We start from the raw sequence: 72,089 nt of genomic DNA, 5'->3' as shown, positions 1-72,089 counted from the left end.
GGGCTGACCAGGTGTCGAGCTACCTGAGGTGTCGGGCTGACTAGGTGCCGAGCTACCTGTGAGATGCCGAGCTGACCAGGTGCCGAGCTACCTGAGGTGTCGGGCTGACCAGGTGCCGAGCTACCTAAGATTGCGCTGAATCAGCCTCGTAATGCCGGTTACCCACTCCTACAAGAAGCTACTAGGAGCTCGACCTTCGGGGGCAGCACTACTAACTTTAGGTCACCAACTCACACGGGAGCCTTGGAAGGCTTTACCAACAAGGGTGCCTATGTAGTCCGTTGGCCGCCAACTCCGACGGAAGCCACAAAGAGCTCATCTTTGTAGAAGGGACCTTGCGGAGAGGACTGGTGAGGTTTTATCTGAATTGAAAGTAAGGTTGGTAGAGCTACTTAGTCTGTTAGCTCACTGCATAGTCTTTGAGTTCATAAAAAATGTAAACTATAAAGCGATAGCTTCAATTTCTAAAAAGTGAGGACTTAACTTTTTGGGAGAAGAGGACTTAGCTTTCGTAGGATGAGAGCTTAGCTTTGGTAAGATGAGAACTTAGCTTTTGTAGGATGAGAACTTAGCTTTTTGTAGCGTGTTCCCACAGACGGTGCCAATTGATGTAACCGTTTCTGGTCACGTACCAATTTTTTTATTTTTTTGGCTAAGTACCTTGTCATTTGACCTGCTCCCAGGAGAAGATGGTGGAACTCCCTGGTGGTGAACTGCCTGGGGGAGAGCTATGCCGAGCTGCCCGAGCTATGCCGAGCGGGGGAGAGCTATGCCGAGCTCCCTGATGGCCAACTGTCTGGGGGAGAGCTATGTCGAACTGCCCGAGCTATGCTGAGCTGGGGAGAGCTATGCCGAGCTCCCTGATGGCTACCTTGGTGGGCTCGTCATTTGACCTGCTCCTAGGCGGCCTGTAACTCAGAGGATGGTGGAGCTTCCTGGTGTAGCGCAACCCGACTACTCTCTACGTGAGGTGATCTCCTCTCCTTTGTAGGCGGCGGGAGCTGAGGGACCTGCAAGAACTCCATCTTTTCCTTTTCTATGTAGGCGGTGGGAGCTGAGGAACTTGCGAGAACTCCATCTTTCCTCCTCTTTGTAGGCGGCGGGAGCTTGAGGAACCTATGAGAATTGAACCAGGGGGCCCGGGGGTATTTACCCGACGGGGACTCTCCAATGCCTAAGTTAGCACTCTGATTGTAGAGAGCTTGAAGATGATATTAGAGGAATGAAAGAGCTAGAGAGCAAGGATTACCTCTATTTTTTCATTCTCCCCCTTGCCTTTGGGGGTTGGATTCCTTATATAGTGGTGTCCTGTCAAATCAGGCATGACCGCCTCTGTCAAGTCAAGCATAACCGCCTCTGTCTCTCTGCCGCAGTCGTCGCTGTCAGAGCTGAGGCGGCGGGTGTAGGCAGTTGTTGCAAAGTACGGTTCTGCCAGGCAAGGCGCCGCCTGGCGAGAGACGTGGGCGCAGGTCTCCAGATCTGTCAGGTACGGTTGTCAGGCAGGAGATCTTCCTGCGCTACGCCAAACTGCTTTTCTGTACTGAGCTACCCTACAAGTGGCGAGCTGCCCGAGGGAGCTATGCCAAGCTCCTTGGGCTATGCCGAGCTACTTGTGGCGAGATCTGCTGAGCTGCCTGGCTCCTTGGTGGCGAGCTCCTTGGCGAGCTCCTTGGAGAGCTGCCTAGCTCCTTAGTGAGCTACCGAGCTCCTTGGTGAGCTACCGAGCTCCTTGGTGAGCTACCGAGCTCCTTGGAGGTAACCACCATGCACGTTGACCAACTTCCGGAACATGGGCCGGCCTCCACGGATCGTGGGGTATGCATGCCGAGTTTATCGGTGGCCACGTCTAATGGGTTGCCAGGTCGGCCAAGTCGGGTCGTGTGCTAGGCTGATCCAGGTCGGCTAGGTCGGATCATGTGTCGGGCTGATCCAGGTCGGCTAGGTCGGATTATGTGTCGGGCTGATCCAGGTCGGCTAGGTCGGCCAGGTCGGATCATGTGCCAGGCTGATCCAGGTCGGCCAGGTCGCGCAGGCCGCGTGTAGGCTGCACGCCAGGCAACGCACAGGCCGCATCAGGCCGCGCCAGGCCGGTGCCCGGGTGGGACACCAACTTGGTAAGTAGTTGCCTGGGTGTCACCTAGTTGTCACGAGGTGCCACGTGTCACAATTTCACTGGAGAGCCAAATCTGCCCTCATCAATATTCCCACTTTATTTATCAAGAAAAAAAAAGAGATTATGTACCAACTTATGATAGGGCCAAATTTTAGTGGTGGCATATATAGTGGACAAATTTCAGCATAAATGGTTTTCGACTTGTAATAAAATTTAACACACCAAAACATACGTGATTCAACCAAATGTAAGGCATTTTTATATTATATTTAAATATCCAAAACCCCACAAGTTTATTGTTGATACTTCTCCTATTCTATCAATGTTTATGGTAGAATCATTCAATAGAGGATGTTCAAGGATTAAGGTGAAACCGAGGGGTGGCTTTTCTATTTATTAAAAGTAGTAAGTGGTACGTGCTTTGCATGTGTCAATTCTAGATGATAATGATAGTAATAATGTTATATAAAAAATTCTGTAAATATATGTTTTGTATATTGTTTTTGTTTTTTTATTATTAATCATGTACAGATTGCAAAATCCAAATCTGATTACATTAACACCTCATTCAATTTTTTTTTTATTTGTTTTTTTTGTTTTTATATTCAAGGATCATTGATAGACTTACCTGTTTGGCTAGATTCTTATTTTTATAATATTTTATCTTTTTAATGTATCTTTTTATTCTTTTATTAAAGAAATGTAAGATTTAAATAGAGGGAATTGAATGAGTTGAAAATTAGTACTTCAATTTACAATTTAAACCTCACAATTAAATAGAATCTAAATTCAAAATGAGTATTTTAGTCAAAAGAAAATTTTACAAACTTATTCATATCTTTAATAGTGGTGTAAATATAGAATTATAGATGTGTTCAAATTTTTCTATATTTTTTTTGTATTCTTGTGTAAAAATAATTATGATATATAACACTTACTTTTTGTTTAATATGATAATTATATAATATTATACATATACCTAAATGTGTTCATTTTCAATAAAAATTTGTTTGTTTATTACACTTATTGTTTTAATTTGATCAACAAAAATATCATAAATGTGTCTAGTTTTTTCTAAATTTTTTATTACGTAACTATGACTTCATAAGTTGATCAAATTGATTTGAATGGTTGAATTGCTTAGCCACCACTTAGATAAAGAATGGTTTTGTTTTTGAGTAAATTTTAAAATATATGGGTTTATATTGTAAAAATTTTTGACATAAATCTAATTGGTAGTATTTATTAGTGAAAAATAACTTAAATATAGGATTTAATAAGAAAAAATGAAAGTTAATACATTAAGTATAAGGCTTAATGAGAGGGGATTAAATGATGTGGAAAGTAATAATTGAAGTTACATTTTCAACCCTTACAACTAGAGATGAACTATATATACAAATATGGCATTTTAATAACCATTATAATAAAATAACTTTTATACCCATTCTCAAACAAAGAAATAGAAGGTAATTTTAGTCCATAAAAACTTTTGCTCTGTATCCACACTTTTATATATACTATAGATTCTCAGTAGGAAGTCGGTTTAAGTATGACTTTTCCATGACCCTCTAATGTTCCCACCCACACCCGACCTGACCCGACTTAGAAAGATGCCATTTTCAAACCTGCCCTGACCCTATAGGGTTGAACCCAATAGCAAGCAAATCTAATTAACAATCTTTCAATAGTATTTTTTTAACACATTTCAGAAATCTAGTTGAAATTTGATTTATAGCTACGTTTCATGTAACACTTCCTCTGTTAGTGAAAAAAGGAAACTAAAATAAACATTAATGTCCTTAAATCTCAAGGGAGGTTTAAGGATATTTAATATTTTGTCCAAAAAAAGTCAAAACCATCCTTTCTTTGGACATGAAGCAATTGACTAATTAATTATATTGTCTGGTTGGAGAACCCGTGCTTGGGTTTGACTCACCCAATGACTCAACAATTCAATTTATGAGTCTAGGTTAATACATATATACAGTACAAATTCACCTTGGACTAGTGCCTCCTATGATAGTTCCTATAGTTTTATTTTAATAAAAGCTTTCCTTAAACTTTTAAAAAAAAATGACAAAAAGCTTCCTTTCATTACTGAGTCAGATGGAAAACATTTGCCAATGCATGAATTTTTTCTAAATGCCCATTTTATCCTTTTGTAAAATGAGTACTGAAATAATTAACCGATGAAAAACCGGATTATGCTGATCAAGAACATCCATTGGTGAAGAACAGTTGCCAGAAAAATAGACATTATCCTCTGGCAAAAGGGAATATTCCGAGCAATGACCATTATCATTCCTGCTTCAAAACGATAACCTCGCAAAATTCCCAAGCTTGTGTGACCCTTACTAGCGGTGTTTGGTTTTTTATATTTACAAGAAATATATAATAATAAATTAGAAATATATAATATTATATTGTAAATAATAAATAATATATTATATAGTTATATAGTTATATATAAAATATATATTTATTAATTTATAATATATAAAAAAAATAAATATATATAAAATATGTGTATATTAATTAATCACTAGTTTTCTATATTGCTTGAACGAAACGAAACGGACTGACTCAATTAACGGATTTTTAGTTTGGTTTCTGTCGATTTTTTGGTTCCATTCGGATTTGTTATTTTTCTTGCTCACTAATATTTTAGATTGTACTTTAACTCATAATGATAATTTACATCTTGAGATAAACGGTCGGATTGATGCTGGATCAACAATCAGTTGGAAAGTCGGGTAAGTACTTTTTTTTATTACAATGTTGATAAATTTATGAGCTAAGGGTTGCTAACTTGCATTGCTCTTGCTTAGTTTATTTTCCAAGTTCATCTTCTGCTAATAAGAGCTCATTACATGTCGAAATGTCACAAGGGGCCAAGCTGACATCTACGATCGCATCTGGTCACCTTTCAGCCAACCTTATTTGGAGTAGTTTCAATACCTCATTTATTGTCGACCCCTAGAGTTCCAACGACTACAAGCTACCACCAAAAGTCATGAATGCATGGCAGTGTGGCTTCTTGGAATTCTATTTACCCCTGGTGGATCCTAATTCACAGTTTTATATGTAACATGCATGTAATTTGCAGATCCTGAAAGGCTCCATAGCAATTAACAAAATTGAGAAATTTCAGCATTTTCTTGAATTGCGAACTCTGGTATGAATCTGAAATTCCTGTTTATCTATATTCAAATACCATCTATTCCACAGGGCCAGTAAGTGGGCATGAGGTCGTGTTTCTATGAAAGAGACAAAAAGAATCCACCCTTCCACCTATGTTCAATGCCTTAGTTATTTGGTCAAGGAGCTTTCGCAGTCACCGATAAACATTGAAGATTGTATGTCCATTGTTACCCATTTTTCTAAGGCTACTGATGAATGCGGATTTGGCCCTCCAGTGAAATTATAATACCTGACATCTCATGCAAATCAAGTGCGTCTTTTAACAATTGGGCAGCTTGGGAAGTTCGGGTAGCTCGGCAAAACTTGCCACAGCTTGTCACTTACAGACAGCTCGCCATGGCTCGCCACAGGCAGCTTGGCAGAGCTTGCCACAAGCAGCTCGGCATAGCTTGAGGAGCTCGGTATAGCTAGGGGCAGCTCGGCATAGGAAGCTCGCCACAGGCAGCTGGCCACTCCGCAGGCAGCCTGACGTCTTACGAAGAGCTCGCCACTTAGGGGCAGCTCGGCACTTACAGGTAGCTCGACATAGGAAGCTCGCCACAGGCAGCTGGCCACTCCGCAGGAAGCCTGACGTCTTACGAAGAACTCGCCACTTAGGGGCAGCTCAGTGCTTACAGGTAGCTCGACATAGGCAGCTCGCCACAGGTAGCTGGCCACTCTGCAGGCAGCCTGGCGTCTTACGAAGAGCTCGGCACTTACAGGTCGCTCGGCACTTAGGGGCAGCTCGGCGTATCGCAGGAAGATCTCCTGCCTGACAACCATACCTAACAGATCCGGAGACCTACGCCCACATCTCTCGCTAGGCAGCACCGTGCCTACCAGTCCTGAGAGAAGTCCCTTGACTGGCAGAGCCGTACTCTGCAGCAGCCGCCTGCACCTGCCACCTCAGATCTGGCAGTAACGGCTGCGGCAGAGAGACAGAGGCGGTTACGCCTGACTTGACAGAGGTTGTTACGCCTGATTTGACAGGACACCACTATATAAGGACTCCGATCCCCAAAGACAAGGGGGAGAGAATGAAAAAATGGAGGTAATCCCTGCTCTCTACCTCTCTCATTTCTCTCCAAGCTCCCTACAATCAGAATGCTAACTTAGGCATCGGAGAGTCCCCGCTGGGAAAATACCCCCGGGTCCTCTGATTCAGTTCTCACAGGTCCCTCAACTCCTGCCGCCTACAAAGGAGAGGAGATCACCTCATGCAGAGGGCAATCAGATTGTGCTACACCAGGGAGCTCGTCACCAAGTAGCTCACCACCAGGGAGCTCATCACCAGGTAGTTCACCACCAGGGAGCTCGTCACTAGGTAGCTCACCACCTGGAGCTTGTCACCACGTAGCTCACCCCCAGGGAGCTCGTCACCAAGTAGCTCACCACCAGGGAGTTCGCCACCAAGTAGCTCACCACCAGGCAGTTCGCCACCAGGGAGCTCCATCATCCTCTGAGTCACAAGCCACCTGTAAGCAGGTCAAATGACGAAGTACTTATCCAAAAATTGATACATCATGAAAAAAATTGGTACGTGACCAGAAACGGCTACATCAGCTACTATTACTATTCCTTACCAAGTATTACCCCATTTTAACACACAATTAATCTCTCCCAGTAATTCATTTTTTATTTTACTAATGTTGGCTGGCATTATACAATTAGCTATTTTCACATATTGGTTATTTTCAGTTTAAAAACAGGGGTTAGTGGTCAGTCAACTAAGAGAATCAATTGATAACAATAACGGTTCGGTGGTTTGTTCCACCCATAACCTTGTAGTATTTATAGACTTGGAACTAGGGGTGCTCACGGTTCAGTTAATCGCACCGTCGGGCATTTTTCAGAACTGAACCGATACTACTGGTTTTTGGAAAACCGGTAACCAAAACCAGTCAGTTAACCGATTTATCAATTTGGTTAATTATCAGTTCGGTTTGTCGGTTTATCGGTTTTTTAATTTTTAGAATATATAATATAAATATATATATATATATAACATTATATTTTAAATAATAAATAATATATTATAAATATATTTATATGTAATGCATAGTTATTAATTTATAATATATAAAATATATAAAGCATATATTATATATATAATTTAAAACATATATAATATATAATATATATAAATATAGGCATGGGTAGAGTTCTTGTGGGCAGGAGATCCGGAGTCCCCCCATTATCCCCAACTTTCTCCTAAGTTATCTCTAATTTAGTAGAGAGTTTCTCTCCTAAATTATCTCTAATTCTTATTTATCTTCTCCCCCACTTTTTATCTACAACTATCTAAAGAAAGTTTGAATTAAAAAATTTAAGAATTATTTAAATATTCTAACAAAATTATATAATAACTGATGGTGCGCAATCCGGTCACTCCTACCTGGCACTTGCGTGGCTCTTGAAAGGTACCTGAGATGGAGAAGATGAAGAATCCCCGGGGGCTTGCCCGACGGGAACACTCCGACGCTTAAGTTAGAGTTTTGTGAAAGATGCAAAGAGAGGAAGAAAGCTAAGAGTGCAAATAGCGTGAGTATATGGAAGTTACCTCTGTCTTTTGGGATTGGGCTGCTTATAACAGAACTCTGTTGAATCAGGCCCACCTGCCTCTGACAGGGCAGGTATAACCGCCACTGTCGTCCTGCCACAGCCGTTATAGCCAGGGCTGAGGTGGCACGTGCAGGGCCGTCCTTGCAGGGTACGTACCTATCAGGTGTAAGACACCTTCTAAAGGTGGCGAGCACGACACTGTTTGACGAGAGACGTGGGTGCAGTCTCCAGGTTTGTCGGGTACAGTGATCAGGTAGGAAGCCTTCTGGTGATGTGCCGAACTGCTCTTCTACAAGCCACCCTGTACCGAGCTACCTTGCAAGTGGCGAGCTGCCTGTGGCAAACTACACTGAGCTATCTGGCCCGAGGTGTCTCTACCTCGGGGGTATCTAGAGGCGGATCGTGGTGTTCCTGCTTGAGAGTGGCCTAAAATCCACTGGGAGGAGCTTAGGCATTAAAAAAGGTCAGGGGGCCCCGAGCTTGGAGGTAGCTCGGAGTGCCTCAGCCTTGGGAAGGAGGCACAAGCCAGGCGGCTCTCGGCGAGTAGCCTAACCCGCAGAGTTGCCAGACTCAGCTCGGTGAGCCCTTCCCACTGAGTTGCGGTTGTGCTTGTTGTGCTGTCACGCTGAGTCATCGCTTGAGCAAGATCACACCCATGTGTACCCGTGCTACGAGGTCGGGCCAAATCACCCTCCATCAATAACTTTAAAATATTTATTAACAAGACAAAAAATAATTATAATTGATTTAATATTATTCATATTATTAATAATTATATATTTTTACAAAATTCATCACTAAACTATGTATAAACAATATAAAATATGATTTTCTAGATTGTTCAATCTAAATGTTATTCAAATAATAAAATCTAACATTAAAAATGAAATATTATTTAAATATTTCAATAACTAAATATCTTAAATAACAAAATATTAAAATTAATATTTTAAATAGTTATTGAATAACTTTTTGTTATAATAAATAGATTAATATTTTAAATATTTAGTTAAATAACTAAATATTTTAAATAATGAAATATTTTACATAACTAGATTTTAAATAGTTAAAATAACAAAATTATGTATTAATAGTACTATAATTTTATGGATTATTAAATTCAACAAATAATTAATATTTTAAAATTTAAATAATGATATTATTTCAATAAATAAATAATATTGTAAATAACTAATTTCAATTATACCAATTAATATTTCTTGAAAATAATATTCAAAAAAATTATTGTTTAATAATAATAATTTTAAAAATGTAATCTTTATTTATTATATATTTATCTATACTAAAATTGATATTTATTGTATTTTGGTAATTATTTATTGTTTTTTGTGATAAATATATTTTCAATAATTATTAAATCAATTTTTTTTTGTTTATTAATAGAAAAATCTTTATAATTATTGGAGTTTAAACTATTGTTATTTAGCTTTTTAGATTTAATTTATTGTGTATTTTTGTTATACATTTTTAATAATTATTGGAGATTAAACTATTGTTTACGAGTTAGTTTGTTTTAGTTGTAGGTTATTTGGCCAACCAAATCGACCTGGTCAGGTTGGGGGGTTGGTCACTCAAGTTATATCGGTTTGGGTCAATTTTCGGTTTGGTCGGTCAGTTCAAAAGATTTAAACTTAAAATTTTGAATTTCAAAATTAAGTTTAAATTAAAAAAATACAATGACATTATTAAAAATTAAATTTATGATATAAATTATTTTAGCCTAAGAAATATTGGAAAATTTCCATTTTCCGGTATAAAAAAATATATTTAAAATATAAAATATTAATATATGGTCATGTCATTCAATTTTAATCAGTTTACAAATGACCAAAGTAAAATTGATCCAACCCAGTCGGGTTAGGAAATTGTTGAACCAAAGCCGGCTAGAAATATTAGAAATCGGGTTGGTCAGTTTCATTAGTTTGATTCAAAATGGCAACAAGGTGGGGCGGGGATGAGGAGTCTCTCCCCATCCCCGTTCCGCAAAAATCCCCATCCGTGTCCCCATCCCCATCCCCGCCAACATGGACAAAGTTATCCCCATCCCTATTTCCACGGGGATCCCCACTCCCTATGGTTCATTATAATGTCAACCATTATGTTTTTGTACATATATACATATTTTTAAAAATATTAACATATAGACGTATGTGTACATATATACATATATAAACTATGCATATATATTAGTGGGGATCCCATTGGGTGGAAATCGAGGTCCACGTGGGGCAAGGAGTGCTCTCCCCGTCCCCACCAATGGGGATGAAAATTTTCCCATCTCTGTACCTGTGGGGGGCTGGGGAATCATTCCCATCCCCGCCCCATTTGGGGCAGATCCCCACAAGGATCAGGGAAATGGAGAAAATTGTCATCCCAAAGTTTGATAAACAACCCTATCTAAACTTAATTATTGTTACTTTTGTATTGTAAAAAAATTATTAAAAGTAGTATATAAAATATAAATGATTATTAATTATTATATAAAACAATTGTATATAGGGATGTCAATGGGTTGGGTTAAATGGTAAACCCAGCTTGACCCGACTCTATAGGGTAAGGTTAAGGTCAAGTATATTTGGCTTAGGGTCAAGTTAGAGTTTTGATTCTTTGACCCAAGTCGGGTTCGGGTTTTGGCTGACCCGCCCCGCCAGGTCATGATACCTTGCATATATACTAAGTATTCTTGCAAATTTTTTTACTTCTAACTTTATAGGCTTAATATAATTTATTTATATGTTGATTTTGATTTTCTTTTTTTTTTAAATGGAAAAAATAACACCTTAGAATCTATAAAACAATTTCCATATTTAAATCAATGTATTTTAGGTCTTCAAAATATGTTAAAATATACAATTAAAACTATATGGGTCAAGTCAGGTCGGAACTGGGTTAAACCCTATAAGGTTGGGTCGGGTTCAGGTCCATGTATTTTTTAAGCTGGGTTGAATCAAGTTCGGTTTGGAGTGCTGGAGGGTCAGGTTAGGATTTAGACAAACCCGTGCCAAACCTGACCCGTTGACATCCCTATGTATACTTTTATATACTTCAATTGTTTGTCTTTTAACTTAACAAATTCCGTATATCGCACGGATCCCGTTAGTTTTATATACAAAGTAGAGTACAAAATCTCAATTGATATGAAAGTTAGAAAAATAACAAAGAATAGAGAGCTGCCATTGAAAATTTAATGATTCCTAGCCTTATCATGGCGCAGTTTTCTTGGTGGGGGGCCAAAGTCCCCCCCGGTCAAGGACGCTCTCAATTTATTTTGCCCATTTGATATTTTTTAGGTCAATAGACTTGTTTTATTTTTATTTTGACTTGTAGTAAAATGACTTAATCATAAATAAAAAGAAATAAGTGATTTTTCCCAACAGAGCGCTATACAATTTCCATAGCATTTCCCTCTAAGATGACTTTGAAGAAATAATATATTAATTAGAATTGGCATGGTCTAGGCGCATCAATTAGGATCGATATAATTTCCATACAATATTTTGGAAGGGGATTTGAATAGAAGTATTTTAACAGTGTATGTTGGATTTATTTATTTATTTGTTGTAGAACCGATATGTTGCAATATATTAAACCTTATTTACGGATTGGAAATAGTACTGATTCTATGATAAAAAAAAAAGAAAAGAAAAATGTTTTCTTAAATGAATATATTATTAATAATTTCTGACCTAGTCAAACATGGGACTATGAATATAAATAAAAGAAAGAAAATGATAAAAAAGAAAAAGACCAAGACCTATTCTTTCAGTAGCGGAGCAAGACCTCGACAAGGGTTGGAATCCATGTTCTTTGCATAGAGGTGAAGCTTTCCTTTTCCATATAGAGGCTGAGAGATACGTAGGCTGAATCAATGGCGTGGAAGAGGGGATAGATACTTGGACTAGATAGACCGCTAACTCTAATTCATTCTATATATAAGGCAACAGAAATAAAGAGCAAATAGGATCAGAATTATCGATCCAATTGGGAGGGTTTCCATGTAGCAGCTTTTGGTTACATGAGCTGAAAAATCGGGAATGCCGTGAAGTTGTAGTTGTGTTTGATAATAGCTCAAAAAGTCTGAAATAGGTTTACTGAAGGTGCAAAATCAACTTTCTGGTGAAATTATCTCAAATAATTTCTCCGAAGCGACTCAATAAACGCAGAAACCCCCCCAAAGACTCTATACTGAATACTGATTGAAGAGAGAAAGCAATGGAGATGTGGTTGAACTTCATCTTGCTGGTGGGTTATTGGGCAGCTAAGGTCCTCGTTAATGGTCAACTGCAATCTGGTAAGCACATTTTCATTTTTCTCTCTACAATTTATCCAAAAACAGAGTTCGATGGATATTGTCTTATGGAGAATTAATTACATGCATGTAATACAGGTGCAATTTCATCATAGAAAGTAAGTTGAAAAAGAAAAATTAGCATAAAAGAACTGAATTACAAAAAAGAAGAAACCATGTTTCAATATGATTACAGGTAGCCTTGTTGCATGAGATCTTGAACCTCAAGAGGAAAACCACCCACCCTTCGAGCACTTCTTCAATATAAAATTTCATCAAATACATTAATCACTGTTTAGGCTCCGTTTGTTTTGCAGTACAAATCTGAACCGAATACAAGCTCTGTACCTGGTTCAGTTTTGTATATTTTTGTTTGTAATCATAATTTGCACTAGAATTTAGAGAAATGTGATGCGTATGGTGTAATCAGATACATTTGGATGCATTTGATACAAAAATCTTATAAAAAATTACAACTTTAAAAGTGGGAGTGGAACCCTTTAATATCTATAAAAGTAAAAAAATAAAAAACAAAAATAGATAAGTATTGATCATATCAATATACACGGATACCTACTTGAGGATATTCAATATTGTAATTTTTAATCATTACTTGTAACCCATGCTAGCATTTGTAATAAATAAATTTAAGGCATCATATCAAATGCCTTTTTTTTTTCCAAAGTAGGGGCAACTCAGGTTGGCCCTAGTTAACATTTGATGCTGCCTTGATCTCCGGCTTTTCAGGCCGGGCCGATTCAAATTTGCACCTCTATTTTGAATACTTTAAGCTGTGTTTAATTTGAAGGAAAAGGTAGGGAAAGGAAAGAAAAGATAAGGAAGTCTTTACAAACCTTCTATAGGTTTTCCTACCTTTTCTTTCTTTTCTCTATCTTTTTTTTTCAAACCAAACATAGCCTTAATGTGTTCCTAATTTCATTGGGGTCATATATGACCACTACCACAACAGATGTTTTCTCAAATAAATAATTCTTCTACCTCCGTTATAAGATGGGGATTACTTTTTTTTTCATATCTTATTATTCAAAATCAAATTAAATTTAAAGCAAAGTAAATATCAGAACTAACACTGCTTAATCCCATACATTTACACCCATACAAATGAAATGTGCAGGACAAACAAACAAATATCTTCTTAAAATTGTAAATTTGGCAAAAGAGCAACCAAATGTTTATTCGCATAACCGAGTGGTGGCTCAGTTGATAAGTTAATTGGGTAGCGAAGATGCGGATTCCAGTTCCACTTAGGGATGAGTAAACAAATCGAAAAAATCAAACTGATAGAAATCGAATTGAAAAATTGGTTAATCGAATTGATTGGTTTGGTGTTTTTAAAAAATTAAAGGTATCAGTTCGGTTTTGATTAACCAATATAGAAAATCAGCAGTTAATCGAACTGACCAATATATGTATATTTTTATACATTATATATATATATTTTTATATACTATAAATTAATAAATATGCATTATTAATAAATATATATATTTATAATATATGATATATTATTTATTAATTAAAATATAATATTTTATATATATATTTATAATTTTTTACTATATATTTATATATTTTTATAATATATATTATAAAAATAAAAAAACCAAAAAATCAATGAACCAAACCGATGATTAACCGAATTGGTCAACTGGTTAACTGACTGGTTTCCGTTACCAGTTTTCTAAAAACCGATAATACCAATTCAATCCAAGAAAAATCCCCACGGTTCAATTTCGGTTAACTGAACCGTGACCACCCCTAATGCATATGGTGTGGGCTCCATGTGTGAGCCCCATGTGCGCGTGAAAAGGTGTTTAGAATTAGAACTTGCATGTACAATTTCATGAATTGGGATTTGCTTCTAAGTACTCTCACAATCATATCCCACCGTGCATTGAGAATATCTTCCATGAATAATAATAATAACATATAAGTATCGTGTGGATGTACACCAATTGTGTGATCTAGATTCCTTGTAGAGTTTTTTTTTTTTTTTCAATAAGCAATTAGAATAGGTTTTTAACATGGAAAAAACCATCTAGGAAGTTGATGCAACCCATTATTAGACATGGAGAAAGAACATGCAAGTATTACTTGTGATATTGATTAAAGATTTTCAGGTCCATTCTTTCTCATGCAAGTGGGTAGGTTCTACCAAGAATTGAATGGAATCAACCTCAAATTGATCTTACCAAATGTGTTATCAGGCAGGTTTGGTTTCAAGAATACAAATTCCTGGAACTGACTCCATTCAGACTGGTTCTAAGGTATGGGGATCCGAACCAGCCAAGTTGACTTAGTGGAACCAGCCTTGGTTGACTTTAATAGAATCAGACTTGTCTTAAAATAAATCCCAAAATACCTTGAGTCTAAACGACCTATGGTCACCCTAAGACTGAGATTAACTTTGATTCAACCCATTTTGTTGATTCCTGAATCCCTGATTTCAAGTTGGGTTAAGAGAAAGGTCGGATTGGATTAGGTTGAATTTAGGAATAATCATGGGCTGGATGACAAGATTCCAGGCCTATCTTTTAAATGCAAAATAGTAAATGTTTATAATGTAGAACATTAAACTGAGATTAACTTTGATTCAACCCAATTTGTTGATTCCTGAATCCCTGATTTCAAGTTGGGTCAAGAGAAAGGTCAGGTTGGATTGAGTTGAATTTAGGAATAATCATGGGCTGGATGACAAGATTCCAGGCCTATGTTTTAAATGCAAAATAGTAAATGTTTATAATGTACAACATTAAATCTATATAAAATATGTTATATTGTATATAATATAATATAGCAGTTAGAACATAATTATATATATATATATATATGTAAATACTCTTAAAGTATTTGAGCCCAGATTGTTGACCCCGCCAAGAAATGCTAGTCAACAACATCATACAACTCTAGGACAATTTTCTCTTCACCCTCTGCAGAGACACACTATAACACAAAATCGAAAGCAGATTAGCTGAATTTGGTAGCTGTTTTACAATTTTACTAGTTGTGAGATTAATCATTTTGCTAAAGTGTATATGGTCCCAATTACTCACTCTCTGGCATTAATCCCACAGTCAGTAAAACAGATATCAGATTCAGCTAATCATTGGTATGCCATGGATTCCACAAAAGTTGCATATCGTGTTTGGATATATTTCACTATAATTTGGTGTTTTTTTTTTTGTGGGTTTGCCTATGATATAGAAAAGATATGATATCTGAAAAACTTCTGACCAGTCAAATAGAATCACAAACTTGATAGTCAATCAGGTGTTATTTATTAAAATTCATGGGTGAGTTTTGATTGGTCAGAACTCTTCCTATATCATGTCTTTCTCACATCATAGATTTTCCTTTTATTGATAGAAAAACAATTCATTAAGAGGGTGTTCTTTTGGTGGTTGTATTTGTGTTTCATTGGTTTACAAATACATAGGATTTTGAAAAAATATTTTCATTTTGTTGCTAATTCTAGAATCATTATCAAAGTTCTAAACACTATGGAAAATTGCTTTTGGAACAGAAGAACATGGTTTAGAAAGAAGACGAGGTCAACTCATTCTATGCATCTTGGGACATACTCTTTACACCATATTATATTATATTATATTTTAACATTTTTTATTCAAGGGGCTACCCAAGAGAGAGTAGCAATCCCCTAGGGGCTGTTCATAAAAGACCCAAACTGACCGACCCGAGTTGGCCAGTTTTTCTTCAGCACTGATCGGTTCCGGGTTAAAATAAAACATAAACCGATGGTTCGGTTCGGTTTGGTTTCAGTTTTTATGTGTGAAAACCGAAACCGAACCAACCCAAACTGACTTAGATATATATATAATATATTTTAGATATTATATATATATATTTCAGCTTTATTTCGGAAATATGCATATTATATATAAAATTTCAGCTTTAATCCATCAAATCATTTTTAATTTCTAGGCATCCAGCCTTCGCTTCTTAGACTTGAATCATTTACCGTTTATACCGAAAGAATCATTCACAAAACCAATCCAAACCGATCAGGTCGGATCGATTAGAAAAATGCCAATAAACCGACCCAGCCCGACCTATGAACAGCCTTACTATCCCCAAATCCATAACCCCCCCCCCCCCAACACAAAGCAGGATTCGATCCCAAGTCTCTATTACAGTCAAGTGATCAACGGAAAACCTTACCAACCAGCTGTGGTTGGTATTTTTTTTTTTCTGGACTCAAATGCGCATCTCGGCAAGGTTGGCACCTTGCACATTAATTATATTTTAATTTAAATATATTATTGATAGCAAACGAACATTTAAAACCCTATAAATAAATGACTGTACAGTCAAAGTTGAATAGTGATAGATAAATGATACGGCAAATCCCCACATTGGGGCTATTTGAGTAGTGTAACACCACACTTATAACCCCCTCCCCTAAGAAGCGGGATTCAAACCCCATATATGCTGAAATGTATTGAGGCCCTGTTCGCTTTTTGGTAAGTCACTTATTTGGGTAAGTGCATTTACCTATTTTCTTTTGTTTCCTAAGTAAATAAAGCAATGATCATTTTAGCTATAAAAATCTATTATTAAAGGGGCATTTTTATCCCATTCAAGTATTGGCAACTAAAGTTCAAAATATCGTTATGTATCGGCTGATACGTATCGTATCGTGGCCTTTTTGATATGCCCCTATAGGGGATGTTTTGAGTCAGACCATGGTTCAAAGGGTAGCCAGGCCTTAAACCGACCCCTTTGAACCAGATTAAAAAAAAAAAACACCGATACAAGTCGATACACCGGTATCGATACTTTGAATCTTATTGGCAACTTCCCCCCATGTGGGAAAGTTATTTATCCACCTATGAGATGGGTATTATTTATCGGGGTAAGTGATACCCTAGAAAATAAACTTTCCATGGTGCTTACATAAATATGAAAAAAGAACGTGGGTTTCTTGGTCAATAAGAATCAAAATCCCATTTACCAACTTTTTCCCTTTACAAAATCCAAAACATGAACACCCCCCGAGTTTAAAAATAAATAAACCATGAAAAGAATGGTGCTTATGGTTCTCTATGATTCAAAACACAAAAATTTACGGCCCTGATGTAGGCTCAGGCCCGGGCCAAACTTGAAATATTAAGTCCAAACCCGGCCCTAAAATTTGCAGGCCTAATGTGGGCCCAAGCTTTAGCTGGGCCTGAACACAAAACCCAGGCCCAAGCCCAGAATTTTCAGGCCGAGCTGAAATGATCACCCCTATCTACTACCTAAATCATCATCCAAACCTTAAGTAACCAAAGAGGGACCCCATTCGCGAACTCCTCCAATACTCAAAACCACAACTACCTGAAGCAGAATGGTTGTACTAGTGTGCAATAAGCATGCACTAGTGTTAACCAATAATCATGTATATTTATATAATGTATGATATATGATACATGTACTAGTGTACACTGCTGCGGTGAACTTTAAAACCAAGTTTAACAAATATAATATTAAAGTCACCATTATAACTTAAGTCTCGATTTGAAAAGAGTGCAAATACAAATATATTTAGTGCAAGATCTTGTATATGATATTTCTAAACATTGTATATGTTTGTATTGTACTCTTTTCAAACAAATAAATAAACAAATGCATGTTGCTGTCCATCATATCTGACTTAGGCCTCATCTACTAGCAAACCAAATGCCTCCAACTTTATTGCAGGTTGACCTTGTTGCAAGTTAGCATTGCATGCAAGATAGTTTCTTTCTTAAAAGTGCAACTTGGGAGGATTCAAGTTAGGGATGATTATGGGCTAGGCCGGACTTTGCATTTATGATAAGGGCTATAGTTTAGGTCCGGGTCCAGTTCAGCCCAAAGTTCCGGGCTTTAAACATAAGTCCTAGCTCAGGTTTATATGGGCTTGGGCTGAGTCGGGTCTAATTCTGGAACAATGTCTTTCATATATAAAACATTATATATCATTTCATATTAAATGGCATAGCATGCATATAAACTTATTTATACATTATATAATATAAAATATTACATATAATATAAATTATACATGTCATATTATAATATTTATATATAAAATATATAATATAATGTAAAATAGCATGTATATATATGTAATTATACACAAAATGTGTAAGTTTAAATATATGTGGGCCGACCCGGGCCGGGCCGGGCTTGAAGTATTAAGACCAAGCCTAGCCCTAAAATTTGTGGGCCTGATGTGGGCCTGGGCCGAGGCTGGGCCTAAACACAAAACCTAGGCTGGGCCTAAACACAAAACCTAGGCCCAAGCCCGGAAATTTCTAGGCTGGGCTTGCACAGGCCGAGTTGGGCTAAAATGATCACCCCTAGCTCAAGTTGGGATTTTATCAAATTTTGAATGGTCTCGAGTTATGTGGCACCCATATATTATTGATTTATATTCAAATGCTATGTGGCATTTATATATGATGCCACGTGGCATGTGTACATATAAAAACATTTTGTTGAATTCAAATGCCATCATTTACTGTCATTTTGAAAAACATGTTTTTTGAAAAATTTACATTCAAACGGTTTTTTTAAGTAAAAATTAACTAAAAGTATACTATGTACTTTATACTTTAGTTCTATTGAAAGTACAAAGCATGAAGTACCGTTGAAAAAGGCCTAAAATGTTAACTCAGGCCAATCCGAATTGCACCCCTTTCTTTCATTCTTTGAAACACACCATTTACCATTCCTATAAGATCCCTCTAAGATGCAAATTGCTAGTAATTAACACTAAACGTATTGTTACTAGACCTGTTCATGGGCCGAGTCGGGGTGGGTTTAGGCTGGGCTTTGCCTCTTTATTAATAGAAAATGTTCAGGCCCAAAGCTTGATTTGCACATAAAATATCCTATTTTTTGTGTAATTTAATAAACTAATATTATATTAATTTAGTAGTAATTTGATAAATTAATACATTAATTCATATTATCTAAATAGTAAATTAATATTTGATAATAATTTAATAAATAAACATATTATATATATTTATTATAGATAAATAATGTATATTTCTATTATATGTAATAGTATCACGCCAGAACCGGGCTTATTTGAAAAAGCTCAAGTCTGAACCCGCAGGCCTAAAATTTTGTCTAAGCCCAAAAATTATTGGGTGGGCCGGGCTGACCCGTTCGGCTACCTAGCCCATCAACAGGTCTAATTGTTACAGCATCTCCACGCAGCTTTTGGTTCTATTTTGACATGCTATACTGTGATACTCATCAATGGCTGATTCCTAGGCTTTACAATTTGATTTAAAGCAACATAGTAGGCTGATTGAACAGAAAACTGTCAGGGTCCTAAATAAGTGTTTCATCAGTCAAATTTTGTGCTAGATTGATTTTGATGAGAGGCTAAAAAATGAGAGTCAAGAGACTTAAGTCCCAGCTTCTAGAGTTGATGTTAATATGATCAGCCACTAATGCTGATATTAACAATCTAGTGTTCTGTTCTTGTTTAAAAAGATTATGTTCGCTCAATTGAATAGCCTACTCTAAAGTCTACTGACTCTACTCGTTTCTGTTTGGATTATTTGTTTCTGAAAACAAGGCTGGATAAGCATCGATTGTGGGATACCAGAGAATTCCAGTTACACTGATGACAATACGGGCATATTTTACTCTTCTGATTCAAAGTTCACGGAAACCGGATTAAACATGAAAATCTCTTCCATTTACATGTCCAGCTCCCTTGAACAACAGTTCTCAAATGTGAGAAGCTTTCCACAAGGAAGCAAGAACTGTTACACCTTCAGACCAGAGCAAGGCAGGGCTTATAATTATTTGATCAGAGCTTCTTTCATGTATGGCAATTATGATTCAAAAAACCAGGTACCAGAATTCGATCTCTATCTTGGGGTCAACCTCTGGGAGACAGTGAAGTTGGATAATGCATCCCATGTCCAAGTGAAGGAGATACTGCATGTTCCCCTCAGTGACTACATTCAAGTCTGCCTCTTTAACACCAATCTCGGAACACCTTTCATCTCAGCTCTGGAGCTAAGGCCTGTGAATAATACCGCTTATAAACCTACATCTGGATCCTTGGTGCTCTACGGTCGGTATGATGCTGGAGCAACAACCAGTCAGAAAATCAGGCAAGTAAATTTGTTTCTGATTGCAGCCAACAGTTGTTCTCTTCAGTTACATATTCCTGTTATTTTGATTTTCTTGTTCACCATTAGCTAATCATGAGAGGTTACATGTTCAATTAATTAAACATGTCACCAGGGACCCAAATGACATCTACGATCGAATCTGGACACCCTTTAGCCTGCCTTATTTGGAGTCATTTCAAACTTCGTTTACCATTGATGCCCAGAGTTCCAACCACTACAAACTACCATCAAAAGTCATTAGCACTGCAGTCAGACCAAAGAATGGTGGTGGCTTCTTGGAATTCCGTTTGCCCCTGGAGGATCCTAATTCACAGTTTTATATGTACATACACTTTGCAGAAGTTGAAAGGCTCCAGGGCAATCAGTTGAGAAATTTCAGCATTTTCCTGAATGGTGAACTCTGGTATGAGCCTGAAGTTCCTACTTACCTATCGTCAAATACAATCTTCTCAAAAGCGCCAGTAAGGGGACAGGAGGTTCGAGTTGCTATGAATAAGACAGGAAAATCCACCCTTCCACCCATGTTCAATGCCTTCGAGATTTATTTGGTCAAGGAGCTTTTGCACTCACCAACAAACAATGAAGATTGTATGTCCATTTTTGTCTAAATTTCTTTCTAACACTAGTGTTACTGCTCCTTAATTACCAAATACTCTGGACCATCTTTAACCCAAAATTTGTCTATCCCTTTAAAACAAATATATTGGCTTGCTGTTAAGGAATAAAAACCTATTCAGGGACCTAACCTAAAAGGTTAACCACTCACGTGAAAGCCTATGAGGCTTGAAGCGTGGACATGACCCATACCTTGTGCTGAAATTTAATTAATTATAATGGTGGTGATGAGGATTGAACACTAGATTACTTGGTTAAACAAGCTCTGATACCATCTCTAGTAACTGCATGTTCAACCTAAAATCTTGAGTTTTTTGGTGAGGTTCCTGAGGCTCAGTTTAGAAGGAGTACAAATGCAAATTTGTACAGTGCAAATACAAGTAAAATAATACAAAATACAAGATTTTGCACTCTACATAATTGTATTTGTACTCCTTCCAAACTGAGCCTGAATAGGTTTTTGTTCTCCAACAATTACCATCATAAATCTAGTTATTTTTATTCATTGGTTATTTCTTTTATAAGAAATAAGATATATATATATACACACACACACACACAGAGAGAGAGTGTTTGAGATAGGACATTCAATTAGTGATACTTTCAAGATAGGCTCCAACTACTGCTGCCTCAATTCTTTGGAACTGGCCACATTGAAAATGGAGCAATAGGACTCTGTACCAATTATGGGTATTACAGCAGGATATGATACAAGAATTAGTGGTGCAATTCAGTGTCCCATATTCATTCTTTTATTTAATTTAGGGTAGACTTTCATCCCTTATTTGTTTAATATTGACAGTATAAATTCTAGTTTGACTTTCTTTTAAATTTGATGGAAATTTAGTTGATGCTGTCATGAATATCAAAGTAACATATGGAGTGAAGAAAAACTGGCAAGGAGATCCATGCATTCCACAGAATTATACTTGGGATGGTTTAAAGTGCAGTTATGATGGTTATAACTCCCCGAGTATCAGATTATTGTGAGTGTGTATAGAAATTACAAGGTAAATTTCATTGACAGTAATCTGACTGTTTTTATTGAGAGTTGTTCATCTTACACGCAGGGACCTGTCCTCAAGTGGATTGACTGGGGAAATAGCTTCTTTTTTTGCCAACCTCACAGCAATACAGCACCTGTATGTATGCATGAATTTCATAAACAGATTAAAAAAAACTTACACCCTAGGGGTCATTTTACAAGCAAAGAAGTACACTACTCATTATAGACTTGATTGGGTGGGAATTCTCTCAACTCATCTAACATTTTTATTTAATATAACTTGATGGATCAATTTTTTGTTTCAGGGATTTATCAAACAATAGCTTAACAGGATCAATCCCTGATTTTCTGTCACAAATGCCATCTTTGGAGTTACTGTAAGTTATTGAGCTTTGATTGTAGAACGGGGAGAAATTAAGTTAAAGGAAGAAAAACAAAGAAAATCTGACACATTTTGTGACAGGAATTTAACAGGCAACAGATTCACAGGATCAGTCCCAACTGCTCTGATGGAGAGATCAAAGAATGGATCACTGTCATTAAGGTCTGTTCAATGATCCAGGCCCTGGATCATTTGTGGTGAATACTTTACGTTTCACACTATGTATCTGTTTCAAATAATATATTAGTAGAGCAGAAGCTTTTGAATGGGTCACCTCAAAAGTTCGTGTATATGAAGTAAGGGTTCCTAATACTATAACCAGACAACAAAAAGTATCAATTTTCAATGTCATTATATGTTTTTCACCAATTGTATTCCATTCTCTTCTCAAGGATTCTACAAATATTTGAGTTTTATATTCAGCATTAAGATTCCAAGCCAATTAAGAGTAATATTTCACAGGCTGACAGGCATATGATCTATGAAAAAGTATAAACCCCCAGTACTTCAGTGATTTCAACCTTTTGTAACACAGTTTAGATGTCACTAGATTATTGCTTATTAATTTTCAGACCCCTGATGGTTCCTAACATACTTCTACCATTTTAATGCTAGTTTGGAGGACAATCCAGATCTTTGCATGTCAGATTCATGCAGACCCAAGAAGAAAAATATTGTTGTGCCAGTAGTCGCATCAGTTACTTCAATATTGGTCATATTGCTTGCACTGCTTGTATTATGGAGCTTAAAAAGGAAAAAGCAAAGAGGTATGTCTTGGAATCTTGGATTTTCTATTAGCTTTCAACATCTCATTTGCACTGTACATTCCATATATACTTCCATAGCAAGATGAATTTAGAGCTTTTATTGTATTTTATTTTTTATTTAAGGGTGTACCAAAGGTATCAGAAAACTTCTTGATGATTATGCTCACATATAATCCCTTTATTTCTGTGATGTTGTTCTAGCAGTAAAGCTCTTGGTTGAAGTCAATAAATCTGATGGGTCATTGGAGTCAAGCAATCAACAGTTCGCATATAATGGGGTAGTGGAAACGCCAAAGAATAAACAGTTTACATTCTCTGAGATTGTTAGTACTACCAACAACTTCGAAACAGCCATTGGTAAGGGAGGATTTGGCACCGTTTACCATGGTTTCTTGAATGATGGTATTCAAGTTGCTGTCAAAGTGCTCTCACCATCATCAATTCAAGGGTATAAAGAGTTCAGGGCTGAGGTAAATCATTATAATCAAATTGGGGTTCTACAGAAAAAAAATGCAATGAAAGGATTGAATCAAAGAAATGTTCATTCCATATAGGAATTCAGCTAAATTAAATTACAGTTCCCCTGTGACAGACTACCAATTGTTGTGTTGCTATGACTGGATTCAAATTGCAGGCTCAACTCTTGTTGCGAGTCCATCATAAGAACTTGGTCTCTTTCATTGGGTACTGTGATGAGGGAGCAAACAAGGCCATAATTTATGAATACATGGCAAACGGAAACTTACAAGGGCATCTCTCTGGTATCTACTATCTATCTGATTCTGTTTCAGGCATTTCTTATATATCAAACTGCTTTGTGAATACACAATTTTCCAACTATTCCTGTATCCAATTCCTTTAGGCTGTATTTGTTTGCAATGCAAATGTGAACCAGATACAAATTTTGCACCTGGCTCAATATTGCATCTGTTTGTTTGTGACCATGATCTGTACTCTTACCTGATGCAAACTTTGCACCTTTTGTCTCATTTGCATCCATTAGCAGTGCAAATTTTGTGTTTGAAAATTTTATGCAAAATTTGCAACACTTCCTCCTACCTTAATTCTCTTTCATATAAAGTGGGGATCACATCAATTTGTTTCCTACTTACTCCCCCAAATAAATAACCTTCCAACTCATTTCTCTTTCATATAAATGGGAACCACATTATTTCACTTCCCATTTTACCTCTTACATACAAAGAAAACAAGGTCAAGTCTGAAGCAAATGTAAAACCAGAATTTACACTAGTCCATTTGCACACGTTTGGTTGCAGTGCGAATTTTATTTACATACATGCATGGGAGAGCAAATAGGTTGAGTGCAATTTCTGGTTTATTTTTGCTTTAAGTTTGATTTTGTCTTATTTGTTTGTGATAAGTAAAATGAAGTTATCTCTACTTTATATAAAAGAGAATAGAGATAGGAAGAGGCTTATTTGTTTGGGAGTGAGGTAGGAAGAAAGATAATGTGGGCCCCATTTTAGAGAGATTTGAGGTGGAAGGATGGTGGTGCAACTTTTACAGATATTTTTGAGATGTAAAGTATGCATCGCCAGTAAGTGCAAATGAACAAAAAGTACAAATTTTGTATCAGATGGAAGTGCAAATCATAGTTACAATTAACAAGTAAACAGAAGCAAAACTGAAATGGGTGAAAAATTTGTACATGGTTCAGGTTTGCATTGCAAACAAGCATAGCCTTAGCAACTTTATGATGGTAGTATTAAAATTTTATGGTCTTTGTATTTTCATTTATAATGAAATAGATATAGTGAGGGATCAAACACAACCTCTTCATTTTAAAACCAATGGTTCTGGTATCAACCAAAAGCATTTAACTCATGTTTTTATAATGTTTTACTTAAGATAAAAATCTGGATGAATTAAGTTGGGAAAAGAGACTTCGAGTAGCAGTGGATGCAGCACAAGGTCAGTGAGGATATGCAAAACTTGAATTTTCCATTGCTGTCTTTCTTTTGTGCTTAAATAAACTTACTATCAAACATAATTGACAGGGTTGGAATATCTGCACAATGGGTGTAAACCACCCATAATCCACAGAGATGTGAAGACATCGAACATCTTATTGAATGAAACATTCCAAGCTAAATTAGCAGACTTTGGGTTGTCCAAGGATTTTCCCAATGAAGGCCAAACTCATATATCAACAACAGTTGTTGGCACACCGGGTTACCTTGACCCTGAGTAAGTCCTCAAACATGGAGGTTTAATTTCTCACTAGATGCATCAACATTTCAAGGCATAAACAATAAAATGAGTCTTTTCCATGCAGGTACTACATTTCTAATAAGTTGAATGAGAAGAGTGATGTTTATAGTTTTGGGATTGTTCTCTTAGAACTGATCACGGGCAGACCTGCAATTACAAAAAGCTCTGATGAAAGGATTCATATAGTGCAATGGGTGAGTTCTATGCTTGCAACAGGGGAAATAAGAAACATTGCTGACCAAAGGTTAGAAGCAGATTTCAACGTTAATTCTGTCTGGAAAGCCATTGAGGTAGCAATGGCATGCTTACCAGCTACAGCCATACAGAGACCAACAATGAGTGATGTGGTAATGGAACTAAAGGAGTGTTTGGCAATGGAAACAGCACATAAAGGCGCATCAAGAGTGGGTGAATACCAAAAGACCCACTCAAGCATGGCAATTGAAGTGACTCCCATGGATCCTGAAATTGAAATGAGTCCCTCAGCAAGGTAGTGCATGGTGTTTTCATATCGAAATTTATCACCAAAAAGAACCCAATGTTTTAGAGACTTATTTGCAAAATTTTAGTATATATTTAATAGTTGTGGCACATCTACATGAACGATTAATAATTAAATGTTAAGGTACAGACTTGTTCTTCTCATCGTGTTAATTAATCTGTCCATTATGCCTAAGTGGATGTCTTCTCAAAGGAAGAGGTGCTCCATTATTGTGTGTCAGAGAATAAAAACCTATTATTAAGGTATGTCACCTAAATAGGTGTTCGATTATGGTATGGAAAAATATGATATCCGAAAAACATCTGACCAATCAACTGGAATTATAAATTTGGTAGCCAATCAAGTGTTATTTATCAAAATTCATGGGTGGGTTTTGATTGGTCAAAACTCTTTTCATACTATATCTTTTCCACATCATAGATTTTCCCAATAGATTAAGCTTTTAGGTTGAATTCCTTGAGATGGTATCAAGCCTCTTTGACCAAGTGGGCTAATGTTTGATCTCCATTGCTCCATTATAAGTAATTAAATTTTAGCACAAGGTATGTGGTGGATATGTGCTTGTCCACCCTTTAAGCCCAATGGACCTTTTGTGTAAAGAGTATTAGAGAACAAAAACTATTTTGGGATTGAATACCTCATCTAACAGTTTAAGCTTTTAGGTTGGATAGTTCCTCTTCCTCGGGATTCTAGATCTAATAGGCACATTCGGTAAGCACAATGAGTGAGCACCTACTAGTTGTGTGACACCTGCCCTAGCTAATGTATCTCTCACTCAATTGTTTTTCTCTATTAGACAGGAATTATCTGTTATCTTATTATTTTTGTCAAAATAATTAAAAATAAAAAAAAAAAGAAAAAAAAGAAAACTCATTAGCTAAGACAGGTGTCGCACAGCTATTAGGTGCTCACTCATTATGCTTACCTAAGGTGCCTACTACATCCAGACCCTTGTAATGCACAATATTTCTGTCACTAAAATTCTGTTATTTCATGTATATCCCCCTGCATCTGTTAAAAAAGTTGGCCTCGAATTGCCTTGTATAAATAGATATAGTAATGAAATGTGATAAAATTTGAAACCAAGCCTTCCTCCAACCATCTTAGGAACCAAACTAATAGTGATCTGGACAACCTTAGGGTATTATTATCAAAGTTTGTATTGAACGCAGGAAACTGAGCATTTCATCAAGTTAAAAGAGCATGAGCATTCTCGTGGAATTGGAACCGGATACAGATTTTGAGGCTATGCTTGTTTACACTGAAAATTTGAACCGGATACAGATTTTGCACTTGGTTCTACTTTGCATCTATTTCTTTGTGACTACTTGCACCCCTACCTGATTCAAAATTTGCACTTATCGGTAGTGCAAGTTTTGCATTTGACAAATTCATGCAAGCCTTGCTACCTGAACTCTATCTCATATAAATTGGGGACCACATTTTTATACTATCATACTCCTAAATAAATAACCTCCCTCTCCTTTCATATAATTAAAGTGGAATCACATCGTTTTACTTCCTATTCTACTCACAAACAAGCAAGACAAGGTCAAATTTGAGTAAAGGTAAATCAGAATTTACACAGCCAATTCACATTCCCATACATCTGCATTATTTTGAATGAAATTTGCACATTAAACAAATAGAGCCTAAGGCTGTGTTTGGTTGTAGTGCAAATTTATTTGCACTAGTACAAATACATGAGAGTGCAAATTAAAAAAAAAATGCAAATTCTCATTTAATTATGTTTTGGGTTTTACTTTAATCTGTTTCATGTCTTAATTTACTTTATTTGTAATGAAATCAAACAAAATAAGCTAAAATTTGAAACAAAAAATAGGTCAGAATTTACACTTAAATCATTTGCACTGTCATAATTTTGCATCAGTGCAAATTTATTTGCATTGTAACCAAACACAACCTAAGGATCAACCAATTATGGAGAAACTTGACGTGTACTACTAGCAAAGAGAATGCGCAATATTCTTATATACAATCACATAGCAGCTCCTTGTGCTCTATTTGAAATGCAAATTTCAATTGAATCATAGCAACACAAATGGGCATAGTGTAAAAATTCTGATTTACTTTGTTTTCTGATTTGGTTTTGTTTCGTTTGTGTGTAAGAAGTTAAACAGGAGGTAAAATGATGTAGTCCCCAAGAAAAGAGAATAGAGGCAGGAGGTAGATTATTTGTTTGGGAGGAGTAAGGTAAGAAGCAAAATAATGTGGTTTGAACCTTAAAATTTCCCATCATATAAGAGCGCAAATCATAGTTATAAAGCAAATTGATGAAAAACTGAACTGATGCAAAATTCTTATCTGGTTCAGAAGTACCACAAACTAACATTGCCTTAACTTGATGTTAAGCACAATTTTTTTTATGCATAATCTTAAGTAACTATAGACATAAAAATACTGCAATATCGATGTTATAACTTTGCATCACTAAAAGAAAATAAAAAGACTCAAAATAGATAGAGGGACTGAGAATGATATATAAACCATCAAAAAATTCTTTGAAGAAAATGGAATTATACAAGAAATCACAACCCCTTATCCACTTGAATCTAATGGAATTGCAGAAAAAGTCAATAAAACAATAAAAGAAATGATAGATACTATGTTAATTAATTCAAGTGCACCTCTTAACTTGTGGGAGAAAGCAATCCTAATGACTTGTCACCTATATAATAGAATACCGCGTAAGAAGAATGGATAAATACCTTTTGAACTTTGGCATAATAGGAAATCCAATTTAAACTACTTAAAAGTTTAGGACTGCTTAGTAAATGTTGGAATACATGAACCTAAAAGAAAGAAATTGGGACGAAAAACCTTTGATTGTATGTTCATTGGATACATGCAAAACAGTGCAGCTTATTGGTTCCTTGTAATTAAAACTATTGATAATGTTTTAAAATCCAACATAATAATTGAGTCCTGATGTGCAGAATTCTTTGAGCATATTTTTCTATAGAAAAAAATAAACAATCAATAGGGAACCTCCCCAAGTCCATAACAGAAACAAAGAACAAGAGTTGAATGCTTAAGAAATCAGTACTCTATTTAATAAAAGAAACAACGATTTGAATAATCAAGAACCAGATTTAAGGAGAGGTAAAAGACAAAGAAAAGAAATAAGCTTGGGTGATGGAATATCCACATTTCTAGTGGACAAAGACCTAATAACTTATTAGGAAGCCATAACCTCCCCTAATGCAATATTTTGGAAAAAAGTCATAAAAAGTGAAATAAACTTTTTAGACACTAATCACACTTGGAAACTTGTAAATCTCCCACCTAGAACTAAGGCACTAAATTGTAATTAAATATTCACATATTCCCCGATTGCAAGGTTAACTACAAATAGAGTCTTGTTTGCTATAACATCTATTTATAAAGTAGTAGTTCATCAAATGGACGTAAAAACAAATTGTCCTAAATGGAGAATTAAAAGAAGAAATATAGATTAGGCAACCTGAAAGTTTTGTAGTGCCAGGACAAGAGAACAAAGTGTGTACACTAATAAAGTCCTTGTATGACTTAAAACAAGCTCCCGAACAATGGCATGAAAAGTTTGATAATGTATTAATAACAAATGGGTATAACAAAAATGATTCCGATAGATGTGTCTATATCAAATTTGTTAATGATAGAGTCATGATCTGTTTGTATGTTGATGATATATTATAATGAGAACAAGTATAGAGGTAATGAAAAAAAATAAAATAGTTCTTAATGTCCAAATTCAAATATGTGGAAACTATACTTAGGAAGTTTGGACACCTTGATTGTAAACCAATTAAGACACGACTTGACTATATTATCCACTTAAGAAAAAGATATGGGAGAATTTGTTTCACAAAAGGAGTATGCAAGTATAATTAGATCGGTGTCTTACTTAATGAACTGTACAAGACCAGATATAGCAATAGTAGTTGAAAAATTAAGTCAACATACTTATAATCCCGAGAATGAACATTGGGAAACTTTAGTATAGTTATTAAAATATTTAAAAGGAACTATAAATTTTGGTTTGAATTATTCAAATTTTTTTCTATTTTAGAAGGCTTTATTGATGTAAATTAAATTTCATATTTAAAAGGGTAGTACTGCCACTAGTGGGTATATCTTTACACTAAGAGGTGAGGCAGTTTCTTGGAAATCAGTAAAGCATTCCTATAACACAACTTCAATAATGGAGGCCAAATTTATTGCATTAGACTTGACAGGGTATGAGATAGAGTGGCTAAGGAACTTATTAGCAGATATACCACTTTGGCCATGGCTGGTTCCATCTATATCTCTTCATTGTGATAGTCAAATAGCAATATCTAGAGCTAAGAATAAAACATATAATGTTAAAAAAGGCAAACTACAAACTTCTAAAGTGGTTTATGAGGTCGGAAAAGAATCTTACAGATTTGTTAACCAAACCACAGACTTCTAAAGTGGTTTATGAGGCATCGGTAAGAATGGGGTAGAAGCCCGCCACATAAGTAATTAGTGATGAATGCCTAGCCTATGTGAAAAGAAATCCATAGAATTAGGTTGGATAAATAAAAACGAATCGCTAGATGACATGGAAAAGTGCTATCAAATTGTGCCCCAATATAGATGCCAAAGTAAGATAGTTCTCACTACAGAATGAGGAGGGTGACTGTAAGGCTCTTAATCGGTTAAGAAAAGTATGTATAGTACACGCTAAATAACCGATATAAGTGAGTGTGAAATGTGACCACTTCTATGAGAGCTTTAAGGGTTAACTCTCTAAAACACTCATGATTCCAACAGGGGAATAAGGTCGAAATGTTCCAAAACAAAAAAAAAAAACCACTAAGGAAAGGTGAGTTGAGTTAGTTGGAAAATTATCTAGTTAAATCAAAGGGGAAATGTTTAAGGAGTCTGACTCTACCCATACTCTATAACATAATTTGTCATACCTAAGTGTTGATTGAAATCCAAAAGACATCGCCATGAATACATCTCTCACCGTCGATGCTCAAGTACCCAATCTTCTTATAATTTTGAATATTGTAGGGGATTATTTAAGGAAGATTCAAAATTTTAAAAATCACCTCTATCCCTCCCTTTTTGTTTATGTTTTGTCTTTTCTCTCTTTCCATCATCTTGCATGTAGGAGACTCTTGTCCCACATTGTTTGGGAAAAGAATAGACTTTGAGTATATAACTAAAATTGCTCTCCCTATGGGTAGGGATTCGTAGGAGGAGAGTTATATGTCTTTACATCATATATATTACTAAAAGCAAACTTTGAGGTCTAGCGCAGTATTTGCACATAAAACAAGAACAACAGCAACAATGGTTGAGCTGATACACGCAATATGTGTGCGATTCACCAGTTTGTAATTAATTTCTCCTTATAATATATAGTATTATGGCCACCTTTTCTTATTTTCTGTAATTTATAGGTTTTTACTTGCATTCTGCCATGTGGATTCGATGAATTTATTCATTGAGATGTGTTCCTGTCAATGGAACACACCTCTAAGAGTAGTCATAACTCTGCTCAGAAAATATCAATCGTGCTTATTTTCTTATCCATAGCTACTTAGATTGTTGGTTGGTTTGGTTCAATTTAGATTGCCAATTATTCATCCAAAGGGATTTTTATTGGTGGATTGGAATCAACAGCTTTTGAAAGAATCCACTAACCTAGGTGTTAGGAAAAGCTTCTAGATTTCTTTTCTCCTTTTCATTTGCTAGTCCAATTGTATAAGCGTAGGCCAACACAAACATTTAGATCTATTACATAAAAGACATGATAAAAGTTCACATGATTTTTTTTTATATGTAAGGTAATATATTAAACCGAAAAAATAAGAGGGATATACAATCAGCCTATATCCTTGTACAATGAGAAACTGTGCTAAAGGAAAAAATCCCTGAAGCTCAAAACCCTAAAACTGAGCCAGCAGGCAATTACAAACCAGAAAACTATCCAAACAGGAGCTATTTGTCGCCAACCATGAACACATCATGCCCAAAATACTTTTAAGAACTCCCTCTTTTGATTGTTGATGCCCTTCAAATATTCTCTGATTCTTTTCACGTCAAACTGCCTAGAACACAGCTGCGGGAATAATGTTCCATAATCCATACCACACTACCAACCTTACTTAGGATCCTTTAACCACCAAGCAAACAGAAAACTCTTCACATCAGGTGGAAACCACACCTTCGCCCCGAACAAGTCGAACATATTCCCCCAAATCAAGTGAGTAAATTCACAGTGGATCAGGAGGTGATTAGAGATTTCAGTGCTTTTGTTGCACAGTGTACCGATAACATCCTGCACTTGGATGCCCCTTTACAAGAAATTAACTGAGTTTAACAAGGTTGCTTAAGGAAATAACCTAATTGCTAATGGTTCGATTAACACTGGTTCAGTTCTAGGTCTGGAATAAGAACCTTATTAACTGGGTTTAATAAGGTTAGGACTGTACCCAGCCTACCCCTCCTAAGATCCCAGATAGGTGGGGTAGATATGATATCATTACTGTGCCAAGATCCTTAATTTTTCACATCAATAATCTGTGTTTTATCTGATTTTTTCTCCTTCCTCTAGTTCAAGTTGGTGGAAGTCTTGCACACTGGGCTGCCCTTTTTTTCTTAATGATCATTTCTGTTACTCTGTACTTTATGGATCTTCAAGCTTGCATATGCTGGTTATTTTCTAGGTAGCAAGGATGTTCACTTGTGTGTTGGTATCAAAGTCAAAGACTGGTATTAGTTGTCTGACATGCAAAACCTGAAATTTAGATATTTGTCTTGCAGTTTTGATGCGAAATTAGTTTGTCTAGTTTTCTTTTCCATGGTCAAAATCATGTTTCTAAAATAATCAGTTCATATAAGCATAATGTAAAATGAATTTGTTTAGAATGAGCTAAGGTAACAGAAGGGTTAAATAAAATGTTCATAGCTCTATAAATAATAACTGCATCCTAAGTCAAGTTTCCTGTTCCTTGGGTAGTTTTCAAAATGTGACATCATTACTGTGCCACATCACTTATTTTCTTATTCTATTCATCCATATCAAAGAAAGCAGAATATATGCTTTTTTATTGTTTCTAAATAAAATTTCAGCATGCAACAGTCTCCAACATGGTCAAATATCAAAAAATGGAGTGACTTTATTCTACACTTCGCCTTTTCTTTTTCCCTCCTTATTTCTCCTAATAATCTTATCTTAGATGTCTTATTCATCTGTAGTCTTTCTTTTTTTATTGAAATAGTTCCATCTGGATTTGAACAAGAGCCTAGGGGCAGAAGAGAAATTCAAGGAGATTAGTGCTGCGTATGAGGTATTCATGCCTTTTCTCTTTGCTTAGCTTTGATAGTCAAGGTTCAAAGTATCGATACTCGTATCGTATCAGTACTTAGAAATGCCCAAAACTTTATTTTTCTTTAGTTTTTTTTTTCAAATTTTGGTTTTTTGGGAAGCTTTTAGCATGCTTTTTATTATTAAAAAAAATTGCAGGTCCGAAACACTTGGAAACAGACGTTTCGAAATTGTTTTCAAAAGATATGATACAATACTTTGAACCATGTTGATAGTATGTATGACATATCATATTTTGTTTGATGCACTGAAAAATGCTTGCTTCTGTATCATAAATCATGCTTAATCATACATTATGTTTCTATTTGTTCTTATGCTATTAACAGACCCTTGTTATTTTTGAATGTTGCGCAGCATTTCAAGTTGGAGTATATAGTGCTAAGATACAATCAATTGATTAGAATGCCCTTACTATTTCTGCATTTTCTTTTCACGTGATAACGGGACCTTTCTGTAGGTTCTATCAGATGATGAGAAAAGATCTTTATATGACCGCTTTGGTGAGGCAGGTTTACAGGGTGACTATAATGGCTCTGGTTTCAGTTCACAGGGGGTAAGGGTTTTTTCTACACTAGTGCCATCTATATTTCTTTATTCATTAAGATGATTTTTAATTAGGATGCAGGCATTTGGTGATATTACATTTCTTGTTTTTTCTATTATCTTTTTCTAGGTCGACCCTTTTGAAGTGTTTGATGCATTTTTTGGTGAATCAAATGGAATTTTTGGAGGCAGGGATGATTTAGGGGGTATTAACTTCAATTTGAGAAACAAGCGCGATCAGGATCTGGATATTCGGTGATTGTTCCGTCTTCATTATTAGTTTAACTGATTAGGACTTCCATTTTGCCTTTAATCAAGTAATTGGATGAGTTGCATGTGGGGCCGGGGTGGTGGAAGAATTCAACCACATACATTATTTATTAATATACACCACTTTTGGTCAAAATGGATTAGTATTTATTGTTTTAAAGAATCTCTAGCTTGGTGGCTAGTAATTCAAAATAGAGAATCATGTCTAAGGATATTTGAGGTACTTACACCCTATTTTTCTAGTGTATTTGCTTTTTTGTGCAGTTATTTCCTTCTCATAGCTTGATTTCCACCTAGACGGTTTTCTTTTTAGTCTCTCCATAACTGTTGTTGATTGATTGTCGTTCCTTGAAGGCAGCCTAAGATATTTGGGCTATGATGCTGCTATACTAACTTGAATCTGATGGAATTGCAGAAAAACTCAACAAAACAATAAAAGAAATTATAGATACTATGTTAATTAATTCAAGTGCACTTTTTAACTTGTGGGAAGAAGCAATTCTAATGACTTGTCACCTATATAATAGAATACTGTCTAAGAAGAAAGGATAAATACCTTTTAAACTTTGGCATAACAGGAAATCCAATTTAAATTACTTAAAAGTTTGGGGTTGCTTAGTAAATGTTAGAATACCTGAACCTAAAAAAAAGAAATTGGGACCGAAAACCTTTGATTGTGTGTTCATTGGATACGTGCAAAACAGTGCAGCTTATTGGTTCATTGTAATTAAAACTATTGATAATGTTTTAAAATCCAACATAATAATTGAGTCCTGAGATGTAGAATTCTTTGAGCATATTTTTCTATAGAGAAAATAAACAATCAATAAGGAACTTCTTCAAGTCCATAACAGAAACCAAGAACAAGAGTTGAATGTTTAAGAAATCAGTACTCTATTTAATAAAGGAAACAATGATTCTAATAATTATGAACCAGACTTAAGGAGAAGTAAAAGACAAAGAAAAGAAACAAACTTGAATGATGGAATATCCACATTTCTAGTGGACAAAGACCTAATAACCTATTAGGAAGCCATAACCTCCCCTGATGCAATATTCTGGAAAGAAGTCATAAAAAGTGAAATAAACTCTTTAGACACTAATCACACTTGGAAACTTGTAGATCTCCCACCTGGAACTAAGGCACTAAATTGTAAGTGGATATTCACATATTCCCCGGTTGCAAGGTTAATTACAATTAGAGTCTTGTTTGCTATAACATCTATTTACAAAGTAGTAGTTCATCAAATGGACATAAAAACAAACTTTCCTAAATGGAGAATTAAATGAAGAAATATAGATTAGGCAACTTGAAGGTTTTGTAGTGCTAGGACAAGGGAACAAAGTATATACACTAATAAAGTCCTTGTATGACTTAAAACAAGCTCCCGAACAATGGCATGAAAAGTTTGATAATGTATTAATAACAAATGGGTATAACATAAATGATTCCGACAGATGTGTCCATAGCAAGTTTGTTAATGATAGAGTCATGATCTGTTTGTATGTTGATGATATATTAATAATGGGAACAAGTATAGAGGTAATGAAAAAACAAAATAGTTCTTAATGTCCAAATTCAAACATTATGTGGAAACTATACTTAGGAAGTTTGGACACTTTGACTGTAAACCAATTAAAACACTACTTGACTGTATTATCCACTTAAGAAAAACATATAGGAGAATTTGTTTCACAAAAGGAGTATGCAAGTATAATTGGATCTGTGTCTTATTTAATGAATTGTAGAAGACTAGATATAACAATAGTAGTTGAAAAATTTAAGTCAACATACTTGTAATCCCGGGAATGAACATTGGGAAACTCTACTATGGTTATTAAAATATTTAAAATGAACTATAAATTTTGGTTTGCATTATTCAAGTTTTCCCCCTATTTTAGAAGGCTTTATTGATGTGAATTAGATTTTAGATTTAAAGGGTAGTACTTCCACTAGTGGGTATGTCTTTACACTAAGAAGTGAGGCAGTTTCTTAGAGATCAGTAAAGCGGTTCTATAACACAACTTCAATAATGGAGGCCAAATTTATTGCATTAGAATTGACAAGGTCCGAGGTAGAGTGGCTAAGGAACTTATTGGTGGATATACCACTTTGGCTACGACTTGTTCTATTTATATCTTTCCATTGTGATAGTCAAACAGCAATATCCAGAGCTAAGAATAAAACATATAATGGTAAAAGAAGGTACATCTACCTGAAGCACAACTTGGTAAGATAATGCCTCAACGAAGGAACAATCACACTAGATTTTATAAGGTCTAAAAAGAATTTTGCAGATTTGTTAACCAAACCACAAACTTCTAAAATTGTTTATGAGGCATCGGTATGAATGGGGTAGAAGCCCGTCACATAAGTAATTAGTGATGAATGCCCAACCTATGTGAAAAGAAATCCCTAGAATTAGGTTTGATGGATAAAAACGAATCGCTAGATGACTTGGAAAAGTACTATCAAATTGTGCCCCATTATAAATGCCAAAGTAAGATAGTTCTCACTACAGAATGAGGGGGATGAGTGTAAAACTCTTAATCGGTTAAGAATAGTGTGTATAGTATATGCTAAATAACAAATCTAAGCGAGTGTGAAGTTTGACCACTTTTATGAGAGCTCTAAGGGATGACTTTCTAAAATACTAATGATTCCAAGAAGGGGAACAAGGTCAAAATGTTCCAAAACAAAAAGAACCACTAAGGAAAGGTGAGTTGAGTTGGTTGGAAAGTTATCTAGTTACATCAAAGGGGAAAGGTTGAAGGAGTCTGACTCTACCCGTACTCTGTAACATAATTTGTCATACCTAAGTATTGATTGAAGTCCAAAAGACATCACCATGAATACTTTTCTCACCGCAATGCTCAAGTGCCCGATTTTCTTGTAATTTTGAATCTTGTAGGGGATTGTTGAAGGAAGATTCAAAATTTTAAAAATCTCCTCTATCCCTCCCTTTTGTTTTTGTTTTGGCTTTTCTCTCTTTCCATCCTCTTGCATGTAGGAGACTTTTGTCCCACATTGTTTGGGAAAATAGTTGGCTTTGAGTATATTACTAGAATTGCTCTCCCTATGGGTAGGGATTCGTAGGGGGAGAGCTATATGTCTTTACATCATGTGAGGGGGTTGGGGGTGCTTTTCACACATGCGCGTGCTGAGCTGAGTTGGGCCGAGCTTGGTCAAGGCACAGGCACATCTACCAATGATTCACGGAGGTCTGTAAGCGAGTGCACGTATACCAGTGGTCTATGAAGGATCGTGATCAAGTGGCACGACTCAGCCCTCCCTTCTCTACAATTCTCTATTTTGTCTTCATAGTTCAACATTGATGACATTTGATTTGGAAAGCATTTACCGATAAGTTCCACTCTAACTTATTTACATTATTCTTCTAACATTTTTTATATGTTCAAATATGAGTATTAATTGTATAAATCATTTAAAACTGATTTTAATCAATCTTGTGTTGTTTTAGATGCTAGACAATAGCATTTTTTGGGTTAGTAAGTGGGCTTACAAAATACTTAGGGCTTATTCGTTTCCTCTTATCTCTTATCTCTTAAAGTGTAACCATACAATTTTTTGTTTTCCAATGATACCCCAAAAAGACAAACAAAAACTCTCGTATATGGGGTCAAAATGGATATTTGATAGTTTTCAGAATTTAGAATTCAAAATTAAGAACAACATTCTCTGCATTCAGAATTTAGAGGAAAGAAAAGTTCACCAATACCAATATACTTCTTAATGTAATTATTACATTTTCAGATGTCAGACTTCAAAGCAAACGAACAGGCCCTTACTAACTTGGTGCTTATTATTGGCTATAGGAGTGTCACCCCCTAGAAATTAGTCTTAATTGGGGTCGCCAACCCCTAGAAATCAATCTTAGGTGATCGACAGTGGCCAAGAAGGCCACATGACTGAGAAACGGGGCTCCCCTATCTCGGTTAAGCACAAACCATTGCTTGAGAAGATGACAGTTCATGGGTGGTTTGAGAGGGCTACTCTTAATTTGGGAACAGGATCTACTCCTCACATAGGGGCGCCTCACATGCACATCCACCGTGCATTGGGAACATCTCCCGTGAATAATAACTTATAAATACGGGATATGTTCCCAATGCATGGTACGATGTGCATGTAAGGCGCGAGTGAGGCGCCCTGTGTGAGGAGCAGATCCAGTCTCCTTAATTTGGTGAGTTACTCAAGTCAACTTAGCAAGTTAAGTTGGCAATTTCTGGCTCCTGACCCACAACTTGAACCAATTTGACCCAATCTGATTTGACCCCATCGAACTAACCAACCCAGACCAAATTGAGCCGATGCGAGTCGCATCTTTGACTGACTCATGTTTGTGATTCGAATCAGCTATCAAGCCAGGGCTGTTCAGTTGAACAAAAACATTTAAAAGGCTGGTTCACTGCTGTACAAAGCTTCGATTTCAATCAAAATTGATACATTAGGGTTTTTTTTATTTTTATATTCTAAATCTATTTATGTGGATTCCATGCCTTGGTTCTCACTAAAATTATGTGGTTCAGCCCTGGTTCAATGATATCCAAAAGCCCTATTCTAAATCCATTTATGCGGAGCAATTCAGGGTTTTTTCTAAACTTGATTTGGCCTGACTATATACCATATATATATATATATCCTACATCTTATATTTATATTATTATATAATATATTTAGTAAAATATTATATCATATATATAAGATGCTATACATACATACACACACATATATATTTAGTAAAATATTAAGGCTGTGTTTGGAAACGATGCAAATGGAGTGTAAATTTCAGTTCAGAGTAAATTTTCACTCTGCGTCACTTTTGTCTTTGTTTGGCAACATTACATTTATGCATTGACAAATGACAGACCAATGCATATTTACATTGATAATATGATGTAAAAGTACATCAGTAAAAAATAAATAAATTTGCATTCAAGTGGGCTTTTGATAAAAAAAAGCATATGCTTTATTGAAATTCAGCTAAAAATTTGTTTGGTAACAAAGTAGATTTGTCAATACAAAACTAATCCAACTTTGTAATTTATATGAACCGTTTTACACTTTACATATTTGTATCATTTCCAAACGCAGCCTTTAAGTTTCTTCTAGCTACACGACCTGCATTATATACAGTCTTGATGGAGGATTTGACAAAAATATAATTGCTCAGGTCCGGAAATTTGCAAGCCAGGTAAGCCGGACTAGGTCATAAATGATCAATTGATCATCCCTGACAAACATGATATATTCAATCTTATTGAAGCTCCATGGTAACTAATTAATTACCTTCCCCAAGGTTATTAGCAAAAACTAATCCCCCATGTTTGAAAAATAACAGATACCTTCACGATAGAATACAAATGGAGACAACATTTATGATTTATGTGAGGGCGAACCAACTGAAATAGCTCCAGCCTCTTTGCGCTTTATTCTATAGAACCCAAAGAACGGCTATGGCCCATAATTTATTACACTCATCACTGCCTTGCTTACTTGGATCCATGGGCCTTTCTAAGGTGGGCCTATTCCAATAATGCGTCTGGTTTTCAATACAATACAAGGGTTCTGGGGAGGTTTATCGGTGTATCGTTTTTCAGGCCTTCTTCAGAACTTCTTCTACCGTCGTGGTCTCACTTCAGAGTTCACGGGTAGTTTTTTCCGACTCCATAGAAGGTGCTGTTCTGCTATTGGCCATGCCGGTTATCCATCATCACGTAAACCCTACATACACGATTCCTTCGAAGCTCCCTCTAATTTGCAACTCTGTAACTCAGCTCAAGAATTTCGGGTTATCAACTTCACCTCGCACCTTTAAAAGCTTCCATTTAAGTTCAGGAGATTCAATATTTCGTCGCGGGGAAGTACGGAATTGGAACCCTAGTTTTCCCTTTGTTCGTCGGAAATGCAGTCGAAGAACCGTAATTAGGGCCGCTGGGGGTTCGGATTACTATTCTACGTTGAATCTCAGTAGAGATGCGACATTGCAGGAGATTAAGAGCGCTTATAGAAAGCTCGCTCGTAAGGTCCGTTTGTTTACCACTATTAACATTGTTAATATTTATGATAATTTCATTTATTTCGAGGAAATTGCCTTGTCTAACAATGTCATTTTGCTTAATTAGTCGCATGTTTGATTGTTCTTTCAGTTGCTTATGTTCCATGGAACCTGTTAAGTGTAGTCTAAGGGGTTACATACGTAAATAACTACAAGAAAATTCTTGACTAAATTAATTAGTCTAATTCAAAAGTTACTTTTAGTCAATTTAAAACTGAAACCTTTACAGCCAGACCCAAGATGTGTGAAGAATTTTACTCTTTTAACAAGTAATTAAATGAAAATTAATTTATGGAACTAAAAGCAAACTTTGAGGTCTAGTGCAGTATTTGCACATAAAACAAGAACAACAGCGACAATGGTTAAGCTGATACACGCAATATGTGTGCGATTCACCAGTTTGTAATTAATTTCTCTTTCTAATATATAGTATTATGGCCATCTTTTCTTATTTTCTGTAATTTATAGGTTTTTACTTCCATTCTGCCATGTGGATTCGATGAATTTATTCTTTGAGATGTGTTCCTGTCAATGGAACACACCTCTAAGAGTAGTCATAACTCTGCTCAGAAAATATCAATCGTGCTTATTTTCTTATCCATAGCTACTTAGATTGTTGGTTGGTTTGGTTCAAATTTAGATTGCCAATTATTCATCCAAAAGGATTTTTATTGGTGGACTGCAATCAACAGCTTTTGAAAGAATCCACTAACCTAGGTGTTAGGATAAGCTTCTAGATTTCTTTTCTCCTTTTCATTTGCTAGCCCAATTGTATAAGCGTAGGCCAACACAAACATTTAGATCTATTACATAAAAAACATGATAAAAGTTCACAAGATTTTTTTTTTATATGTAAGGTAACATATTAAACTGAAAAAATAAGAGGGATATACAATCAGCCAATATCCTTGTACAATGAGAAACTGTGCTAAAGGAAAAAATCCCTGAAGCTCAAAACCCTAAAACTGAGCCAGCAGGCAATTACAAACCAGAAAACTATCCAAACAGGAGCTCTTTGTCTAAAAATGTGTGTCTGAATTTAAAAAGTGAGTGATTAGCCAACCACGAACACATCATGCCCGAAATACTTTTAAGAACTCCCTCTTTTGATTGTTGATGCCCTTCAAATATTCTCTGATTCTTTTCACGCCAAACTGCCTAGAACACAGCTGCAGGAATAGTGTTCCATAGTCCATACCACACTACCAGCCTTACTTAGATCCTTTAACCACCAAGCAAACAGAAAACTCTTCACATCAGGTGGAAAGCACACCTTCGCCCTGAACAAGTCGAACATATTCCCCCAAATCCAGTGAGTAAATAAACAGTGGATCAGGAGGTGATTAGAGATTTCTGTGCTTTTGTTGCACAGTGTACAGATAACATCCTGCACTTGGATGCCCCTTTACAAGAAATTAACTGAGTTTAACAAGGTTGCTTAAGAAAATAACCTAATTGTTAATGGTTCGATTAACACTGGTTCAGTTCTAGGTCTGGATTAAGAATCTTATTAACTGTGTTTAATAAGGTTAGGACTGCACCCAGTCTACCCCTCCTAAGATCCCAGGTAGGTGGGGTAGATATGACATCATTACTGTGCCAAGATCCTTAATTTTTCACATCAATAATCTGTGCTTTATCTGATTTCTTTCCCCTTCCTCTAGTTCAAGTTGGTGGAAGTCTTGTACACTGGGCTGCCCTTTTTTTCTTAATGATCATTTCTGTTACTCTGTACTTTATGGATCTTCAAGCTTGCATATGCTGGTTATTTTCTAGGTAGCAAGGATGTTCACTTGTGTGTTGGTATCAAAGTCAAAGACTGGTATTAGTTGTCTGACATGCAAAACCTGAAATTTAGATATTTGTCTTGCAGTTTTGATGCGAAATTAGTTTGTCTAGTTTTCTTTTCCAATGGCCAAAATCATGTTTTTAAAATAATCAGTTCATATAAGCATAATGTAAATTGCATTTATTTAGAATGAGCTAATTGTAACAGAAGGGTTAAATAAAATGTTCATAGCTCTATAAATAATAACTTCATCCTAAGTCAAGTTTCCTGTTCCTTGGGTAGTTTTCAAGATGTGACATCATTACTGTGCCACATCACTTATTTTCTTATTCTATTCATGCATATAAAAGCAGAATATATGCTTTTTTATTGTTTCTAAATAAAATTTCAGCATGCAACAGTCTCCAACATGGTCAAATATCAAAAAATGGAGTAACTTTATTCTACACTTCGCCTTTTCTTTTTCCCTCCTTATTTCTCCTAATAATCTTATCTTAGATGTCTTATTGATCTGTAGTCTTTCTTTTTTTATTGAAATAGTACCATCCAGATTTGAACAAGAGCCCAGGGGCAGAAGAGAAATTCAAGGAGATTAGTGCTGCGTATGAGGTATTCATGCCTTTTCTCTTTGCTTAGCTTTGATAGTCAAGGTTCAAAGTATCGATATGATACGAGTTTCGGCCGTATTGTATCAGCACTTAGAAACGGCTGAAACTCTATTTTTTTTTAGTTTTTTTTCAAATTTTGGTTTTTTGGGAAGTTTTTAGCATGCTTTTTATTATTAAAAAAAATTGGGGGTCCGAAACACTTGGAAACAGGCGTTTCGGAATTGTTTTCAAAAGATACAATACGATACTTTGAACCATGCTGATAGTATGTATGACATATCATATTTTGTTTGATGCACTGAAAAATGCTTGCTTCTGTATCATAAATCATGCTTAATCATACTTTATGTTTCTATTTGTTCTTATGCTATTAACAGGCCCTTGTTATTTTTGAATGTTGCGCAGCATTTCAAGTTGGAGTATATAGTGCTAAGATACAATCAATTCATTAGAATGCCCTTACTATTTCTGCATTTTCTTTTCATGTGATAACGGGACCTTTCTGTAGGTTCTATCAGATGATGAGAAAAGATCTTTATATGACCGCTTTGGTGAGGCAGGTTTACAGGGTGACTATAATGGCTCTGGTTTCAGTTCACAGGGGGTAAGGGTTTTTTCTACACTACTGCCGTCTACACCATCTGAATGTATATTTCCTTATTCATTAAGATGATTTTTAATTAGGATGCAGGCATTTGGTGATATTACATTTCTTGTTTTTTCTTTTATCTTTTTCTAGGTCGACCCTTTTGAAGTCTTTGATACATTTTTTGGTGAATCAAATGGAATTTTTGGAGGCAGGGATGATTTAGGGGGTATTAACTTCAATTTGAGAAACAAGCGCGATCAGGATCTTGATATTCGGTGATTGTTCTGTCTCCATTATTAGTTTAACTGATTAGGACTTCCATTTTGCCTTTAATCAAGTAATGGGATGAGTTGCATGTGGGGCCGGGGTGGTGGAAGAATTCAACCACATACATTACTTATTCATATACACCACTTTTGGTCAAAATGGATTAGTATTTATTGTTTTAAAGAATCTCTAGCTTGGTGGCTAGTAATTCAAAAAAGAGAATCATGTCTAAGGATATTTGAGGTACTTACACCCTATTTTTCTAGTGTATTTGCTTTTTTGTGCAGTTATTTCCTTCTCATAGCTTGATTTCCACCTAGACGGTTTTCTTTTCATTCTCTCCATAACTGTTGTTGATTGATTGCCGTTCCTTGAAGGCAGCCTAAGATATTTGGGCTATGATACTGCTATAACTCTACAAGGGTGATGTATTGTATTGGATACTTCAACTTTTAGTTTAAATTTCATATCTAATACCAAATCCAACGATTTCCTTGCTGTATCTGGGTAACATAGTATATAGGTGGAAATTTTTAAATCTAGCACCCAAGCACACTCTTCCAAACCTTCTAGGTTAGCTATGCCCATTGTTTAAAATGTCTAGATATTTTAATACTTAACAAACTATTTCCATTTCTATGGGTACTAGCATGAAATATTATTATTAGTTGTTGAATTATTATTATTTCCTGTTTGGTAACACAAAACATTATTGGAATATGTCTCAAAGCAGCATCTAGTGTGTTAAAACTTTTAATGTTGTCTTCAGAGAATTATATTTTGTTCATTTTATTGATATAAGGTTTTCAATTTACATGTACATAAGTATCATCCAAATATTTGTTTTAATATGATTCTTTTTTCTTTAAACTCATTATATTTTTAAGTTTATCATTGTAGACGACTTTTCTTTCTAATTACCTTTATGAAATACTTTTAATTATACATAATTTAATAAAATATTTATTGTTTTAAAATTTAAAATCTTAGGAAAGGATAAATAACACAATAACATAAATTGCATATTCAAATCATAATTTTTATATTAAAATAATGTCTATAATAAAATTATCATTTTTGTGAGAAATGGTGAAGAAATTGCAAAAGAAACAGAACTCATGTACAACCAAAAGCTGTACTCAGGGACTATACAAAAGTTGCCCCTGCAGCACTATATTTTCAAGCCCCACTTTATAAAAAGATTTCCATGTACAAGAAATTTATTATAGCAAGTGATTTAAAAGGCGTGCCTAGGTGCTCAGGCGAGGTGCATTTTAAGGCATGTGCCTTGCCTAGGCTCTAGGCGCAACACTTTCAAAAGGCACACGCCTGGTACGCCTTGCACTTCAGCCTAGGCGTGGACCTTTTTAATTTTGTGTGCTTTTTGTTCTTTTTTCAACCTAGCATTGGGCCGGGAGCTCCACCCTAGACCCCCTACCAAGCCCCTTGAGGCAAGCCCAAACAAGTCCATGTTAGGGTCTTAAATTCTTAATCATTACACAAAAAATGGTTTTATAATTTTAATTGCCTTTTAAGAATATATTTTACTAGGATGAATAAATGAACAACATTAGTAAATAGGGGGTTCTCTAGTAAAATATCTTCTTAAAAGGCAATTAAATTTTTTTTTTTTTTTTTTTGGTATAAGGATTTAGAATGTAAGACTCTAACATGGACTTGTTTGGGCTTGCCTTGAGGGGCTTGGTACACAAGGCAGCTTGTAGAATCAAGAATGCAAGATGTTTTACATCACATTAGTTATTTGAAATAATGCAACTGAGGAAAAAAGAAGTTGTGGGTTTTTCATGCTTGAAAATGTTTTATATGTTTGATTTTATTTTTAAACTTTCATTTGAATATGTTTTACATGTTACGTTTATGTGTTTTAATTTTAGATAATAGGTTTTTTAAAAATATTTATTTTAAAATTTAAGTTTATAGTTTCATCAATATTATGTTTAATATATATATTTTAATTTTTTGCATCTTTTGAATTTTTTGGCTTTTTTTTTGTATTTTTGCGCCTTACTTTGAAAAGGTGTGTCTTTCACCTTGTCCCTTGCGCCTCAGTTGCAAATTGTCCCTTGTGTGTGTGTGTTTTTTTTTGGCACCTTGTGCTTTTAAAACACTGATTATAGCCTATATTTTGAAACAATTTGTGTATAGCTAGCCATCAATACATCTTTCCCAAAATCTTCTGAAACACTGCATCTACAGAGCTGCACTTGTTCTTGAACATTCTCTTTTTTGGTGGTAAAAGAAAAGTTCATAAAGTAAAAGATCAGATTACAAACAACAGAACAGGTGTTAAGATAACACCCAACCCAATGATTAGCAGAGCAATTCAATCTTACAACTCAAAATAAAGCAAAAAGAAGCCCCCCGACCATGACCAGTGTTTTAAAAGCACAAGGCCAATTTGCGCTTGAGGCGCAAGGCGAGGCGTGCGCCTTTTTGAAGCAAGGCGCAAAATTACAAAAAATGCTAAAAAATAAAAAAGTCGGAAAATTCAAAAAAATGTAAAAAAATAAACATATTGTTAATAAAAATATAAACTTAAATTTTAAAATAAATGTTATAAAAAACCTATTATCTAAAATTAAAATAAATAAACATAACATGTAAAGCGTATTCAAATGAAAATTTAAAAATAGAAGCAAACATATAAAGCATTTTCAAGCATGTAAAACCCATAATCTCTTTTTTTCCTCAATTGCATTACTTCAAGTAGCTACTGTAATGTAAAGAATATTGCATATGAGTCACCTTTGTACCACGCCCCTTGAGGCAAGCCCAACAAGTCCATGTTGGGTATTAAATTCTTATTTCTCACATAAAAAATAATGACTTTATAACTTTAATTGCCTTTTTAGAAAGATATTTTATTCCAATCCTAACATCCCTTTCTGCTAAATTGTCAATCTCCATCCTTCCTCCTTTCTCCTCCACCTTGATGGTCAATGAATCATTTAGAGTCATCTTGCTTTCTCGATCCCCCCTAGGCTTCTTTTCTTCTGCCTCCGACCAAGTCACCATGCCATCCTTAGGAAAAGAATACCAATGCAGCTCCTCCCCGTCTCTAGTTTGAGTCTTGATACCCTCTTTCTCATCAAGTTTCTTCTTTAGGCTTCTGACCCTAGAACCTCTCTTCCTATAAACTTTCTTAAACTTGTTTGTAGTTAGGACCAGCACCAATCAGACCATCTTTTAGTCTTGAAAAAAGTTTTGAATCTCTGACCTTCATCATCCCTGGCCCATCTTCATCCCCATGTTCACCAGTCTCCTCCATCCTAAGTCCACTCCAAGTCTGCCGACTTGGACTTCAATTCTTAACAGATTATCAGTAGCATCAGCACTGCCGCTCAGTGCTCTCTCCTTTACTCTCCTCTCCTGAGTTCACCCCCTTCAATATCCTTCCCTTCTTCCTTCTTTTTGTGCATCTTTCCCCTCTTACCTCTCCCCTCTTTTCTTCCCTTAAAACTTGCTTTCTTTCCTCCTTTTCCTCCTTCAAGTTGCCCCAAACTCTGGTCAGAAGAAAGGAACCACGACTACAAAAGACCCAAATCAAATAGTCATACCTAATTGGATTGCAGGCTTTATCCCTGTCCTCTCCGACCTTCTAACTACCTTTGCCTCTTGAAACGAGCTGCCAATGCCAACACCAGCACATGGATGCCTCTCGAACCTGGACTGAGCCACCTCTTTCTCACTGTTCACGTCCTTTGTTCTCAATCTCATGAACTTCTTGTGTTTCTTTCCTGCCATAAGAACCCAAAAACCGCAGCAGGAACTATATTCCAAGCCAGCTTTTTAATGAAACATTTTCTGCTACTTATCAAAAAAAGAAATCCAAGCCAGCTTTCCCTTTTTGCTCAGACCTCCAATGCTTTACAAACTCTACCACTGACCCCGGCCAGCATCTTTTTACCCCAAACAGGTTCCGTATTTCACAGATTCCAAGTGCCTTTCACATAAAACACAGTCTGCTGAATCCAAGGACATACCCTTCCATGGGAGATTGTCCTATGTGAGTATTCTATGTTGGTAGGTCGTCCACACAAAAAAAAGGTCTACCTTTGAAGGCTTGTTCTTACTCCAGATGATATTGACAGGAATTGACTGCTCATCTGGAACAACTAGTGGATTGTAAAAAGAATTCACTGAAAATTTCGTGACTTCTCCCAGTGCCACAATCTCCTATCCAATCTCCCCTTCTCCACCTGTATGCTGTACAATGTATGTGGAATTTCCACCATAGCATCCAACTCCCAATCGTTCAGGTGTCTTCTGAACTGCAGGGACCACCACCACACTTCCATTATGCAACTGGAAACATTCAACATCCCTAGCTTCTTTTTTTTGATAAGTAAAGATAAATTTTATTAATTCATAGAATCAAACTGATACCAGCATCCCTTGGAGAATTGCGAGCTGTGACCTCTCCAGACAAAGTACAAAGTAAAAAGTATCAAATTACATCTGAGCCTAGAACAAAAGTTCCCTATTTGCCCCTTGCTTGGCTAGATAATCAGCTAATGCATTTGCTGATGTCCCTGCCCATTGTATTCTTACAGACCTATTATGTTTTAGCCACTTAAACTTCTTGACTTCATTCAAAAGTTGCTACATGGAGTCCCCTTCAATCAAAAGTTGCTCCATACCTAGATAATATGTGAAAACACTCCTTGAATGGCAGCTAGTAATTATGCCCTAATAGAGACCCCAAATCCCAAGGGACCCAAGTAGAAAAGCAGTCTCTCCATTCTCTTTTCTCACAACTCCTCCCAAACCTGAGAGGCTTGGGTTGCCTTGACTGCTCCCGTTGAAATTCAGTTTCAGAAAACCTTTAGGAGGGGGTACCCAACTTTCTACCACCCTATTCTTTAAGGAAGATCACCTTGCTACTATGGACCAATTCCTCCAAGTATCATTAAAGGAGAATTGGTGAAACAAATCCATAGTCTTTAACCGGTGTATTACCCTATTCAACACACCCTCCTTTAACTCTTGCAGGATTCTCACATTCCTTTCTTCCTTGATCGCCCAAATCATAGTTGCTCTAGCACATCTCCACATAACCCTTTCTCTTTTGTTATGTCAGGCAAGTAGAAGGATTAAAGAGCATGCTTACTTCTGCTGGCATGTTCTACCTGCACCCAAACAACAACAGAAGTCAATCCCACAACTCTACAGTAAAGGAGCAAGAGATTAGCAAGTGGTAGCAATCCTCACCACGAGACCTGCAAAGAATACACTAGTTAGGTGAAATACAAAGCCATAACCTTTGGGGGAATAGTCTTGCACTGAACTTCCTTAATAGGGAAAATTTGCTGAGATGAAGACTAACAAGGGGACTTGGAAAAGAGGCCCCAAGAGAAGGTCCCTTAGGGCTGAGGAGACCTAAACCTGTTTATCTGATTCAGAATGATCCAAACAAACCTTATTGAGAAGAAAAAGCAAACAGTAACTTCATTACTGTAAAATTAAGATACAATTGTCAACCCTGAAGATAAGCAATCAATTTCCTCATCCCTTAACCTTCTACAGAACCCAAAGTTCCAATTTGGAGCCAAAGGATTTACCAAAGGGGAGAAAAAAATTTAAGACAACATCTTTTTTTGTACAAGGACATAGAGAATAAGGACAGAAAGGGGTCCATTAAAGGGGCTATCCCCAATCCAGATATCCTCTCAAAACTAAGCAGAGTTTCCAGAGCAAACATCATACTTGCAAACCTGAGAAACTGGGGAAGAATATTGTGAATTGCCTTCTAGGGTGTTGCCAATGTAACCCTCTGAGATACACCAACATCCCAACCATGAATACTTTCTACCACTTCATGCCATAGCCTGTCTTGCTCTTGTGACCAATGCCACATTGACTTCCCCAATAAGGCTAGATTCTTTTGAATCAAGTTACCTAACCTCAAGCCCCCCCTTCTCTTTACTCTTACACACAACCTCCCAATTGATAAGATGGTCCTTTTTACTTTCCCGTGGTTCCCAAAGAAAGTCTCTCATTATTTTCTCCAACTTCTTGTCTTCCCTAGGTGATATCCTAAAAGATAGAAAATAGGTTGGCAAATTCATAAGTGTGGCTCTTATGAATGTGATCCTACCACCCAAGGAAATATAGTTCTTCCTCCATGAGGCTAATTTCTTTTCAAACTTTTCTACCATTAGGTTTCAAAACCACTCTCCTTAGGGTTTTCCTTTAACGAAAGCCCTAGATAGGTCAAAGGCCAGAAAGAGATGGAACACTCTAAACACTTCACCACAACCTCAACCTCCCTAACTTCCAATTTGACACCCACTATACAACTCTTTTCTAGATTATTTCTCAAGTTGGAGATTCTTTCAAAGCTTCTAATGAACTCTTTTAGATTTCCTGCCTTCCCAACATCACCCCCATCACAAAAAAATATTAGGTCATCAGCAAACTGAAGGTGTATAATTGGAGTTCCACTTCTACCTATTCTCCATCCTCTTATAACATCTTCCCTATCAGCCTTAGAGATCAATTCATTAAACACATCAACCAAATACCCAACTGCACCACCTATCCCTAAATCCATAGTTACTTAAACCTCTAATAAAAATTGCCAATCCACCAAATTATAGGCCTTTTCAATATCCAATTTACACAAAGCCTTTCTTCTTAAATCGCCTCATTTCCTCTACTCGTTCATTGGCAATCAGAATCTGATTTGTTATTTGACTCCCTTGTATGAAGGCCTCTTGGGCTTGGCTAATGATAAAGGGTAGAATCTTTTTAAGTCTCAATGAAAAGACCTTAGCTAAGATTTTATAGCTACTTGTTACCAAGCTAATTATCCTAAAGTCTTTAGGGTGGCTAGCCTCAAATTTCTTTAGGACTAAGGCTAGGAAGGTAGCATTGACTCCATGGCTTACTATGTGCCTATTTGCAAATTCCTTGAAGACATCACACATGTCATCTTTTAACACTTGCCAATAGTCTTGGTAGAAAGCCATATTGTCTTGGAGCTTTAGACCTGTCCATAAAAAAAAAAAACGCCTGTTTAATCTCCTCTTCCTTAAAGTTTCTTTCCAACCACCTTGCCTTCTCATCACCCAACCTTGGCTAGTCCACCCCTTCCACTAGTGTTCTCTAATTCAAAGGTCTTCTATTAATAGACTTGAAATGGTCCATAAACCTCTTGACTATCTCATCATGATTGGTAATCACCTCCCCTTCTACCTCTAGCTTGGTCACAATTTTTTTTCTTTCCATTTGCTAAATCATGGAAAAATCAGGTATTTCCATCACCTTCCTTAATCCACTTGTGCCTTGCTTATTGCCTCCAACAAGTCTCCTCTCTTAATAACTCCTCCAATTCCTTATTTAGTTGTCTTCGCAATTCTCTATCATCCTTGTTCAACATCCTTTGAGGTTCCTTCTCAATTAATTCTTCAATCCGAGAGATCAAGCTCAATTTTTGTTCTTCAGCTCTCCCAAAATGGTCCCTGTTCCATTCTTTTATTTTGGCTCTCAGCCTGTGCAATTTCTTATGAAATCTAATCTAACTCCCTTCTACTTTACCCCTCTTAAATCTTCACTCCACCAATCTTTCACTTTATTCACAAAATCTAGTGAGTTAACCACATGTTTTCAAACCTAAAGGGGCTAGGTCCACTAACAAATGATTCCAACCCTATTTTAATGGGACAATGATCAAAAGTGACTTTGGGCAAAGCTCTAGAAACCAAATCTTCTTGGTGATTCTCCTAGGTTAGGTTGAAGAGGAACCCATCTAGTTTTGAGCAAAGAGGATTTTCTTGAAGGTTAGACCAAGTGAACCTAGCTTGTACAAGAGGAATTTCCTTTAACTCTTAGTCCTCTATAAAACCATTGAACTTCCTCATGCTAGTTGTAATTAGCTGTTGGGGGTTACTAGTTTCCTCGGAGAACCTTATAACATTTAAGTCCTCTCCTAGGCATCAAGGGCTATCCCATAACCTCTGGATTGCATACAACTCCTCCCACACTTCATTCCTTTCTCTTTAACTATTAGGGCCATACAGATTGGTTAAAACCCAAATGAAACCATTTGCCACATTCTTGAATTTGATAGAAACATAAAATTTACCTATTAGTTCCTCAACTGGTTCCATTACATCATCTTTCCAAACTGTGACAATTCCCCCTGAAGCTCCCCACAAGGGATTTGGGGACCAACTTACTCCTTTAGATCTCCAAAAGCTTCTATCCCATCTTCCATCCAACTCTAACAATTTTGCTTCTTGCAATAACACAATGTCTGGATTTTCCCTTTTAAAATAGATCCTTCATCACCCTTCTTTTTCTTATGCTCCCCAAACCTCTCACACTCCAAGAACCCCCCCATTTGCTAATGTTGTTCATTCATCTATTGCAATAAAACATATTCTTAAAAGGCAAAGAAAGTTATAAAATCATTATTTTTTATGTGAGGAATAAGAATTTCAGACCCTAACATAGACTTGTTTGGGCTTGCCTTGAGGGGCGTGGTACAAAGGTGACTCATAGAATCAAGAATGCAATGTTTTACATCACATTAGCTACTTGAAGCAATGCAATTAAAGAAAAAAAGAGATTGTGGGTTTTACATGCTTGAAAATGCTTTATATGTTTGCTTTTATTTTTAAATTTTCACTTGGATACGCTTTACATGTTATGTTTATGTATTTTAATTTTAGATAATAGTTTTTTTAAAACATTTATTTTAAAATTTAAGTTTATATTTTTTATTAACATTATGTTTAATATTTTTTGAATTTTTGCATTTTTTAAAAATTTTTGGCATTTTTTTTTTGAATTTTCTGACTTTTTCTTTGATTTTTTAGTTTTTTTTTGTAATTTTGCACCTTTCTTAAAAAGGCATGCGCCTCGTCTTGCGCCTTGCTCCTCAGGCGCAAATTGGTCATTGCACTTTTTTTTGCACCTTGTCCTTTTAAAACACTGTTCCTAGCCTGTCCCTTAGTCATGTAAGTTTTGGGTCTTACTATCCATTAGATACACCAATACACCGATAGATGGGTCTTACCATCCATTAGAGACTCCACCCCCACTTTAGTCATGTAAGTTTCAGGATATCATTCACTGAAAATTCTTTGAATAGAACAGATCAAGTGTATATTTACTACATGTTACATTTTCCCAAAAAAAGGACCTTGAATTTTCTCAAGTCATGGTGAGAGTTTACCTTTCACCATATGACAGAGGGCTGCTCAGCTGATTTTTTTTTCCCTCTGTATGATGATTCTTTCTCTTCTTCATTATCAGTGTGAGGGTGGATTTTATCTATTGCAAATTCTCAAATTTTCAATTCATTTTAGGAAACTATTTAGGAACAATGCAAAAAACTCATGTACCATATTTATGGGTGAGACCCTTCACCCAAGTAGTATTATTTTTCTTGTTGCTTGTGTATCCTTGCTTGGATGTGTGTATTGTATGTGCAGAAAGCTCATGTAAGCCTTGTCCTAGGACTCTCAACTATATGAGGTGGCTATATGAATCATGTTTCGTCATTCCATTCCTTTTCATTGCCATATCCATTATTAAATTATGAGGCCTTGGATCATTTCTTACTACTTAAACCAATGCCCTTTTTGGTATGCCCCTAGCTTGTCTAGCCTTGTCCTTTTTCAATGTAGTAAATAACTCATTGGGCTATAGGTTTGGGACCATTATTTACTGCAATATAAACTAAAATGAAAAGAAATTAGATGCACATATACCACTAAATTGATAAAAGAATGGACATTATGAATTAACATCTCCAAACCTAAAAGAAAACAGTGCAAGAAAGGGCTTTTTTCCATTTCTCCAAATTTCCAATCTATGGAATTAAGCCTCAAGTGGGGTTTCTTTAATTTTCTAACTTTATCGAGTAAAGTTTTGGAATAACTGGTGAACATACAGATTTATGGTTTTGCAAAATATAACCTAGGGCATTCAAATGAAGGCATCTCCCTTTGCTTCTTATGAACTTCCATTCATTTGGCAGGTTAGTAACCTAGGGCATTCACATTAAGACATCTTTATTTGTTTCTTATCAACGATGTTTGCATTGTTTGAATGCTGACACTTTCTTTTACCACAGGTATGACCTATACTTGAGCTTTGAGGAATCAATTTTTGGAGGAGAGCGGAATATTGAAGTTTCCTGTTTTGTAACATGTGATGATTGCAATGGGACAGGTGCAAAATCTAGAAATTGCATAAAATCATGTACTAACTGTGGAGGTAGGGGTGGGGTGATGAAAACTCAGAAAACACCATTTGGAATAATGTCGCAGGTAACATGCTGTTTCTGTAAATAATGTCTCCGAAAACACCATTGCATAAACTATTCTGTTTTTGTAATCCTATCAAATTGTAAGTAACATGCTTTGTGTTGTTCTATGTTGGATGGGTTCTTCTAAATTGATGGAAGGTACATAACCATGTCTTAGGTTTCCATTTTTCCGATTTTGTGATGATGCTTTCCATTGGAATATATAGGTGCTAAACCTGGCACAACCCATGATCACCCTTGAAGAGGATAGAAATAGGAAGCAGTGCATTTTTACTTTCTTTCTTCTACCATTAACTAAGACTTTCTTTCTTCTATTGTGGGCCAGGCTTAAAGTATTGGGTCCAGACCCAACCTGGAAAATCTACATGCTGGACTAGAAATGACCATGCCTAATCCTCTTAGTGCACCACTTATCCATCTAAGCAACCTCGTGGCCCCAAAATATAATCAAAACATCTTTTTGATCTCTCTCTTAAGTTAATTTACTCAAATTGGCATTTCATGAGTTGATAATCTCTTTTTTAATTATGTTGAGATTTGTCAGAAATAGTATCATATTCACTGTTTTGAAAACCAGACCAGACCGGATGGTCAAAGCGTTTGACCTGGGAACTGGTCATGCATCTGAGTCCATTTTTAGACTGGACCACCTTTTTGAAAAAAAACTGTTGAATTGGTCAGAGAATCGCTGACCTGGATGGTCAAACCGCTAAACCGTTTGACCTGGGCAGCGGTTTGCGGTTTAAAATATATATATATATATATTTTAAGATTTTAATAGAGAAGAGAAATGAGGAGGGGAATGACTGATACACGATCTGAGATCTGAGATCAGAGAAAGAGAGAACCGAGATCTCAATCTCAGATCTGAGGCCTGAGATCCGAGAAAGAGAGAAACGGGATCTAAATCTCAGATCTGAGAAAGAAGTTGCTGTCGTGGTCACCATTGCTCTGAGATCTGAGAAAGAAGCTGCTGTTGTGGTCGCCGTCGCTGTCTTCTTTCTTTCTTTCTTTCATTCTTTCCTTCCTTTTTTTTCTTTCTTTCTTTCCCTCCTCTCCTTCCTTTCTTCTTTTTCCTTTCTTTCTTTCTTTCCCTTTTTTCTTTCTTTCCTTTCTTCTTTTCTTAGCCGACAGCCACCTTAACTCCTCTCTCTTTTCTCATAAAAAAAATAGAGAAAGAACCTAATATACTAAATTTCTAACCTAAAGGGCAAACCGCCCGAACTGTTTGATCCAGACGGTCGAACCGCTGACCCAGAAACCGGTGATCAAAGCGGTTCAGTGTCCGGGTTGTTTTTTAAAACCTTGATCATATTGACATTTCTAGATGGATGAGAGATCCTTGTTGGACAGTTGCCTAGTTGGATATTTCTTAATGTCTTAACTTCTTCTTATTTCCTTTTATTTTTTGCTGTTTACTTGGTGTAAATTTACATTGTTAGATATGTCACTTCTACATGAATGTAGTTTTCCTGTCAATAAATGAGACAGTAAGACAGGATAAATTTTCTATTTGTGTCTGTCTGAAAATTTGTGACCACATATGTTATCTATTGATATTCCTGCAAGTAGATAAGGTTAGTCTTATAAAGATAACTTTTGTTCCTAATGTTTGTTAACTTTATTTATTTTTTTTTAAATTTCTGGTTTTGACATTATCTATAGATGGAATTTTTGAATTCTTAGGTTTCTACCTGTTCAACATGTGGTGGTGATGGCAAGATTATTACTGATCATTGTCGAAGGTGTGGCAGTGGAGGTAGAGTCCAGTCAAAGAGAAGTATCAAAGTAATCATCCCACCTGGTGTTAATGATGGAGCCACTATGCAAGTTCAAGGGGAAGGAAATTTTGATAAGAAAAGGTATGATATCCATACATACACAAGCAAACAACACGCACCAATGCACAATTTTTTAGCAATTGTCTAACCTTGTTTCTTATGATATGAACATTGTGTTTTTGGAGCCTCCTCAGGTTTCTTTGAAGTTGAAAATTTTTGGTCATACTCATCTCTGGTTGGTGACGAGTCCGGTTTGCATGTTGAAAAAGCATGCCTTCTCCTGATGTATTTTAGTTGGGACTTTGGAAATTGAAGATCTTCCTGCTGCAAGTCTTCAACTCATCCGTCATCATCATCATCATCTCTCTCTCTCTCTCTCTCTCTCTCCCTCCCTCCCTCCTTCTCAATCACAAATTTTAGATACAATAGGATGTGAAACAGAAATATTTGGATTAAATAAATTGCTCACATGTAAACAAATCTGTTTATGCCTGCACGTTGCAAGTTTTATGTTTGAAACCAATGCTTGTATTCTTATAAGATAATGTCTATCTGTTCTACCTATGCCCTCTGTGTATGTGTACAGACTCACTGATGTGGTGTAAATTAAGAATGTATATATAGGAATGGTAATGGAGCAGGGTGAGGCCGGGTTTTGCATGCTCCCGTCCCTAACCCGTACCCCAATGGGGCTAGAAATACCAACCTCATCCTCATCCTCTCGGGGAACAGGGATCCCCGAATTTGCCTCACCCCACCCCAGTCCTACTTGCAAATTGATTTTTTTTTTTTTAGTTTTTTGAAACCTACCTAGAACTATATTATATTATCTAATATAATATAATATATATTAAAGAAACATACTTTTAGTCGGGGCGGGGTCGGCAAATACCATCCTTGCCCCATCCTCGGGCACCAAAGTTTTGGGTTTCCCAAAATCCACCCCAAACCCGACCAACAGTCAAAAAACCTGCCCCAATCAGGGAGGGGTGGGTCGGAGCCCCACAAGGATGGGTTAAATTGCCATCTCTATTTTTGGGTGCTGCTTCCTCTTGTTTCATTTTCTTTTTTTTTTTTTTTGGGGGGGGGGGGGGTGGGGGGGCAGCTCTGGGTCCATACAACTTCCATATGTCATACTTTTTCTTTAATAGATTTGTGGAGTTAGTGAAAAGTCTAGTTGAAGGTATTGAAACCTTGAAGTTGGGAAAGAAAGAAGAATGCAAAGATTGTGTATACAAGAGGTATATATAGAGGGAATGGAGAACAAAATTTCCAACTCAACTGCTGCCCAAGGCAACAACAAAAAAAGGAAAAGAAAAGAAAAGAAAATAATTCAAAGCAACTGCCACAGTGCCACCCGAGGCTCTCAATCCACACACAACAAAACCCTTTATACCTGACACCCTGAGAGATTTTAGAAACATTAACCTCAATGGTGAGAATCACTCAAACTTCTAAACCTTCATAGAAGTGTTAATTTATTTGTACATTCTTCTTTTTTTTGTGTATTGTGAATGTCAATTTGGGCCTATTTTGTACTTCACCCTTACCTTGTGGGAACACGCTGGTTAAATTATGGCTTTTCATGCAGGGGTATGGCAGGTGACCTCTATTTGTTCCTACATATTGATGAGAAAGAAGGAATCTGGAGGGATGGTCTTAACCTTTGCTCAAAGATTAGTATAGATTATACTGAGGCAATACTAGGGACCATTGTCAGGGTAATTCTGTCTCAAATTCTCTCAATCTCTTTTTAAATTCTCAATAGATTTGAATTTACTCAAATAAGTTACTTCTTTTTTTGTTCTTTTGTTGGGGGGGGATTGTGCCTGGAAAAACATATTTAAAATTTTTAATTACTCAAGCACACCCATATTATGTGTGTCACAATAACAATGGTAACAATGGCGATAATGGAAGAAGAAAATGACTACAATACCCCTTACTGAGGTGTATAATGGAATTATGTTAATACAGTGCTCACACATCTACCAACAGAAGCAAATAAGGCAATCTAAATGAGCTAAACTGCAGATATTTTTTATGCAAATTTTTACTTGTTTTAGTTTATTTCTTTTATTACATTTTAGTTTTTAATGATGCATTCGTTTTATTGGCTTCAAAAATATTTTACATGCTCCCTCCCAACACACACACATGCACTCACAGAAAAATAGTGGTGATATGGTTGCACACATGCATGTGTAATTTTCTTCCTCAGGTGGAAAGTAGTGGCATGAATTATCAATAACGTGCAATGTATATAACAAGTTGCATTTGGGTTAACGTGAAAATTACTTATTTTATTTGACATGGAGTACTTAAGTTTTTTTTCAGGTAGAAACAGTTAAGGGTTTGCAAGATCTTCAGATTCCTTCTGGGACTCAGCCTGGTGATGTAATAAAATTGCCTAATATGGGTGTTCCAAACATTAAGAAACCTTCTATGCGAGGTGATCATCATTTTATCGTGAACGTTGAGATTCCAAAGGAAATCAGGTTCAGTTCCTTCTCTCTATTCTATGCACTTTCTTCAACCTATAAGTACAGACTTTTTGACTTGAAAACTAAATCTGTATATAACACATACACATTATAATTTTTGAGAGGTAACTGGGATTTATTAAATAAAAGAACACATGAGAGGATGTACAATCAGAAAAATAGGAAAGAAACAAGGATTACACTGGAAGAATTCTATCACTATACAAAGAATCCCTGCAAATCCCTGATTTAGCTAGACCATCAGAAATGGAATTTAACTCCCTAGGAATCCAGACAAGGTTTGCATGCATGTTGTTCAGAACAATGTTTTAAAATATGGAGCCGTAGAGGCGTGACACAAGGTGTTCCACTACTTGGAGGTGTGATTTGTAGTTTAGAGTGCAAAAAGTATAAGCCTTTTAAGCACAAGGAGGCGTAAGTGTTGTTTAGATGTTTTATATGTTTTTGTTATTGTCTTATGTGGTTAGACTTAAACACAAATTCATAAGAGGTGTAAGCCTCTTATATAAAGTGTAATGAGGCATACTGATGCGGGAGCTGAAGAGTCAAAATTGGAATTTTATGATATTTTATGTATTTCTGTATTTTTGGACAGTAAGGGTGTTTTTGTCATTTTTCATTTTTTCTGTGGGGTCCAATAATAGGGTTTAAATTGTCTAGTTATAGTTTGTTTATGTTTAAAATTTCAGAGTCATTGCATAAGTAGGATTAGAGTTATTGAATCTCCTTTGAATTGAAATAGGATATGACAACTTAGTTTGAATCCTACTAGGATTATTGAGTCTAGCAGTTTGACTTCTAAGAATATTATGAGTTTAACAGTTTGACTCCTAGGATTATTATAAGCTTAGAGTCTATAAATATGTATGGACGTGTTACACAAAAGCAATGAAATATTATTGAGTTTTCTTCAGCTTATGCTAGCTACGATGAGTGATTCCCATGCCCTAGAGTGATTCTAGGCACCCTGTGAGTGATTCCAGGTATTTTCTCTCTTCTTTCTCTCCCTATTTTCTCTCTTATTCCTTCAAGAAGCCATTACAGTCATCGGAAGCCATATAACTCTGATCAGTAAGACCATTCAACATTCTCTAAGGACTAGAACTGAGCTGGTCCTACATCACGTACACATCATACGCCTCTATGCTAGAAGCATACACCTCAAGTGTCTGTAGACTTCTAGGTTGCACCTCCAGGTGTTTTCTTAGTGCCTTGTCACTTTCTAAAACAATGGTCCAGAATATCTCTTGCCTCAGTCAAGTAATGAGCTAGTATCAAGGGGCCTCCATCTCTCATTCCTAACTTGTTAATTGTGTGTGCTGAGTCACCTTCAATGGTTTTGTTTAAGAATCCCAAGTCTCTAGAATCTGGCAATCCTGATCCCAGTAAGAGCCACCAGCACTTCAGCCTTTGAAGAATCACCAATTTCTGTCGGGCCACTAAATGCCCGACAAATATTTCCATCCATTCCCCCTGATCACATGTCAAATTCCTGCCTCACCTGCATTCCCCAAGGCATTTCCATCAAAGTATAATTTCAATATCCTCTCCTGTCGAGTGGTAGGATCCTGGTGGACGGGCAGTCTTTTAGAGAAAAAGGCAATTGATTACACTTTTCTGCATGTCATTCAAGGAGATTCCTTCTTTTCTATTCATTTATTCTTCACAGTACCTTAGCTGTGACTACTAATGATTTTCCAAACTGATTAACTGTTGAAATATTTTCGTTAAAAAGAGTTATTGGTAACAGCTTCAAATTTGCATTAGCATATCATGTTACTTTGAAATACTAAAAGGAAATTTTATTAGTGTTAGAGTGAGCCGAATAGGGGTAGTTTAGTAATCTCATGTCAGTTAAGTACTTTGCTTATGTGGCTGTTTTATTAGAGTAATCTGCCCCACACTTAAGTGAGGGCAGTTTAGTCTTTGTAAGTGTAATTAGAACCTAATAAACATAAGGGGGTCGACTAAATGGGAGACTAATCAGTTTTCGACTAAACCCTACTGTTCTCTCTTTCTCTTGTCTTCTTCCTCATCTTCTTCTTCCTTCTTCACTGGTTCGGACTACTGTAGCTGCTCCAAAACATGGTATCAGAGCAAGGTTTCTGACCTGCTTCCGCTTGCAAAGCATCTCAGCTGTGTTCGTGACACCCTCTTCTTCGTTTCTGGTTAGTTAATGGAGAGAGCTGGTTCGCCCTAGGTCTGAGATATCACAGTTCGTTGCTCTCTGCTGCGGACAGTTTTCTTCATCAAGGAAGGTGATTTCAGCAGTGAATGGTTGGCTGATACTCTCAAAGGAAGGTTGGTTATTTAGTCCTTTTGTGTTGCTGGTATTTCTGGGTAGGAACCCTTCAAGAATCAGTTAGTACTGATTAGAACCTAGAGAACTAGGTTCATTGTTGCCCTAAGAAGGGCTGTGTGTGCAGTAGCCGAATGGTGTAGGGCTGCTGTGAGTTGTTGAGTGGTGTTAGGGCTGCTGTAGGTGGCCGAGTGGTGTAAGGTGGAATGCAGTGACCTTGCCAAGCTCCTTGTGGTCGTGTAATGCCCTCTTAAGTGTGTTAAAAAAATCTGAACTGGGTGTAGCAGTTTGACTGTGTTGTGGTGCTTGTGATGCACAATTTTTTTTTTTATTGAGTGGTTGTAAGAGGGCCTACTGTTGTGTTGTGGTGCTTGTGATGCTTATGTGGGTCGTAGGTGTGTGAAGTCAGCAGTAGTGTGAAGAAGAACAAGTGTGTGCTCCCGCTGTTGTGTTTAGGGGCTGCAATAGGTGCTGAAGTATCAAATTGTAAACAACATCAATCAGCTTGTAGCTGAGAAGTAAGGTTAGAGGCAACTGTGAAGGAGTACAATGGCAGCAATAGGAGATGGCTACAATGATGAGAAACCTAATGTGGTAATTTCCTCCGACTACCTAGGGGTACAAATGACCTCAATTAAGCTGAATGGGGAGAACTATGTTCCATGGGCTAAATCAGTGGAAGTGTTTCTCAAGGCAAAGAAGAAAGTAAGGCATGTAAGAGATGAAAAGCCACCGGAGGACTCTCCAGGGTTTGATGATTGGGAGCAAGAAGATGCTCAAATCATGACTTGGCTGTGGAATAGTATGGAACCCAAAATTAGTGCCAACTTCATGTTCCTTGATACGGCTAAGGATATATGGGAGCATGCTAAGAAGCTATATTCTGGACAAGATAACACAACAAGAGTGTATCAACTTTATCAGGAATGTTTTGATTTACAACAAGGAACCAAAACATTAGAAGAGTACTATGCCAGCATGAAGAATATAAGGAATGAACTCAATGTCTATCACCCCCTTACACTAGACATTAAAGTTCAGCAACAACAAAGGGAGCGACTAGATGTTACAAGATTTTTAGTGGGGCTGAAGTCGGAATATGAACCAGTTAGAGCCCACATATTGGGGGGCTCTACTCTTCCTACACTTGAGGAAGTATTCTCAAGGCTTCGTAGAATTTCTTTGGGACAGACAGAGAACTCCACACAGTCTGATAGATCAACACTTGTGACAGCTCGAGGGGTTGGACATAGTACAAGAGGGGGAGGTCATGCTCCCCGAGGAGGCCGTGGCAGTTCCATGATTAGTCGGGGTGGTCGTGACTCAGGGGGAGGCCGTGGCAGAGGGAAGAATAACTCTACAAGGAAATGTACTCATTGTGGTAGAGAGGAACACACAATGAATTTCTGTTATGATCTACATGGCCCTCCCTCTAAATGGGCTAATCATGTTGTAGCAGGTGATGTTGATATCAGTGACAGTAAACCGGCAGACCAAACTCATCCCACATCTACATCTACCTCTGGGAGGGAAATGGTGAGCGTACCGCATGATGAGTATGAACGGTTCTTTCAAACTACTTCACAGCATACCACTGCCACACTTGCCCAATCAGGTATTGCTTGCATGTCATCTAAAACCTCTCCCTGGATTATTGACTTTGGAGCCTCAGATCATATGACCGGGACTCCAGGTGTGTTCTTTTCTCTTTCTGAAACCTCCACATCACAAACTGTTACACTTGCCAATGGGTCCTCATCTCCCATATGTGGTGTTGGTAATGTTGACACGGCTTCTATGCCCTTATCATCTGTTTTATATGTCCCTAAGTTTCCATTCAATCTTATGTCTGTTAGTAAAATAACCAAAGCTCTTAACTGTTCTGTTACCTTCTTTCCTTCCACTTGTGTTTTTCAGGATCTCAAGACGGGGAAGAAGGTTGGTGGGGGGCATGAAACTGGTGGACTGTATTATCTTGATGGTGGTGGATCTTCAATTGCTCTTCAGACTTCGCTTACTCCTCTACAATGGCATTGTCGACTGGGACATCCATCTCTCAAGGCTCTCAAGATTTTGGTCCCATCATTGAGTCATTTGTTAGTTTTGCAATGTGAGTCATGTCAGTTTGGGAAACATCGTCGTGTGTCCTTCAGTCCAAGAGTTGAGAGTCGTATGTTGAGTCCTTTTTCTTTGGTTCATTCAGATGTTTGGGGTCCAATCAAAATAGAGTCTTATAATGGGTACAAGTATTGTCTCCTTTATTGATGATTGTTCAAGAATGACATGGATTTACTTAATGAAAGAAAAAAGTGAATTGTTTTCCATTTTTCAAAAATTCCATGCTGAAATAAGCACACAATTTGGTGTTCCAGTCAAAATTCTCCGTTCAGATAATGGTCGTGAATACTTTCTTACTTCATTTCAACAGTATTTAGAATAGCATGGCATTATTCATCAGACATCATGTGCATACACCCCTCAACAAAATGGGGTAGCTGAATGGAAGAACCGTCAGCTTCTTGAAACTGCTCGGTCTATTCTTCACCACATGAATGTTCCTAAACGTTTTTGGAGTGATGCTGTACTCATTGCATGTTTTCTCATTAATCGGATGCCCTCCTTCATCCTTCATGGTCAGTCCCCCTTCTCTATCTTGTTTCCCACTTTATCTCTATTCCCATTAATTCCTCGTGTCTTTGGTTGTGTGTGCTTTGTCCACAATATGAGCCCTGGAATAGACAAGTTAGATGCACGCTCAATTAAATGTGTCTTCCTTGGCTACTCACGGACTCAAAAAGGGTACAAGTGTTATAATCCCATTACCCGGAAGTGCTATGTCTGCCCTGATGTCACATTTTTTGAGTCAGTCCCCTTCTTCTCAAGTCCTGAAGCGCCTTCGTCTCCACCCGCACTTCCTCTTCCTCTCCCTGTCAGTGATCCAGTTCCAGATGCTGTTGTTGGAGTAGACTCATCACCTCATCCCGTGCAGATCACCACCGAACGTCCACCAATCCGGCAAGTGTATACACGTCGAACGACACCGGCCCCTCCTCCAGCTTCTACCTCATCTGCGGATCCTCTCATGGCTCCTATTGTTGAACCTTCAAACCTTGACCTACCCATTGCCTTACGGAAAGGTAAATGCAGTTCTACCCTCCATCCCATTTCCAATTTTGTTTCATTATCTCGTCTTACATCACATCGCCAGTTTGTTTCCCTTTTATCCTCTATTTCCATACCTAACAATGTTCAAGAAGCTCTCAGTTCACTTGATTGGCGGCAGGCAATGGAGGAGGAACTTTCTGCTCTTCAACATACTCAAACGTGGGAACTTACTACTCTCCCACCTGGTAAGCATGCTGTGGGATGTAAATGGGTGTATACTGTGAAATACTTGCCAGATGGTAGTGTGGAGCGTCTGAAGGGCAGACTTGTTGCTAAAGGTTACTCACAGTTGTATGGAGTGGACTACATGGAGACATTCTCTCTAGTGGCTAAGATTGGTTCTGTTCGTGTACTAATTTCCCTGGTAGTTATGTATGATTGGCCTCTGTTTCAGCTTGATATAAAGAATGCCTTTCTCCATGGTGATCTTGTGGAGGAGGTATATATGGAGCAACCACCTGGGTTTGTTGCTCAGGGGGAGGATGGTAAGGTATGCAGATTGAAGAAGGCAATTTATGGGCTGAAACAATCGCCGCGTGCTTGGTTTGGGAAGTTCAGTGAAGTGGTGAAGAGTTTTGGAATGAAGCAGTGCCAGGTAGATCACTCAGTGTTCAGCTATGACTCAGAAGCTGGGAAGATTGGGGATTGGCAAATTACTGGTAGTGATAAATTGGGGATTGGCAAATTAAAGGTATTTCTACAAAATCATTTCCAAACAAAAGATCTTGGAACATTGAAATATTTCTTAGGAATAGAGGTTGCCAGGTCAAAACAAGGTGTAAATCTGTGCCAAAGAAAATATGTTCTTGATCTACTGGAAGAAACAGGACTGTTAGGTGCAAAACCGGTTGAGACCCCTATGGAACCAAATGTTAAGTTGAGCAGTGATACAGGAGAAGTATTTGAAGATCCTGGAAGGTATAGACGACTGGGGAAGCTGAACTATCTGATTATCACGAGACCCGACATATCCTTTGCAGTCAGTGTGGTGAGCCAATTCATGCAGGACCCTCGTATACCTCACTGGGATGCAATTCTTAGAATTGTGAGGTATCTGAAAGGAGCTCCAGGCCGTGGACTATTGTATAAACCAGAAGGAAAACTTGAAATAGTGGGGTATACAGATGCAGACTGGGCAGGCTCAGTGAATGATAGAAGATCTACTACGGGCTATTGCACATTTCTTGGAGGAAATCTTGTGACGTGGAAGAGTAAAAAGCAGACGGTTGTGGGCAGAAGTAGTGCTAAAGCTGAGTATAGGGCCATGGCACATACTACCTGTGAGTTAGTGTGGTTGAGGAATCTTCTACAAGAAATTGGGTTTCACATGGATAAACCTATGAGACTGTATTGTGACAACCAAGTTGCACTCCATATCTCATCCAATCCTGTATTTCATGAGAGAACAAAGCACATAGAGGTTGATTGCCACTTTGTGAGGGAGAAGGTCCTTGCTGGAGAGATAAACACAGAACATGTGGGCTCGAATGATCAATGGGCAGATTTGTTTACAAAAGCTCTAAACTCAGGGAAAGTAAACCATCTATGTAACAAGCTGGGATTATATGACATATATTCTCCAGCTTGAGGGGGAGTGTTAGAGTGAGCCGAATAGGGGTAGTTTAGTAATCTCATGTCAGTTAAGTACTTTGCTTATGTGGCTGTTTTATTAGAGTACTCTGCCCCACACTTAAGTGAGAGCAGTTTAGTCTTTGAAAGTGTAATTAGAACCTAATAAACATAAGGGGGTCGACTGAATGGGAGACTAATCAGTTTTCGACTAAACCCTCCTGTTCTCTCTTTCTCTTGTCTTCTTCCTCATCTTCTTCTTCCTTCTTCACTGGTTCGGACTACTGTAGCTGCTCCAAAACAATTAGAACCATGGTTTAAAATGTCCCTAAATTTCTTAATATTTCCACAACATATTTCCATGGATAGTGACACAAAATTTTATTGGAATCAACATATTCCCCGATGAACACTACTGGCACTATGCAAAGTACAAGAGATAGTATTATAAGTTGGTGACAATATTGTAGGTATGTGGAGTAGCAATTTTATTGCCCATCCAACTTGCATGATTCATGACTTTGATCCAGCTTGATATTCATTTCAAACCTGAAGTTAAATATTAGTTTTCTTTGTGTAATAGATTATTGGGTTGATATATTAGAACCATTTGCATTTTCTATGGCTTTAAAATTTTCTTTAACTCATTCTAGCCTGTAGCTTTGAATCTTGAGGTTTACAGGACAACTTTAGAACATATTCTTTGTCTAAAATCTGTGTTTCTTAGCTTTGTTTAATGATTTGGAACAAGGTAATAATTTAAAAAGGTGTGCCTGTGTTTCTTTTATCATTTCATAAAACATCATTCTATATTTTTGCATATTTTACAATGTTTCTACTGTGTCTATAATTTTTACAATATTTTCATACGATGTTTCCGACATTTACATGTTTCCTATATTTAGACGACTGACATTTCCATCAACACTATTCATCAAAAAAAAAAAAACATTTCTATCAGCACTGACATTTTAACCCTTGATCAGAACTGAATACTTTATAAATAGTCAAAGTTGAATTGTGCAACTTGTGAAGGTTATAACATTCTTAGTAAAGAGGCTCAGATTGAAAATTATCATTAGATTATTTTTACAGTCAATGTGGGATGGAACTGACTTTGCAAGTTACTATAGATCGTCAAAGTGGCAATATGTTGATTGTCCAGATTCCTTCTTTTAAACACATTTGAAACTGATGATGAGATAAATGTACTCAAGTGGGAAATGTACTCATATAATAGGTAAGTTATACATCTGATGTTTTGAGGAGTAGCTTGGTCAAGGGACTCCAGAGCAAAGACCCTTGCTCTTCTAGAGGGCCCTTTGTTGATGTTCTTATGGTTTTTTTCTGCTAGAGATTAATGCTCAGACTGTTGTGGCATGGATTATGGGTAGGGGAGGGAGTTGATGGCCCCTGTTCACTGAGACAGTATATCAGAATGATAAGAGCATTATCTGATAGGGGGAACATCACTTTTTCTGGTTCCTACATCAGCCAACTCTTTAGCAGATGAACCTAGGATGGGGATAAGGGAGGAGTGAGCTGTTATGTAATCCACTCCTCCAGGGGATATTTAGATGTCATTCTGTTTTTTTTTTTTTTTTTTTTTACTTTAAATTTAAACTTTTTGCATCTTTGAGGTCTTCTGGTCTGGGATCTTGTCCAGAATCCCCAGATGATTGTATTCTCGTTTCTCCTTTTGCCAATCTAAGCATTGTACATTCCCCACCGAAGTTTGAAACACACAGTATGGTTTTGAAGACTAGTAGTGCAAGCACAGGGATTCCCGATAACTAATTTGATCCCACTGTTTTGAAGCTTTATTGTTCTCCATTAATTTGCACGTATCATTATGACTGTTGTTGCATTTGAATATTGCATGCTTACCAAGTAAATTATTTAGGTTTCCAGCACATCAACCTTTCAAGCTTTATGGCCTTAGCTGGTCCTTGGGACAATGGGAGATTTCTACTTGTAGAAACCTCAACTTTACTGGTGTTGTGGAAAAGATTAGTACCTTTGTGATAATCAGGCCATCAGGGATGGACCTGGATCTTCTTTTATTATTCCTGGTAGTAATTTTTGAACCAGCAAACAGTGATGTGGGATCATGTATTCCTGCTCCATTGTCTTGCGATTAAAACTTTATATCTGAAATCCTAAGCAGATGAGGCATCTTCATTTTGAAAATGTTTCTTTCTGATTTTTTTAGAATCAGAAGCCAGAACCGGCAGAGGGACACTATAAACCTGGATAAAGCTGGATCAACTCAGTGACTAAATATGATCATGTATTCCTGCTCCATTGTCTTGCGATTAAAACTTTATATCTGAAATCCTAAGCAGATGAGGCATCTTCATTTTGAAAATGTTTCTTTCTGATTTTTTTTCAGAATCAGAAGCCAGAACCGGCAGAGTGACACTATAAACCTGGATAAAGCTGGATCAACCCAGTGACTAGATATGATCATATGATTGTGAGAGTCGATTCAGAATCTTCTTATCAAAGAAAAAAAAAAATAGGATAAATTCTGAATCACATTCCAGCCTAGGGGTTGTGAGCGTGGTTTCTAATTTGGCACTTTATTATTGCAATTCTTATAATGCTTATAGAAAATGAAGAAAATTAAAAAAAAATCAGGTACCTCAATTTTGATTGTTTATTTGATCCATTACTTTATAATTGGTAATAAGGATTTTTTTTCTTAGCTTACACCTTATATATGCTTCTTTGTTTTTTATTTTTTTGGTGCATTGACTTGATGTTGTGCAATGGCAGTGATAAAGAACGAATGCTTATTGAAAAGCTGGCTTCACTCAAGGCATCCTATAGAGACCATGCTGTTCCCTCCAATGGTACCATTTTGTTTTCTTAAATAATGCCAATGTGTAAATTTTGATAAAAAATTTATACAATGGCAATGAATATTTTCTGGTTTTCTTGATCCATAATTTTATTCTTTCAGGGACAGTTGAAGGTGACTTTAGCAACTGTAAGATGAGGAACAATAGCCATTCTTCAAGTGCAGGGGTCAAGCAAATCTCATCATTATGGAGCTCTTTAAAGAACGTTTTCAGGTAAACAAAAGTCGTACCTAAATTACTAGCATTATTTTCCGGTATGTTTTTTTTGTTTCAATAATCTGCTATAGTTGCTTATACTTTCATTTAACATTTGGTCCTAATGTTTGTTAATTTGTCTAAGTTGATAATGATTCATACATATATGTCTGAGCGGTAAAACATATTAGTCAATATTTAAAGCCATGTTCACTAGACACTTGATAGTTTAACCCTGATCAAATGTTGACTCTTTGACCAACCTGACCTATTAGCACTATTACGAGTAATCAATAAAAGCAATCTTCATCATCGTGCAAGTGGCTAAAATGTTAGAAAGTTGTTTATGACATAAACCACATTAGTCATGTTAGATTAAGAGAATTTATGGGACCATAGTTTTGGTGGATTGGTTAGATGCAGGAGCCTGAATGGCTACCCTGTTGGTTAGAATTTGGGAAATTGTCTCTTGAACTACAAAAATGTCATGAGAAATTGGAGTAAAAACCAAATCATATTACATACACATTTCATTTAAAAATTATAGGCATACTTTTTCTGTGTGGTTTGTTGAGCCACTTAACTCATTAAATTTCTTTTCTCACCATATACCTTCACCACTTCCATAGAACTTTGATATTCAAATCAATGTTTTCGAACCGTCATTGACCTGGATGGTTGGACCATTTGACCCGGAAATCGTCCAGGCAACCGATTCCGTTTCACCCTTAACCCGTTTCTTGGCTAGAAACTGTCTACTTGGTCAGAGAACCGCTGACCTGGGCGGTTGAACTATCAACCCGTTCGACCCGGACAGTGGTTCACGTTTTAATAAGATGCAAGGAGATTGACAGACGGTGAGAGACTGAGACAATATTGCAGATTTGCAGAGAGTGAGAGATCCGAATGGTTGCCGCCACCATTGCCATCACCATCGCTGGTGAATGCTGGATGTTCCTCCTCTTCCTTCTTCCCTCCTTCTTTCCTTTCCTTTCTCTCCTTTCCGTTTTTTTCTTTCTTTATCAGCCGACAATCACATGCCCCTTTTTTCTTATAAAAGAGCAAGAGTAATGAACCTTAATATTTCAATATACTCAAACCGCCTGAACCGTTCAACCTGGACAGTTGAACCATTGACCCAGAAACCGGTGGCCACAACAATTCCATTTCCGGGTCGGTTTTTAAAACCTTGGTTCAAATAAGTATTCAGACTTGTATAATACATCTTCCCCTACATTAGCTTATTCAAATTTCAAAGTATATTTGTTTATTTCCACATTTGAATGAATGAAATTATCTTTCTTTTTTTTTCTCCATTTTAAAGGTTTTAGAAGCATTTCTCTCATGTATATTTCCCTGGTTTTGGTTCTTGATATCCTAGAGACAAATAATGTGTCATATGTCCTGACAAAATGCTCAAATGGATGATGCTGGCCCGAAATTTTACTTTTGGTTTCCTTAGGTTACAAATGGATTTTCCTTGACCTAATCTGTTGCTGAACTCATTTCTAACTATCGGGTAATTCACAGGAGAAAGCAATCTCGGACACGCTTTGCATCAGTTAGCATTGAAACACCTACTGCAGTTTGGACTTGTAGCAGACCAGATTCCTCAATTATGGCATCCATGTTTGTGGTTTTTGTTATAAGCTGCATCTTTTCTTTGATAGGGAGGATTAATTCGTCCACCACACGACAGAGGAACTGCTCCCTTCCTCCCTGTAATAAAACAAGAACAGAGATATAGCAGTGATTGCCCACATTTTGTAATAGCTACAAATTGCTCAGAAGGGAACTATCAAAAAAAAAAAAAAAAAGAATTGCGCAGAAGGGGATGGTTTATGATATTTTGCTCACTCCATCCCTTAAAGACAATAAAATTCTTGTTATATTCTCTTTCTCATTTTTTAAGTGAAGATCAAATTGATCATTTCTAAATCTGGCTTTACAGTTAGCTTCTGGTTCCAACTACATCCATGCCTTGTGCTGATCTGGAGCTACTCAATATTGACTATTGGGTGCCTTCAAACGCCTCTTAGGCTCTTACCTTGCAGCGAGGGGAGGGCTTCAGCGTTGATTTGAGCTTCGTTGACTGGGCCGCTACCTGAGATAACTTTACTGGGAAGTCAATTTCGAACTTACGTGGTTTTTATCACACACTATTTATGGCGTTCTTGATTCCTTTGCTCACATCTAAAAGCCCTTCCAAATGGGCGCATGTAGCCCCTCCGTGCCATAGCCTGTAAGCCCATGACAAAGTGGTCGTTGGAAATTGGGGACTGGGCACGCGATTGTGCTACCCACAATCTGTTTCCACAATCTGTTCCCACATCTCTACCTACAATAGGTATATCAATTATCATTCTTGGGAGATATTCCCAATACACGGTGTTGTTTTGTGGGTAAAAGATGTGGAAACAGATCCGGATCAGGAAGAGAATCGGGTTGCTGATTGATCTATTAATTGTGCTCATTTTAGTCATATTTTATATAGTCCAGGGTTATCAAAAAATCTGTATTGAGCGTGTCCGTATTTTTCCGAAAAATATCCGGAGTGGATCATCGATAGTCAATCATTGGGCCCTCCAGAAACTTTCTGTACATGCGCTCCACTTTCCACTGATGACTGATCAAGTTCCGTGGCTTAATGGGTCCCACAAGATGGCACAAGTTGGACGGTTATGATCATCTCATTATTCTTAGATTTGGTGAGGGTCAGGTTCCGAGGAGACAAGGTAGGTACTTTTTGGTGGGAGCCCCTGATAGTAACTGTTCGATGGGTATCAAGTTATTTCAGTATTGGTAGCCCTGCCGATGCGTTGTTACGTACTAGTACAACGCGGTGCGTCCGTCGTCCGAGTTAAGATCTAACCGCGCACCATTTTGTTATGGTAATCCATGAAGCAGAGTATCACTCACCATTCATCAATAATCATCATACTCCCCACTAACACCAGTTACACCACGAAGGAAAAACCCAGAAGGATAACTGATAAGTGATAAGCCAAGCCATGTAGAAGCTTCTAGGCTCTCAGTCCAAACTGATCCTCGATAACTCTGAAAACCAAATATAAAGCAGCAACCTTTCTTGAATCATCCCTCGATCAGCTATTCAGCTGAGTGTTCGTTCATCGTTCCCCCAAAGCTTCCGCTTCAACATGGCAGATACTCTGTTCGGAGACCCCTTCAGGCGCTTCTTCTGGAGCACACCCATCCTCCGAGCGTATCCCGGAACGACGGCCCTGATGGACTGGCTCGAGACCCCAACTTCCCACATCTACAAGATCAACGTCCCAGGTACTTTCGTCTCTCTGATCACGTATTATGATAGGATAGATATAGATCTTCTGGGTTTGTGTAATTCTGTCTGTTTTGATCGATCAGGGTACGGGAAGGAGGACGTAAAGGTTACGATTGAAGAAGGGAACGTTTTGCAGGTGAAAGGAGAGGCTAGGAAGGAAGAATCACCAGGAAAGGATGTGATTTGGCATGTAGCTGAAAGAGGAACCACACGGGGAGAATTTTATCGGGAAATTGCGCTGCCTGAGGATGTGAAGATTGAGCAGATAAAGGCCCAGGTCGACAATGGTGTTCTGACGATCATTGTCCCCAAGGATGCCAGCCCCAAGTCCTCCAAAGTCAGGAACATCAGCATTTCCAGCAAGCTCTGACTCTGATGCAGAAATCTTCGTCGTTATTAGTGAGTGAAAAATAAGAGAATAAGAGTATGAAGAGGAAGTCTTCTTTGTTCTGAGTGAGTGCTGAAATAGAAAATAAAACTAAATTAAAACTATGTAATTTTGTTGAAATATAGAACGAATTCTTGACTTATTTATCTGTAGATGTGTTGTAGCTGTTGCATGACTGCATCAGATCATCACATACCTTTCTTCTAGAAATTCTCCGAAATCGGAATGTTTTCATTCCAGGGAGGGGCAGGGCCCCTATTCCCTCGTTAATGAGGGAATGCTATTTTAACATGAATGGGATTCCAATTCCATCTAATTAAACAGTTGAAATTAGAATAGATCATTCAGATATTCGGGACCCTATTCCAATGA

At 36.9% G+C, this 72,089-nt stretch overlaps 3 protein-coding genes across 4 annotated transcripts; all 3 read left to right on the top strand.

The window, feature by feature from the left end:
• The first annotated feature begins 11,947 nt into the window (after positions 1-11,947).
• LOC104607433 (Leucine-rich repeat transmembrane protein kinase protein) lies at positions 11,948-25,925 on the top strand. Of its 2 annotated transcripts, XM_088904036.1 has the most exons (13): positions 11,948-12,170; positions 19,765-20,311; positions 20,445-20,920; positions 21,795-21,933; positions 22,018-22,089; positions 22,259-22,330; positions 22,417-22,497; positions 22,951-23,102; positions 23,307-23,572; positions 23,737-23,863; positions 24,972-25,034; positions 25,121-25,310; positions 25,399-25,925. In XM_088904036.1, exons 1-13 carry the CDS (start codon positions 12,092-12,094, stop codon positions 25,826-25,828), a joined length of 2,694 nt encoding a protein of 897 aa, XP_088760162.1. In that variant the 5' UTR covers positions 11,948-12,091; the 3' UTR covers positions 25,829-25,925. The 2 variants fall into 2 exon arrangements, with proteins under 2 accessions (XP_088760162.1, XP_088760163.1); XM_088904037.1 differs by lacking the exon at positions 25,399-25,925 and having other exon boundaries at positions 25,121-25,314.
• A 13,645-nt stretch (positions 25,926-39,570) lies between these two features.
• On the top strand, positions 39,571-69,931 carry LOC104607386 (Molecular chaperone Hsp40/DnaJ family protein). Its single transcript, XM_010273026.3, has 11 exons — positions 39,571-40,066; positions 42,428-42,496; positions 43,004-43,099; positions 43,235-43,359; positions 53,457-53,652; positions 55,338-55,513; positions 57,024-57,153; positions 57,770-57,930; positions 67,748-67,824; positions 67,935-68,046; positions 69,559-69,931. Exons 1-11 carry the CDS (start codon positions 39,737-39,739, stop codon positions 69,773-69,775), a joined length of 1,689 nt encoding a protein of 562 aa, XP_010271328.2. The 5' UTR covers positions 39,571-39,736; the 3' UTR covers positions 69,776-69,931.
• A 1,061-nt stretch (positions 69,932-70,992) lies between these two features.
• Positions 70,993-71,869, top strand: LOC104607385 (HSP20-like chaperones superfamily protein). The gene is made up of 2 exons (XM_010273025.3): positions 70,993-71,325; positions 71,413-71,869. Exons 1-2 carry the CDS (start codon positions 71,187-71,189, stop codon positions 71,697-71,699), a joined length of 426 nt encoding a protein of 141 aa, XP_010271327.1. The 5' UTR covers positions 70,993-71,186; the 3' UTR covers positions 71,700-71,869.
• Positions 71,870-72,089: the final 220 nt, after the last annotated feature.

Source organism: Nelumbo nucifera, chromosome 4, assembly GCF_055504915.1.
Source record: "Nelumbo nucifera cultivar China Antique chromosome 4, China Antique-T2T, whole genome shotgun sequence".
Taxonomy (NCBI): domain Eukaryota; kingdom Viridiplantae; phylum Streptophyta; class Magnoliopsida; order Proteales; family Nelumbonaceae; genus Nelumbo; species Nelumbo nucifera.
The sequence above is the reverse complement of the archived record's forward strand: the minus strand, read 5'-3'. Positions and strand labels throughout refer to the sequence as shown.

Bases quoted from the DNA above. Each gene is read 5' to 3' on its own strand.
- LOC104607433 (XM_088904036.1), top strand. From the start codon at position 12,092: ATGGAGATGTGGTTGAACTTCATCTTGCTGGTGGGTTATTGGGCAGCT. The intron at 21,934-22,017 runs GTGAGTGTGTAT...TCTTACACGCAG, and splicing joins TCCCCGAGTATCAGATTATT to GGACCTGTCCTCAAGTGGAT. The intron at 22,331-22,416 runs GTAAGTTATTGA...ATTTTGTGACAG, and splicing joins ATGCCATCTTTGGAGTTACT to GAATTTAACAGGCAACAGAT.
- LOC104607386 (XM_010273026.3), top strand. From the start codon at position 39,737: ATGCCGGTTATCCATCATCACGTAAACCCTACATACACGATTCCTTCG. The intron at 40,067-42,427 runs GTCCGTTTGTTT...TTATTGAAATAG, and splicing joins ATAGAAAGCTCGCTCGTAAG to TACCATCCAGATTTGAACAA. The intron at 55,514-57,023 runs GTATGATATCCA...CTTTTCATGCAG, and splicing joins GGAAATTTTGATAAGAAAAG to GGGTATGGCAGGTGACCTCT.
- LOC104607385 (XM_010273025.3), top strand. From the start codon at position 71,187: ATGGCAGATACTCTGTTCGGAGACCCCTTCAGGCGCTTCTTCTGGAGC. The intron at 71,326-71,412 runs GTACTTTCGTCT...TTGATCGATCAG, and splicing joins CTACAAGATCAACGTCCCAG to GGTACGGGAAGGAGGACGTA.